Here is a 71,069-nt window from a genome sequence, read left to right as displayed (position 1 = left end):
GACAACAATGAGGTTTTTTGGAAGATGACAAAGAGACAGATATCCATGATGTGGCTGGGTAAGGCTCACATACATGCACACACGTAGTTCATCTTCATCCAAGTGCTCACACCAAAAACCCAATGTGTGTAATAAACATTAAAAACCCTTTCCTTAAAATAAATGTTTTCCTGCTAGGTGTTGTGCCTGTAGCATTTTATTAATACTTTACTTTTTCAAAGGATGTGTTGATAATGCTCTGACAAAAACATCTTAGTTTAACACACTTGTTATTTTGTGATATGGAAGTGATATGGTGGTTCATTGGTCTTTTCATAACAAGAGGTTTGTGACCTTAACCCCCACTAGAGGCCTTTTTTGGTGTTTCCTCTAACCTCAGAATACCTGCTACTGACCAAGGCAATAATGGATAGCAGGAATAGTTTACTATTTGGCCTCAAAGACTGGCATTACAGTGTCCCTTTTTAGGGGTCAAACCTTGTTGGTTCTGCCATAATGCCAGGGTCAGTCGTTGAACCTGTTATGTCTGTATGTCTGGCAGCCCCACCCAATAAGCTGTAGTTTTGATGCTTTTTTTTGGGGGGGGGGGGGGGTATTCTCTCTTACTTTTCTCCCCAGTTTCCCCATGAGGATGTTTGCAGGGCAGCGTTTGGAGCCATGGGTCAGTTTTGTCAAGCTCAGCACAAAGTGTGCAATGAGAATCCCACTGAGGACAACCACCGGGGTAATACAGGATACCAGCATGCTGAATTAGGCAGTGCATTGTCTGCTGTAGATTCAGTATCAAAACCACGCCGGATCAAAAAAGTTTCTAAACAGAGATAGAAAGTTACATATAGATTTTATGTCCTGGAACATTATACCCACTTTGAACTGAAATATTAGGGTGACCATATTTGACAGTATTTCCTCTCTATCCTCCACTGTAGAAATTTTAACAACCTCCGTCCGATTTCCAATTTACCCTTCATTTCTAAGATACTCGAAAAAGTGGTTGCAGCTCAACTTCATGTACACCTGGTTAATAATAATATCTACGAGAGATTTCAATCTGGTTTTCGCTCATGTTACAGTACAGAAACTGCTTTACTTAGAGTCACTAACGATCTTCTAATCGGAGCTGACTCTGGTCTTCTCACCATTCTCGTCCTTTTAGATCTGAGCTCAGCCTTCGACACCATTTCTCACTCTGTACTTCTACGCAGACTTTCCTCTCTCGGCATCTCTGACACACCCTGGTTTCAATCATATCTCCTCGACCGTTCCCAGTTTATTCAACTAAGATCATTCCGCTCTCGTCTATTCCCCGTCACCTCTGGTGTACCTCAAGGCTCAGTTTTAGGCCCTCTTCTCTTCATAATATACATCCTCCCTCTAGGTACCATTTTCCGCAAATTTGATCTTCAGTTTCACTGTTTTGCTGATGACACCCAGTTATATCTCTCTTGCAAACCTGATTCCTCCCTCCCACCTTCCTCCCTTTCAGAATGTCTATCTGAGTTAAAATCCTGGTTTACCTCTAAAATTCTAAAGCTCAATGAGGATAAAACTGAGATCCTCCTTATTGGCACCAAATCCAACCTTTTGAAGGCAAACCATTTCTCACTCACCATCGATAACTCCACAGTTTTCCCTTCTCCTCAGGTTAAGAGCCTTGGTGTCATCCTAGACAGTTGACAGTGATTCACGCAATCTCTTCAGGGTTAAAGGTTACCGTAACTCTATGTAATTATAGTGTTCAGTCTTACATGTCTGGATGTGCTGTGTATGTAGTCCACACATCTTCCCACATCTTCATCCTTTGCTATGAAGCTGCCGTCAAAGATGGCCTGTTCCCTCACATCTGAACTAAACAGAAATACATAATATTTTATGGTGTCATACAGTCCAAAGCTAACTGGTGCACATTAGAGTCACATTTTCTGATACAAACATTGCTACTACACACATTTTACTGTACAGCTGCATTCTTGAAATGGTAATGCTTGCGGTTTCCATCCACTGGAATTGCAAGCATGACTGGGGCACATGCATGACATGTGACGTGATCCTCCTTTAAAATCTTGTCTAATTCATATCTCACGGCTTCCCACTCAAAACAACTTTTCTGACAGTGGAGATCTTCCCCGTCTGGTTTAAAATGAAAGACGTCAACAGAAAACAAATACGCTATAAGTGACTTTTAAATCCCCAACAAGATTCTGTGGTTTGTTTAATGTGCTTTTGTGTCAAAACAAACAAATGACTTTCCTGTTTCCTGTTTCTGTGTATAGATATTTCAATTAATTAATACATTAAATGTATGGATTTGTGTCCATACAATCTATATCTTCAAATTATCTTGAATGAAACAGTACTGACCCTTATGTGAGTGAGTCCTGGTTGATCTTGACCTCGCATAGAGTCCATTTCCATCTTTTTTCCAGTTTACTGTTGGTTCAGGTGGTTTCACTGGTACTGGAGCTTTCTTTTGCTTCAGCTCACCAAGTAAGTCATCAAGGTGTTAAAGCTCATCAATTAGTTCCTGCTGATCAGTCAGATTATCTAGGACAATTAAAGGATGTTGAATCACTCATGGGAATAAGCAGAAACACACAGAGAGAGAGAGAGAGAGAGAGAGAGACCAATAGAGAGGCAGAAACAAAGAGACAAATGAGGGCAGCAGGAAGTACATATTTAAAAAAGACTGACGTGGTTCTTAAAAGTGCCTTTGGGAGATTTTCAAAAAGCAGATTTAGGAAGCACTAATAGGCTGATTGATGAAGAACTGTTGGGAACATTTTTTTTGTTTTTGATGCAAGTTACCCAGAGTCATGCGCCCAGGTTCGGGAATTCCTTCACACTAGCATCTATCCCAGGAATACATGAATCCCAGGACATGAACCAAATATGATCAAATGAACGAGGGCTCATTTAGCTCTGATGGAAGCGTAAAATGTTGCTCACAAAGGTGTATGAAATGATCTGAAAGGGAGATTCCCTCCACTTTTCCAAAGTGTTGATGTATGTTAAGCACTGAAAAATCATCAATTCATCAGTTTTTTAAAGTTAAAGGTTTTTACATGTTATTTGTTCTAAAAATAGAGCCGACTTTACATAGCATGCCTTCATGCTTGTTAACATGCACATGTGCTGTAACCAAAGACTGATTTGAAGTAATAGATATAATATAATGAAGCATATACTTTTATGTTAATTGCATTTTACTTTCATTGATATATTTTTTATGAATTTTGGAGTCTATGTTCTGTGTGTCATATGACAATAAAAATATTTTTTTAAACAATCTGCTTTGAATCTAGTTTTTTTATAATAAGTAGAAATCTTATGTTATGGTTGACGAGGAGGACTCACACGAAGCACCTTTAGGCGACTTTTCTTGTGATTTGGCGCTACATAAATAAAATTGAATTGAATTGAACACGCAGGAATCCGAAGTTAGAAGCTCACAAGGAATTTATTTACATGGTTCACCGGGTGTATATACAAAAGGTGCAGAGATAGTGCTATGTACAAAAGTGCGGGGACAGGGCTCCAGGGAAATCCAGGGAAAAGGCACTCGCTCCTTTCAAACAATCCACGCACACAGTCAGGCTCTCTCTCTATGACACTCACCACACAGGATACAGGTAAACAGTCCAGGGATGCGAGTCAGCAAAGAACAGCAGTCACTCCCTGGCTTAAATGCTGGCCACACTAATGAGGCTCAGGTGTTTCTTCCTCCGAGGGGCGTGGGCTGAGGGCGTGAACCCGCAATGAGGTTCAGCGAGAAAAAGAACGAGAGAGAGAGAGAAAGGCAGAAACAGCTGATCAGCGCCCTGCTGACCCTCTTGGCTGTGACATTTTAACCCAAACGTTAATTGTAATATAACCCTTGTGATGGGTTCAAGTTTCGACCCAATTTTTGGTAACCTCAGCTTGGTCAATTGAACACAATTTTTGGACAGTTATCGTAACTCAGTGTGCTGGGTCAAACCAGTAACCAAACCCTGTTCAGCTGAAAAAACCCAACGTTGGCTCGGTCCATATTTGACCCAGCGTTTGGTTACAAATTAGGTCATTTTTAACCCAGCATGTTTTGTGTGGCATATTTGAACTGGGACGCTCTCAACCAGTTGTGTGTGCAGTAATTTAAAGACTTTTTAAAATTACTTTTCATGTTTTTTGGCTGAAATTGTGCCTAAAAGGGATTGGATTATAATAGTTGGTGATTTTAATATTCATGTGTGTTGCCCTGATGGTCTGCTTGCTCAAGAGTTTTTAAATCTTATTCAGTCATTTTACCTTTAAAGTCCGTTGAAGGCCCTACACATCAGCAGGAGCACACTCTTGACCTGGTGTTATCATATGGTTTATCTGTTTTATATTTGGAAATTGGGGATTCAGTGTTCTCTCATCACAAACCTGTTTCTCTTGTGCATGAGTTTAAAGCTCGCGCTCCACCCCGCCGCTGCTCTCTTCTCCTCCACTTTTATAAAGAAAATCTTTACCGACCCTGAGATTACTTATTGGGCCCACCCCAGATGAGCTGCTTTTGCAGTTCCAGGAAACCTGTACTCAGACTCTGAACACTGTGAACCCATTAAAAACCAGGCGCCCAAAACGTATTCCTCAGCCCTGGTTAAATAAATCCACCCGAGCAGTCAGGCGTCAGTGTAGGAGAGCAGAGTGGAAGTGGGAGAAAGACAATTTGCAGGTTTCTTTTGAAATATTTAATGTTGGAAATTTGATCAGAATACAGTGAAAATGAGAGAAACAGATATTTTTCTCAGATCATTGTGTTCTCTTTAACACTATCAGCTCTACTCAAAACAACCCTGAAAGCCTCTGCTGACACATGTAATCAGTTCCTTTCTTTCTTTGTAAACAAGGTCGAGTCTGTCAGGTCAGCAATAGTACTTCCTACAAATGACCCATCTGTGTTTATTCCATGACTGTAAACATGTTTCCATTTGTCACTTAGGCCTTTACTCTGAAATACAGGAAATGACATCATGGCTCAAAATCTTTGTCGTTCAACCAATTCTTTATTTAACATTTTTTTAACTTTATTTAATAAAATACATTCAATAAAAACAGAAAGAACAGGAAACTGATTTTTGATGAAAAAAAAAGGTAACCACTGAACACAAACACTACAGAAGAACAATTTATAAAGATTAACACTGAACTACATGAACATTTTGATTCATTGCCTCATTAGAGCTTTAAGGAGAGCTGATCTGAACTCTGTGGAGCCTGATCTCCAGGGTTTTAAGTTGGACTCTGAAACCAGAAGAGGATGTTTCTCTCTCTTCAGATTCACTGTCGTCCTGTGATGGGAACGATTTCAGCGCTGCGTGATCGCTCTGATGTTTGCACAGAGCAGATAATGAAGTGAATGTTTTGCCACATTGGTAACAGTGAAACAGTTTATTAGTAACGTGGGATCGTTTGTGTGCGGAGTATGAACTGAGATTACTGAAGCTCTTGTCACACTGCTCACAGCTGTAGTTTCCTTCCATGTGTGTACGTTCATGCTCGTTACGATTACCTGAACATGAGAAGCTTTTGTCACAGTGTCTGCACTTGTATGGTTTCTCTCCTGTGTGGACTCGTTTGTGTCTTTTAAGGTCACTTGCCGTGGTGAAGGATGACCCACACTGATCACAGAGGTGCTTTTTGACCCCACTGTGAAAGAGTTCATGTAGTTTTAACTCAGTTGACGTGGGGAAGCTTCTCCCACATTCTTTGCAGTATTTCAGTTTGTCTCCAGTGTGTCTACGTTGATGTATTTTTAGGCCGGCTTGCTGAGTGAAAGTTTCTCCACAGATGTCACAACGAAAGTCTTTCCCACCACCACAGCGATGACAGGGTTGAGAAGTGGATCCATCTGTGTCGCTCTGCTTCTAAACAAAGACACAAAGACAGTGTAAGTCAGTCCTTCAACACTCGCCTGAAATAAAGAGCATCTCTGCAGACGTCCAATTACATTTTACTCCTAGAGTATTTAAAAGTAGAATGGGAGGGAGAGCCTTCAGTTTTCAGGCCCCTCTTCTGTGGAACCAGCTTCCAGTTTGGATTCGGGAGACAGACACTATCTCTACTTTTAAGATTAGGCTTAAAACTTTCCTTTTTGCTAAAGCATATAGTTAGGGCTGGACCAGGTGACCCTGAATCCTCCCTTAGTTATGCTGCAATAGACGTAGGCTGCCGGGGGATTCCCATGATGCATTGAGTTTTTCCTTTCCAGTCACCTTTCTCACTCACTATGTATTAACAGACCTCTCTGTATTGAATCATGTCTGTTATTAATCTCTGTCTCTCTTCCACAGCATGTCTTTTATCCTGTCTTCCTTCTCTCACCCCAACCGGTCGCAGCAGATGGCCCCGCCCCTCCCTGAGCCTGGTTCTGCCGGAGGTTTCTTCCTGTTAAAAGGGAGTTTTTCCTTCCCACTGTCGCCAAAGTGCTTGCTCATAGGGGGTCATATGATTGTTGGGCTTTTCTCTGTATCTATGAAGCGCCTTGAGGCGACATTTGTTGTGATTTGGCGCTATATAAATAAAATTGAATTGAATTGAATTGAATTGAATTGAATTGAACATAAACAAGCGGATAGGCGATGGTTTTACCGTCGTTGTTGCTAACAACAATGCATAAAAACAGGCGCTTGTCCGTCCGTAGTGTGGTTATATTAAATATAAGAGAAAGAGAGAACTTTAAGAAATTAATAATAACTACAGTGACATCAAAACCATGAAAACATATTGCTGTAAACAGTTTATTTTGCGACACCACAAAACAAACGATAGCGTAAAATGAAACGATGTTTTTATATCGTCATCCGATATATATCGTTATATCGAACAGCCCTACCTGCAGGTGCTAATAAGTTGCGGTCGCGTTATTTCAACATCTAGCTAGCAATACAGAAGACAAGCGAGAATAAATGGAGTAATATTTTTTATGTGGCAGGTAATTTCAAATGCAGCGATTCTATCAGCCCAACAAACATCAGCAAACACACAAACTGTTTGTGTGCAGTTTGTCTCACAATGTGATTTAAAGACTGCAGTAAAATCCTCTGCAGGTCAGTGCAGGATAAGCAGGTAAGTTTACTGTACTGTGATGGATTTAAAGTAATGAACAGTGTGTGACTGGTGCACAGAGACTGTGGTGCTCATGTCAGAGTTAGGTTACATCAAGTGTAGCAGAGATTAACTTGAACTTAAGCTCATGATGCTGACATTCATTCACTGAGCTCCACCCACATACCAACAGTTTAGTGTCTAATATAAAGACAGTGTACTGTCAGTGCAGAGAATGGAAATCAGCCAGGACAACTCATGAAACATCTGCTGACATCTGGATGAATTCACAGAGAGCAACAGGTCAGCTGATCACAGCCTGCACATTAAAAAAATCTACTGGATCTTTCAATAGAAATTATTGTGAGCTGTGACTCTTTTCCCCACACTGAGCCACTACAGCTGATTTTAGGGTTGAATCCTGCTGAATCCCACTTTAACCTCTTCCCTGCTCATTTTGATGTTTAGAGGCACACGTCACCGTCTAAGATGTATGCATTGTATACATCTTTTTTACATTACATTAATATAGCACAAGGTTCAGTTAGTTTAGCATAAAACATATATCAGTACTTTAGCTTTTAATGGAGTATTTCTTAACAATAGTATCTGTCACCTTCTTTGTATTTGTATATGGCTCAAACTATTTGTTATGAAAGCAAAACAAACAAACTGATGTTGTATAAAATGATTCAGGATTATTTACTTCGAGTCCAGAAATCATAGCTGTCTCATCAGATCCAATTGTGACATTAGCTATAATTTCCGCGGAGGGTACTTGGTTCTATATCAGCGGTCTCAAACCTTTTTTGCGCCACGGACCGGTTTATGCCCGACAATATTTTCACGGACCGGCCTTTAAGGTGTCGCGGATAAATACAACAAAATAAAACTAGTACCAGTACCGAAAAAAAGAAGATTTATTCATAACACACGTGAAAAGACCCAGGAAAACGAGTTAACGATAAAAACGATAACAAAATAATGCTGAAAACTGATAAAAACCCTGAAAACTATACATTTCACACCTGAGCCTCAACTTTTGCGGCCCGGTACCAAACAACTCACGGACCGGTTCGAGGCCCGGGGGTTGGGGACCGCTGTTCTATATGACAGCACAGCTTTTAGGTTGAATTCAAGCGCTTGGGTACAGCCTGATAATTACAGGCCTGCAAACTGTTTGCTGATGAACTTTGGAGGTAAAAGTACAGACAGCTTCAGAAGACACAGGACACGAGATGGGTTCAACATTTCTTTTGAGTTCCATGTAACAATCCCTAACTCTGTAATTAAAGAATGTGCCATTTAATCTTGGATGGCTAAAATGGGGTGGCTGCCGTTCAGGATTTAGCACAAATCAGCTTTTGATCAGAAAGTTTTCTGGTTTGATCCCTGGCTGCTCCAGTCTGCAAGCCAAATATCCTTGGACAAGATCGTAATCCCAAATTGCTTTCTGATGCATCCGTTGGAGTGTGAATGCTTTATAGAGTTTGTGAAACAGTTGTACGTCTGGTCAGATTGTTTTGTATTTGTGTGTGGATTGAAGCACATGCCTGAGAGCACATCAATCACTGCACATATTTGTTAAATCTTAGTTTATATTTGTGGATCATACTGTATTCATTTGTAACACTTTTGAGACAGATTTCTCTCCATATAAATGACCGATGTTCCCTGAATGCCTCACATACAGCTCCAGGACATTTCAATACAATCTTTCATACATTCTTCTCTCGTGCGTCATCTATTTGCTCTGACATGTAATCAAGTGTAATAATACACATTGATTAAATGTCCCAAACTAAAGAAATCTCTCTGCAAACCTTTAGTTTTCTGCCATCTTGTGGCAGCAGCTGGCTACTGTTATTTGCACATGTGAATTGTGGTTTTTTACTTTACGTAATAATTTGAAACAAACCCCTTAATTAAATTAGTGAGTTGAAATAATATATGAAATATTAGTGTTGGGTAAGTCCCAGATTTCAGTTTATTTGACAATAGCTACATTTAATAAGAAGATATGAGATCCAAATATATATATATATATATATATATATATATATATATATATATATATGTATATATATATATATATATATATATATATATATATATATATATATACACACATATATCTGTCGACACATGTTCATTTTGATGAGGTTTACTGAACAAATTTGAATCATCACAACAACAAAACTGTTAGCAACACATTATAAAGTTTATTATTATAACTATGGTAACCATGTTTATGTTTGATTTAGCTGTTTTAGCCTTACCTGCTAACTCAAACACATTCTGTAGGTGTCACATTTAGAGGACTGTAAGTTCACACACTTTCACACTTTTGCAAACCGGAGTTGGAGATTGCAGAGAGAAGGAGAAGTGGTTTGTAAAAACTTTACAGTTTATACAGATTATTTTCTCAAACAGCAACCAGTGCAAACATGTTTTGCTGGATTCTAAGAAGGAGAAAGGGACAGCCTGATATGTCATGTTTTTTCTTCTTCAGTTCTTATTTAATCACATGCTCTTTGATTTATTTGAATCAGATAATAAAGGAGGTTACTGTGGGTGTTGGAGAGGAGAAGGCCCCACTGAAAAAGTAAGATCTTTGCTCTGTGTCACATTTTTACTATGATGAAAATTATTTTTATGTGTACATTTATAAATACACACATAAACATGCATGCACAGTTGTTAGAGTGAATTGTTAAATGTTGTCATTTTTATGCTTACCATCTCTACATTGTTTTAACACTGTGATGAAAGGAATGCCCCCCTCCCCAGCCTCTCGAGGTTCTGGGGGGGCTGTAGTCTTTTATTGCAGATACATCCTGGAAGATCTGTTTCTTGTGATGTTGCTTCCTGCGTTTACGACCCTTTGGTCAACAGGAGGTCACACACACACACACACACACACACATTCTTACTTACATACAGAAGTTCACACATATACATACAATGCCTTGTCTTAGAACCATGTGGGCGTTGCTTTGCTGTGATGTGTTTTGTGTGAACTGTTTCTCAATAAAAGGCAGCAGGAGGAGGCCATCGTCGGGGTCATTTTCATGTTCGACACAGACGAGGCCTCCCTCGCAAGTAAACGATCGATCGCTGTTGTCTTGTTTTTCTTTCACGGGAATAAGTCCTGGATACAGCGGGGTCTGAGTTTAGACCCAACAAAAGTTTTCTCATTTGAAAGTAAATATTTGTCTGAATATTTGAGCTGAATCAGTTTTTACTGTTATCAAATCTGCTTCTTTTAAATTCTTTCACCGACTCAGTGTGGTCAAAGCTCACAAAATCATCTTTATTCTACATTCCCGGAAAAGGGGAGCTGCAGACGCTAGCAAGCATCCACAGGTCTGAAGCATCACAAGCCAAAACGAGCATAACATAATCAGTCATACGTCACACATAGTTTCAATCAAAACAACTCTGCAGTGCACTCTGCCTAGTTTCACTTTTCTGTCTGCACCGCTTCCTGTTCTCTGCACAAAGCGTGCAGAGTTTCCTGTCAGTACTCTGTGACCTTTTACACACTATATAACTCAAAGTGCCGTTTTCCTACACTGGCCCCTATAAAACAATATGAATAGAAAATAAGCACTAAGAATATATATTTATTTCGTAACAGTCCCCCCCCCCCCCCCCCTCCCCTTTTCATCTTTCCTAAGAAAGACGACATAATTCGTGATTTATCCAATTAGGTTTACTCGCATGTGAGAATAATAGCTAAAGTATAACAAAAGAAATCCTGCTAAACAAAATGAAACCTTTCAGTTGCCCAACCATATATGTCATCCATCCCCTCAATGGGTTGTGTATTTTCAATGTTCCCTTATTATTGTGGCGTAATTACTTGTATCCACAACAAATAAATCTAACAAATAAGTCAAGCTCTAAGACAGCACCTCGCGTCTACGCCGGGCTGTGAGCTGTCCTACCTTACTTCCTACACCCCTTTTTACCCAAAATCACAGTTTAAACCCACTTCTGACTTTCCTCACTGCTCATATCCAAACAGATATAATTAGCTTTTCCTAGTAAAAGGTCCTAGATTACTTTTGTCAATCTGTGGAAACAGTCTCTATAGAGTTAACCCGTTTCCTCTTTAAAAATTACTCCTGGTTTCTAAGCACACAACTTACAGTGCTCTTAATTGTCCCTTTGCCCCCTTTAACGGGGCCTTTAGACAATAATTCTGATGGCAAAAGAACCAAACGGGACAGGAAAAAAAAAAAAAAAAGAAGACGTGGAGGAAAAATACACAGCGCTGAAAATAAAGCTTGATAAAGCACTGCAAAGAAATAAAGATTTCCTTCAAGAGAAAGAACGGCAAGACATGAAACAGAAAGATCTGGATTGCAAGCTTCAGAACATCGAGAAACACAACGAAGGCTTGCAGGTAATGCTTGACGAAGCTCTGCAACAAAATAAAGAAATCCTTGAAGAGAAGGAAAAACTGGACATTAACCAGAGAGACATGCAGTGCCAACTCCAAGGTGTGCAGGAAAAATACGGAGCGCTGCAGGTAAAGCTTGATGAAACACTGCACAAATATCAAGAGCTGCTTCAAGACCAAGAATAACAGGAAATAAAGCAGAAAGAAGACAAACAAATTCTCCAGGACTTTGAGAGGAAAAACCAAAACCCGCAAGAACTTTATAACAAATTGAACTACAAAACAACTCAATTGGAAGGGGAAAAGGAAAAACTGCAAAACCAATGCTCAGAGATGCAGAGTAAGCTCAATGACATGCTGAGAAAAAACACAGAACTTGAGGAACTTTCAGTCAACTTGAAGTGCAAAAACACTAAGATGCAGGTGCTAAAGCAACAACTAGAGAAAACAAACGAAGACCTGCAGTGTACACTTCAGGAAATCGAGAGCAGAAGTCAGCAGTTAGAAGACACGCATTACAAATTACAACAGAGTTATACAGAGCTGCACGAGGCAAAGCTAATGCAGGAAGCAACATCTAAAGAAATGAAAGAAAGACTCAAAGACAAACAAGCCAAATTAGAAGAAGTGGAGAAAACATGCAAGAAACTTGAGAAGGAGAATAAAGAAACAATCGATCAGTTGAGAACCCTCATCCTAGAGAAAAAAGTGCTTGTGGAAAAGCTCATGGAAAAGAAGAAAAAACGCTTCCGCTTCTTCTGGAGGAAGGACACTCCTGCTTTTTCTACTTTTTCTACTTTTTCTACTGCTAATGTCACCTCATCTTCCTCCACCTCTGTTCCATCTTAATTTTCACCTCTCCTCTCCCTTTCTCTCCTGACACCTCTCCCTCCCCTGTCTCCCTTTAACTCCTAACACCTGCCCCCATCTCCCTCCCCCCTCTCTCTGGTTTTGTCATCAACACGTTCTCACTCCCAAAGCATAACGTTTTACGCTAGGTGACAAATCGTCAACATATTACGTTTTCGGCTACCCACCACGTTCCTGAATGACGATCTCGGAAAAATGAGGAAATATGAGAACCGTATGGACTCAATCTACACATGTTCGCTCTTTTTCTTCAAATCGCTTAGAAACACGCTATTTAACATAATTAAAGTATTGGTTAAGGTCAGGAAAAAGGTTATGGTTAGGGCTAGGGATAAGGTTAGGTTTAGGGCTGGAATACAGGGCTGGAACGTCTATTACCGCGGGAGCGTCATTGCACTGGATTTCAGCCATAACCCGCCGTGTACCATAAGAACGCCGAAGGTCTCCGCCGCAGGATGTGACAAAACGTCGGCATGTTACGCCTCGGGAGTGAGAACGGGCTGGTATAAGCCCCTGATTTTCACTTGGTGTTCAGGAGCCAGACTGCTTTGGGGGAAAATGCTATTGCACAATCTTGCCGACCTTCTCCTGATGATGCAGAGTCGTCTTCTAGATGGAAGGGTGCTAAACAGTTGGTGGGAAGGGTGATGCGGGTCAGCCATGATGCTAGTGGCTTTCCCAGTGAGGTGTAAATATCCTGTAGACTGGGTAGAGAGCTGCCAATAACACGCTCAGCGGTCCACACAATCCTCTGGAGGGCTCTGCGGTTGGACGCGTGGCAGTTTCCATACCAGACTGTGATGCAGTGGGTTAGGATGCTCTGCATGGTACCTCTGTAGAAGGGGTTAAAGATGGGTTTGGGGATGTGCACCTTCTTCAGTCGTCTCTTGAAATGCAGTCACTGCTGAGCTCTTTTTGTCACTGATTTGGTGTTGCTGGTCCACAGGGCTGGACTGGCCATCGGGCATACCGGTCATTTGCCCAGTGGGCCGCTCGTGATTATTCGTTTTTATGGGCCGATGGGGTTTTATTTCTTTTTTTTTTTTTAACGATGTAAATGAATGGTGGTGGATTGGCCAGTTGGTCATGATCGACTCTGGGTACAGCAGAGGAGGTCGAACTTTAAAGTTGAGGTGAAAAGGAACGCGATTTCATAACTACTTCAGCTAGAAAATTGCTAATTCAATTCAATGATCAAAGATCAACTGATCGGCTTTTCTCTCCAGAAAGAGGGAACCAGCAGATGTCGCGCTAAATAACAGAAGCATGTTTAAGCTTGATCAGCTGTCGGTAGAATTTATTTAATATTCATTTCAATTATCAGCTGATGTTTGCTGGAGCCACAGCTGTAAAGCTGCTGGTCATGATGTCGTTTGGATATGTGATGAGAGGGAAACATGAAGATGAAACCAGGAGATGTCCTTACTGAATCATCAGAGCTGAACAGGTGATGGAGAAACAGGTTTACCTTTTAGGTGACATGAACGAGCTGAAGGGAAGTTATGAACTGTTTCTGAGAGACAAATAACACCAGGATCCTTACTTTTCTTTCTTATTCTCATTTAAAATGTTTCGCTTTTAATAAATATTTATCTGAATCTTACAACCAAAGTTTTCATCTGATGTAAAATGTATAGAAATGCATTATTGTATTCAGTAAATATTAAGTCTAGTATATACCCTAGTAAGTTATAGTATTCCTTCCTTTGGGAAGGTACCATCTGTGCAGTCTGCAATTATGTTGAAGAAAGATGTTGAATCTATTTGATTACAGGAGAAAGATAATAGATTTCTGTACATTTGTTTGATACGTGCATTAAATTAAAATCAGTTTTGTCAATTAAGCATCTTGAGGCCGAGGGTGGGGGAGTGGTTCCCTATTTTTTTTTCTTTTTTTTTTTTGCTGGTAGTTGGCAACCCTATTAGTGAGGTATATGTAATTATAAATTAGGTTGTTTTATATTTTTGCTAAAGACAGTTTAGAATACCAGAATAGAGAGGGTGGTGTAGGTTTAAGTTTATTATAAAGGCTTTATGGCTTTTCCTATAATACCATGGTGGGCCGGTAACTAGTCAAAATGCCCGGGCTGATTTTTTTGTCCCAGTCCAGCCCTGCTGGTCCAGGACAGGTCCAGGGGCAGATCTAGAGAAATGTTCCTAGGGTGGCATGGAAATCAAATGGCGTGGCAAAATCAAAGCCTTGTTTTAAACACATATGCAGGTGTTACATATGGTTAATATGCATTAAGTATATGTTTCACATAAATATGGTCTATAACTTAATTATTTTCTATAGCCCACATAATTAAACATTTCAGTTACATAAAATGTGTGAATTTGTATTTTATGTGCTATATAGCCTTTATAATAAATAAATATGTAACCAATGAGTATAAAATCCAGAAAGCTACACTGGGCGGGGGCTCATTTCCAAACACAAGTCTAACTTAAGTTTCACACTGTTTTTGTTAGAAAAACAATCAAATTGTTACTGACTACTACTACTGTCAGAAATATGCACTGTTACAAACAATAATTTAAAGCTAATTTTTCAGGATTTGTTGGGTTAATATTCTGAGGTCCAAAATATAATTGTCCATTTTTGGCTACTTTTGATTGTTTTTGTTTTGTTTTTTTTCACCTTGTCTTTCTTGGCATCATTCTTTTTCAGCACAACCTCACATGTCCAAATTTACAGTTATTTTTTCACTGACAAACTGTATTAACACAACTGGTCTGAAATCACACAAACACATAAAATCCTAGTAGTAGTTATATTTTTATAACTAAAAAATAAAAAATAAATAAATTGTAAATTTTTAAAAGATTATGCAAAAACTTTGTAAATAATAAAGTTCTAAACAACTATTCATCTAAAAATGCAGCCAGTGCATCTAGCATTCTTTTTTTTCTTGTACAGCCATTTAAAAATACTAAGACTTTGCATGCGAAATTTTGAACACGGTAACAAATCTGGTCGATTCTTAGCTAACCAGTTAAAATAAAGAAAAAACAACTATATGTGCTGTTGAAGATTTATCTGGGAACATAATATATGACCCTGAAAAAATAAACAACATCTTTCGGGATTTCTATGAAACTTTATACTCACCACGAATAAATCCATTTAAAAATGAAATTGATCTGTTTTTGGACTACGTAACTCTTCCAAAATTACTAGACAGTCAAGAATGGCACTGGATTTGCCGCTGACACCAGGTGAACTCCAGCAAGCCCTGATAAGAATGCCCAATAATAAGGCTCCAGGTCCAGACGGCTTTCCAGCAGAATTCTACAGAGTGAACTGGAATTTTTTACTTGCAACCAAATTTGGTTTTAGAAACTCTTTCATTAACTGGTTAAAAATATTATATAATTCCCCAACAGCTTGTGTCAGAACAAATGACCAAACATCCTCCAGCTTTTGTCTCTTGAGGGGCACCAGGCAGGGATGCCCACTCTCCCCTTCACTGTTTGCAATTTTTATCAAACCATTAGCAGCAGCAATTACAGTAATTAGGGGCATAAAATGCAAGAATGTAGAACATAAGATCAGTCTTTATGCAGACGATGTGTTGCTTTTTCTCCAAAACTCACAAACCAATCTCTCTGGGGTGATTACATTGATAAACTTCAATAAACTGGTCAAAATCTACAGTCTTTCCAGTTAATTGCTCTCTGCGTAATTCCAATGTCTCTTCTGTTTTTTCTTTTCTCAACAGGTGATTGTTTTTAGGTGCTGTTTCTCACTGTCCCTCTTCCTCTCTGTTTTCTTTCTCTCCCTCTCTTTCTTTCCATCTTTCTTTCTTTCTCCTTTTAATGTCCCCCAGTCATGTCTGTCCCATCTGTAACAGCTGAAAATAAAATAAAATAAATACATAATAATAATAAAGGTCAAATCAACTTGGTAAAGTAAATCCGTTGGGCATCTTTCTTGACCTTTAGAAAATAATTCTGATGGAACCAAACGGTTGTGTCGGCCCACAGGGCATGTGACTGTAAAAACTGTTATTAAAATCATTTCAACGATGATTTGATAAATTCTGATCAGTATTCAGTAAATGAGCCTGATTAACTGTTAGCAAAATAATAATGATAGGCCAGAGATACCAGAGATGCATTTTTAAAACAAATACAACCTCGAACCCTAAGAGGGGATCTGTGTTGTAATTTTATCACATTTAAATGTACTGCAGATCTTTTAAAGCTCCAAACAAAACTGAAATGGAGGAACAAAGATATATAGAATAGAATAAAATAGAATAGAATAGAATAGTGTTTTATTGTCTTGTACATATTCAACTAAATTGTGGGGGCTCCACACCAACTGTGCATGGAAAACAATATAAATAGTAAGACAGTAAGAATAAATAACATATAAGAGGTGTTGCGGGTTCAGATATTGAGGGTGAGCACAAAAACAATAATGGTCCAGAAGAGCTTCGATCAAACAATGATTTTAATGAACACACGCGTGGGGAGATGAATACTGCCCGCAGACAGCATCAATCTCCGCCCAATAATACACAAACGGTTGTTTTATACCATCAGGGTTTGGTTTATGACGCCCCCTCATGCGTCAGAACACATACAAAGCACATACAATAATATTGAGGACTTTTGACATATATGGAAAGAGCCTTCTCTCCGTCTCGAGGCCAGGTGCCAACTCTCACTTATCTCCTGGAGCAGACTGTCCCTTTCACAGGCATACTTTTGTAGCTACAGGCATTTGCAAGCTATTATTCGAACTCCTAGCCTAAACATGAGTCTAACTGTTGTCTGTGTGTGTGTATGTCTCGACCTCCAACGCACTCAGCCTCACCCCGCCCGTTGGCGCTTTTAACCTTTTCCCAGACAGAAGCTCTCAGTGGTGTGTGTAATAATCTTAACTAAAAGTATGTGTGATCTATTGAATAAATGCTTTGATGAAATGATAATTAATATAATGGTAATGATGATGGTTATGAATAGTAGCAGTAAAATATTTCCCTGATCTCCACAGAGGAGTATATACAAAGAGGTGGAAGGCACACATTAGAGAACAGGTTGCAGAATTCTTGAAAGTAGTGCAATGGACTTGATACAAGTAGAGAATCGGAGTGTGACTGAGTGATGAGGGTTACTCAGATCATGGCTCAGATTTCTACACCCACTCAGATAGGATAATCTTCCACGGCACACCTGATCAGTTCTCACGGCACACATGTGTGTACTCGTTTATGCAGCTCCATCGGTTGTTCTGTTTTCGTTGTTGGCCAGGGCCTTTTTAAAAGAGGAATTGCTCTCCTGGCACTGGTGTGCCATACTGCTGAATTTGGTATCAGTGCTCAAACCTTTTGTCTTTGTTTAAAACAAATTGCCCACCCAGAGAAGCTAAAATTTGTTGTTCGTACTCTCAGATGAACATATGAGACACTTTGAGTCTTCAGTGCAGTGTGGAGCCTAACAAAGTTCTGTTTTGTGTCCCAGCTGATCAGCAGGAGGAGAAGAGTCTGACGGAGCAGCAGAGGAACATTTAAGCTACTTGGACTCAGCTCAGCCACTGCAAAGAAAACAATGAGCTTAACACAGAAGGTGACAGATACTAGTGTTAAGAAATACTCCATTAACCCTTTAAGGACTATTGGAGCAGGAATGCTCCGTTTTGCGTAACAATTTTAAAATCCCGGTAGAACTGCACTTAAGCTAGCGCAATTATTTTATTTAGGAATAGTTGTCCTTACATCTTATGCCATCAGCTTGCCCTTGGTCACGGTTTCCTTCCACATATGTATTTGCAAAAGCTGCATAAAAAGCACTTGCAGCAAAAAACCATAACATACCAGAAACAGACTTTGCCGATCCAATCAGCCGTTCATAACACTTCCTACGTTAGAATAGATGTCAGCGCGAACTATCGCATGTCCGACTTTACCTGCCAAAACCTGCCTTCAGGCATACCTATACTGGTGTTTTTACAAGTCATGTGTGACTTTATTGTTTTCCGTAAAAAAAAGAGTCACAGCTTACAATCATTTCTATTGAGAGCTCCAGTCGATTTTCTTAATGTACAGGCTGTGATCAGCTGAGCTTCTGCTCTCTGTGGATGTACACACCTGAATGTCTACCAGATGTCTGCAGATGTTTCATGAGTTGTCCTGGCTGATTTCAATCCTCTACACCAGGGGTGTCAAACTCAATTGCACAGGGGGCCAAAACTCAAGGCACAATTTAGGTCGCGGGCCAAACAAGATAAACATTTATTGAATACACTTAAACAATGTTTTTTTAAAAAGTAAATATGAACAAAAACAGACAGGAATATTATTCCAGAATAAATAAATAAATAAATAAAATATTTTGACCTTCATAAAAATATATCCTGTCAAAATTGTGCAAGTTAGAAATATGAACATGCTGCCAAAAATAAAAAAATAAATGAAAGCATACACAAGGTTTGAGCTGCATGTAGACGGAGCTGGGCATTGCTGCAGGAATGGAACTAATAGACTGTGTGGGCCATTCAGTGTCGTACTTTGCCTTGAGTGTATCATTACACTGCAGCTCCATCTGAATCTGCACAGGTGCAGTTTCCACGTAAATGGGTTGAGAAGCAGCTCGAAATTCTCTTTTTGTGCTTCACAGTCACCAAAGCGCTGCGAACTCAGTGCGCTCAGTTTATCAGCAAAGTGCACCGACTTGGTTCAACATTACTTGGCAACAGTGAAAGTGAGGCAAGTTGCACTGGTGCATTTGTGACAGCTTCACTTGAAATGCCTTCACTGCATCATACATGCCATGTCCATGAACTGACAGATTTCCTTGCTGAGCTCCAGAGTTTTCCCCAACTCAACCAAAGGACCTCTGCATGATAAGGAATGTTGGCAAACTCTGAATCTATTTCCCACATAGAAGACTGAAATTGACGGTGATTTAAACCTTTAAACTCAAATAAAATTTACGGTTTGCGTTAGGGCTATTAGATATAACGATATATATCGGATGACGATATAAAAACATCTATCGTTTCATTTTACGCTATTGTTTGTTTTGTGGTGTCGCAAAACAAACAAAAAACAGTTTACGGCAATATTTTTTCATCGTTTTGATGGTCACTGTAGTGGCTATATTAATTTCTTAAAGTTCTCTCTTTCTGTAGAACTTTCTATGATTGGGTGGCACCGCCCACCAGGCGTGTGAAAGAAAGAAGAAAAAACCCAGACCGGGCCGCCTGGCCATCCTTTGTGCGTGTGTCCAAGAGCCTTGCCAGCCCTTGTGATCAGGTGGCACCGCCCACCGGGCGTTTGAAAGAAAGAAGAAAAGAAGAAAAAACCCGGACCGGGCAACCTGGCCACCCTTTGTGCGGGTGTCCGCTCCACAGGCTCCGAAAGCCTTGCCAGCCCTTGTGATCGGGTGGCACCGCCCACCAGGCGTGTGAAAGAAAGAAGAAAAAACCCGGACCGGGCCGCCTGGCCACCCTTTGTGCGGGTGTCCGCTCCCCAGGCTCCAAAAGTCTTGCCAGCCCTTGTGATCGGGTGGAACCCCCCATCAGGCTTGTGAAAGAAAGAAGAAAAAAAAAAAATCCCGGACCGGGCCGCCTGGCCACCCTTTGTGCGGGTGTCCTCTCCACAGGCTCCGAAATCCTTTCCAACCCTTGTGATCGGGTGGCACCGCCCACCAGGCGTGTGAAAGAAAGAAGAAAAAACCTGGATCGGGCCCCCTGGCCACCCTTTGTGCGGGTGTCCGCTCCCCAGGCTCAGAAAGCCTTGCCAGCCCTTGTGATCGGGTGGCACCGCCCACCAGGCGTTTGAAAGAAAGAAGAAAAAACCCGGACCGGGCCGCCTGGCCACCCTTTGTGCGGGTGTCCGCTCCCCAGGCTCCGAAAGCCTTGCCAGCCCTTGTGATAGGGTGGCACCGCCCACCAGGCGTGTGAAAGAAAGAAGAAAAAACCCGGACCAGGCCGCCTGGCCACCCTTTGTGCCGGTGTCCTCTCCCCAGGCTCCGAAAGCCTTGCCAGCCCTTGTGATCGGGTGGCACCGCCCACCAGGCGTCTGAAAGAAAGAAGAAAAAACCCGGACCGGGCCGCCTGGCCACCCTTTGTGCGGCTGTCCGCTCCCCAGGCTCCGAAAGCCTTGCCAGCCCTTGTGATCGGGTTGCACCGCCTACCAGGAGTGTGAAAGAAAGAAGAGAAAACCCAGACCCAGCCGCCTGGCCACCCTTTGTGCGGGTGTCCGCTCCGCAAGCTCCGAAAGCCTTGCCGGCCCTTGTGATCGGGTGGCACCGCCCACCAAGCGTTTGAAAGAAAGAAGAAAAAACCCGGACCGGGCGGCCTGGCCACCCTTTGTGCGGGTGTCCGCTCCACAGGCTCCGAAAGCCTTGCCAGCCCTTGTGATCGGGTGGCACCGCCCAACGGGCGTTTGAAAGAAAGAAGAAAAGAAGAAAAAACCCGGACCGGGCCGCCTGGCCACCCTTTATGCGGATGTCCGCTCCCCAGGCTCCAAAAGTCTTGCCAGCCCTTGTGATCGGGTGGAACCCCCCACCAGGCTTGTGAAAGAAAGAAGAAAAGAAAAAAAATCCCGGACCGGGCCGCCTGGCCACCCTTTGTGCGGGTGTCCTCTCCACAGGCTCCGAAATCCTTGCCAGCCCTTGTGATCGGGTGGCACCAACCACCAGGCGTGTGAAAGAAAGAAGAAAAAACCCGGATCGGGCCGCCTGGCCACCCTTTGTGCGGGTGTCCGCTCCCCAGGCTCCGAAAACCTTTCCAGCGCTTGTGATCGGGTGGCACCACCCACCAGGCGTGCGAAAGAAAGAAGAAAAAACCCTGACCGGGCCGCCTGGCCACCCTTTGTGCGGGTGTCCGCTCCCCAGGCTCCGAAAGCCTTGCCAGCCCTTGTGATAGGGTGGCACCACCCACCAGGCGTGTGAAAGAAAGAAGAAAAAACCCGGACCGGGCCGCCTGGCCACCCTTGGTGCGGGTGTCCGCTCCCCAGGCTCCGAAAGCCTTGCCAGCCTTTGTGATCGTGTGGCACCGCCCACCAGGTGTGTGAAAGAAAGAAGAAAAAACCCAGACCGGGCCGCCTGGCCACCCTTTGTGCGGGTGCCCGCTCCCCAAGCTCCGAAACCCTTGCCAGCCCTTGTGATCGGGTGGCACCGCCCACCAGGCGTTTGAAAGAAAGAAGAAAAAACCCGGACCGGGCCGCCTGGCCACCCTTTGTGCGGGTGTCCGCTCCACAGGCTCCGAAAGCCTTGCCGGCCCTTGTGATCGGGTGGCACCGCCCACCAGGCGTCTGAAAGAAAGAAGAAAAAACCCGGACCGGGCCGCCTGGCCACCCTTTGTGCGGGTGTCCGCTCCCCAGGCTCCGAATGCCTTGCCAGCCCTTGTGATCGGGTGGCACCGCCCACCACGTGTGTGAAAGAAAGAAGAAAAAACCCAGACCCGGCCGCCTGGCCACCCTTTGTGCGGGTGTCCGCTCCCCAAGCTCCGAAAGCCTTGCCAGCCCTTGTGATCGGGTGGCACTGCCCACCAGGCGTTTGAAAGAAAGAAGAAAAAACCCGGACCGGGCGGCCTGGCCACCCTTTGTGCGGGTGTCCGCTGCAGAGGCTCCGAAAGCCTTGCCAGCCCTTGTGATCGGGTGGCACCGCCCACCGGGCGTTTGAAAGAAAGAAGAAAAGAAGAAAAAACCCGGACCGGGCCGCCTGGCCACCCTTTGTGCGGATGTCCGCTCCACAGGCTCCGAAAGCCTTGCCGGCCCTTGTGATCGGGTGGCACCGCCCACCAGGCGTCTGAAAGAAAGAAGAAAAAACCCGGACCGGGCCGCCTGGCCACCCTTTGTGCGGGTGTCCGCTCCACAGGCTCCGAAAGCCTTGCCGGCCCTTGTGATCGGGTGGCACCGCCCACCAGGCGCCTGAAAGAAAGAAGAAAAAACCCGGACCGGGCCGCCTGGCCACCCTTTGTGCGGGTGTCCGCTCCCCAGGCTCCGAAAGCCTTGCCAGCCCTTGTGATCGGGTGGCACCGCCCACCAAGTGTGTGAAAGAAAGAAGAAAAAACCCAGACCCGGCCGCCTGGCCACCCTTCGTGCGGGTGTCCGCTCCCCAAGCTCCGAAAGCCTTGCCAGCCCTTGTGATCGGGTGGCACCGCCCACCAGGCGTTTGAAAGAAAGAAGAAAAAACCCGGACCAGGCGGCCTGGCCACCCTTTGTGCGGGTGTCCGCTCCAGAGGCTCCGAAAGCCTTGCCAGCCCTTGTGATCGGGTGGCACCGCCCACCGGGCGTTTGAAAGAAAGAAGAAAAGAAGAAAAAACCCGGACCGGGCCGCCTGGCCACCCTTTGTGCGGGTGTCCGCTCCCCAAGCTCCGAAACCCTTGCCAGCCCTTGTGATCGGGTGGCACCGCCCACCAGGCGTTTGAAAGAAAGAAGAAAAAACCCGGACCGGGCCGCCTGGCCACCCTTTGTGTGGTATCCGCTCCCCAGGCTCCGAAAGCCTTTCCAGCCCTTGTGATCGGGTTGCACCGCCCACCAGGCGTGTGAAAGACAGAAGAAAAGAAGAAAAAACCCGGACCGGGCCACCTGGCCACCCTTTGTGCAGGTGTCCGCTCCCCAGGCTCCGAAAGCCTTTCCAGCCCTTGTGATCGGGTTGCACCGCCCACCAGGCGTGTGAAAGAAAGAAGAAAAGAAGAAAAAACCCGGACCGGGCCACCTGGCCACCCTTTGTGCAGGTGTCCGCTCCCCAGGCTCCGAAAGCCTTGCCAGCCGTTGTGATCGGGTGGCACCGCCCACCAGGCGTTTGAAAGAAAGAAAAAAAATCCCGGACCGGGCCGCCTGGCCACCCTTTGTGCGGGTGGCCGCTCCCCAGGCTCCGAAAGCCTTGCCAGCCCTTGTGATCGGGTGGCACCGCCCACCAGGCGTGTGAAAGAAAGAAGAAAAAACCCGGACCGGGCCACCTGGCCACCCTTTGTGCGGGTGTCCGCTCCCCTGGCTCCGAAAGCCTTGCCAGCCCTTGTGATCGGGTGGCACTGCCCACCAGGCGTTTGAAAGAAAGAAGAAAAATCCCGGACCGGGCCGCCTGGCCACCCTTTGTGCGGGTGTCCGCTCCACAGGCTCCGAAATCCTTGCCAGCCCTTGTGATCGGGTGGCACCGCCCACCAGGCGTGTGAAAGAAAGAAGAAAAGAAGTAAAAACCCGGATCGGGCCGCCTGGCCACCCTTTGTGCGGGTGTCCTCTCCACAGGCTCCGAAAGCCTTGCCAGCCCTTGTGATCAGGTTGCCCTGCCCACCAGGCGTGTGAAAGAAAGAAGAAAAAACCCAGACCGGGCCGCCTGGCCACCCTTTGTGCGGCTGTCCGCTCCCCAGGCTCCGAAAGCCTTTCCAGCCCTTGTGATCGGGTGGCACCGCCCACCAGGCGTGTGAAAGAAAGAAGAAAAAACCCGGACCGGGCCGCCTGGCCACCCTTTGTGCGGGTGTCCGCTCCCCAGGCTCCGAAAGCCTTGCCAGCCCTTGTGATCGGGTGGCACTGCCCACTAGGCGTTTGAAAGAAAGAAGAAAAATCCCGGACCGGGCCGCCTGGCCACCCTTTGTGCGGCTGTCCGCTCAGCAGGCTCCGAAATCCTTGTCAGCCCTTGTGATAGGGTGGCACCGCCCACCAGGCGTGTGAAAGAAAGAAGAAAAAACCCGGATCGGGCCGCCTGGCCACCCTTTGTGCGGGTGTCCGCTCTCCAGGCTCCGAAAGCCTTGCCAGCCCTTGTGATCAGGTTGCACCGCCCACCAGGCGTGTGAAAGAAAGAAGAAAAAACCCGGACCGGGCCACCTGGCCACCCTTTCTGCGGGTGTCCGCTCCCCAGGCTCCGAAAGCCTTGCCAGCCCTTGTGATCGGGTGGCACCGCCCACCAGGCGTTTGAAAGAAAGAAGAAAAGAAGAAAAAACCCGGACCGGGCCACCTGGCCACCCTTTGTGCGGGTGTCCGCTCCACAGGCTCCGAAAGCCTTGCCAGCACTTGTGATCGGGTGGCACCGCCCACCAGGCGTGTGAAAGAAAGAAGAAAAAACCCGGACCGGGCCGCCTGGCCACCCTTTGTGTGGGTGTCCGCTCCCCAGGCTCCAAAAGTCTTGCCAGCCCTTGTGATCGGGTGGAACCCCCCACCAGGCTTGTGAAAGAAAGAAGAAAAAAAAAAAATCCCGGACCGGGCCACCTGGCCACCCTTTGTGCGGGTGTCCGCTCCCCAGGCTCCGAAAGCCTTTCCAGCCCTTGTGATCGGGTTGCACCGCCCACCAGGCGTGTGAAAGAAAGAAGAAAAGAAGTAAAAACCAGGACCGGGGCACCTGGCCACCCTTTGTGCAGGTGTCCGCTCCCCAGGCTCCGAAAGCCTTGCCAGCCCTTGTGATCAGGTTGCCCCGCCCACCAGGTGTGTGAAAGAAAGAAGAAAAAACCCGGACCGGGCCGCCTGTCCACCCTTTGTGCAGGGGTCCGCTTCCCAGGCTCCTAAAGCCTTGCCAGCCCTTGTGATCGGGTGGCACCGCCCACCAGGCGTGTGAAAGAAAGAAGAAAAAACCCGGACCGGGCCACCTGGCCACCCTTTGTGCGGGTGTCCGCTCCCCAGGCTCCGAAAGCCTTGCCAGCCCTTGTGATCGGGTGGCACTGCCCACCAGGCGTTTGAAAGAAAGAAGAAAAATCCCGGACCGGGCCGCCTGTCCACCCTTTGTGCAGGTGTCGGCTTCCCAGGCTCCTAAAGCCTTGCCAGCCCTTGTGATCGGGTGGCACCGCCCTCCAGGCGTGTGAAAGAAAGAAGAAAAAACCTGAGCCTGGCCACCCTTTCTGCAGGTGTCCGCTCCCCAGGCTCCGAAAGCCTTGCCAGCCCTTGTGATCGGGTGGCACCGCCCACCAGGCATGTGAAAGAAAGAAGAAAAGAAAAAAAATCCCGGACCGGGCCGCCTTGCCACCCTTTGTGCGGGTGTCCGCTCCCCAGGCTCCGAATACCTTGCCAGCCCTTGTGATCAGGTGGCACCGCCCACCAGGCGTGTGAAAGAAAGAAGAAAAAACCCGGACCGGGCCGCCTGGCCACCCTTTGTGCAGGTGTCCGCTCCCCAGGCTCCTAAAGCCTTGCCAGCCCTTGTGATCGGGTGGCACCGCCCACCAGGCGTGTGATAGAAAGAAGAAAAAACCCGGACCGGGCCACCTGGCCACCCTTTGTGCGGGTGTCCGCTCCCCAGGCTCCGAAAGCCTTGCCAGCCCTTGTGATCGGGTGGCACAGCCCACCAGGCGTTTGAAAGAAAGAAGAAAAAACCCGGACCGGGCCGCTTGGCCACCCTTTGTGCAGGTGTCCGCTCTACAGGCTCCGAAAGCCTTGCCAACCATTGTGATCGGGTGGCACCGCCCACCAGGCGTTTGAAAGAAAGAAGAAAAAACCCGGACCGGGCCGCCTGGCCACCCTTTGTGCAGGTGTCCGCTCTACAGGCTCCGAAAGCCTTGCCAACCCTTGTGATCGGGTGGCACTGCCCACCAGGCGTTTGAAAGAAAGAAGAAAAAACCCGGACCGGGCCGCCTGGCCACCCCTTTTGCGGGTGTCCGCTCCCCAGGCTCCGAAATCCTTGCCAGCCCTTGTGATAGGGTGGCACCGCCCACCAGGCGTGTGAAAGAAAGAAGAAAAAACCCGGACCGGGCCGCCTGGCCACCCTTTGTGCGGGTGTCCGCTCCCCAGGCTCTGAAAGCCTTGCCAGGCCTTGTGATCGGGTGGAACCGCCCACCAGGCATGTGAAAGAACGAAGAAAAAACCCGGACCGGGCCGCCTGGCCACCCTTTATGCGGGTGTACTCTCCCCAGGCTCCGAAAGCCTTGCCAGTCCTTGTGATCGGGTGGCACCGCCCACCAGGCGTGTGAAAGAAAGAAGAAAAAACCCGGACCGGGCCGCCTGGCCACCCTTTATGCGGGTGTCCGCTCCCCAAGCTCCAAAAGCCTTGCCAGCCCTTGTGATAGGGTGGCACCGCCCACCAGGCGTGTGAAAGAAAGAAGAAAAGAAGAAAAAACCCGGACCGGGCCGCCTGGCCACCCTTTGTGCGGGTGTCCGCTCCCCAGGCTCCGAAAACCTTTCCAGCCCTTGTGATCGGTTGGCACCGCCCACCAGGCGTGTGAAAGAAAGAAGAAAAAACCCGGACCGGGCCGCCTGGCCACCGTTTCTGCAGGTGTCCGCTCCCCAGGCTCCGAAAGCCTTGCCAGCCCTTGTGATCGGGTTTCACCGCCCACCAGGCATGTGAAAGAAAGAAGAAAAGAAAAAAAATCCCGGACCGGGCCGCCTGGCCACCCTTTGTGCGGGTGTCCCCTCCCCAGGTTCCGAATGCCTTGCCAGCCCTTGTGATAGGGTGGCACCGCCCACCAGGCGTGTGAAAGAAAGAAGAAAAAACCCGGACCGGGCCGCCTTGCCAACCTTTGTGCGGGTGTCCGCTTCCCAGGCTCCGAAAGCCTTGCCAGCCCTTGTGATAGGGTGGCACCTCCGACCAGGCGTGTGAAAGAATGAAGAAAAAACACGGGCCGGGCCGCCTGGCCACCCTTTGTGCGGGTGTCCGCTCCCCAGGCTCCGAAAGACTTGCCAGCCCTTTTGATCGGGTGGCACCTCCCACCAGGCGTTTGAAAGAAAGAAGAAAAAACCCGGACCGGGCCGCCTGGCCACCCTTTGTGCGGGTGTCCGCTCCCCAGGCTCCGAAAGCCTTGCCAGCCCTTGTGATAGGGTGGCACCGCCCACCAGGCGTGTGAAAGAAAGAAGGAAAAACCCGGACCGGGCCGCCTGGCCACCCTTTGTGCGGGTGTCCTCTCCCCAGGCTCCGAAAGCCTTGCCAGCCCTTGTGATCGGGTGGCACCGCCCACCAGGCGTGTGAAAGAAAGAAGAAAAAACCCGGACTGGGCCGCCTGGCCACCCTTTGTGCGGGTGTCCTCTCCCCAGGCTCCGAAAGCCTTGCCAGCCCTTGTGATCGGGTGGCACCGCCCACCAGGCGTGTGAAAGAAAGAAGAAAAATCCCGGACCGGGCCGCCTTGCCACCCTTTGTGCGGGTGTCCGCTCCCAAAGCTTCGAAAGCCTTGCCAGCCCTTGTGATCGGGCGGCACCGCCCACCAGGCGTGTGAAAGAAAGAAGAAAAAACCCGGACCGGGCCGCCTGGCCACCCTTTATGCGGGTGTCCGCTCCCCAGGCTCCAAAAGCCTTGCCAGCCCTTGTGATAGGGTGGCACCGCCCACCAGGCGTGTGAAAGAAAGAAGAAAAAACCCAGACCGGGCCGCCTGGCCACCCTTTGTGCGGCTGTCCGCTCCCCAGGCTCCGAAAGCCTTTCCAGCCCTTGTCATCGGGTGGCACCGCCCACCAGGCGTGTGAAAGAAAGAAGAAAAAACCCGGACCGGGCCGCCTGGCCACCGTTTCTGCAGGTGTCCGCTCCCCAGGCTCCGAAAGCCTTGCCAGCCCTTGTGATCGGGTTTCACCGCCCACCAGGCATGTGAAAGAAAGAAGAAAAGAAAAAAAATCCCGGACCGGGCCGCCTGGCCACCCTTTGTGCGGGTGTCCCCTCCCCAGGCTCCGAAAGCCTTGCCAGGCCTTGTGATAGGGTGGCACCGCCCACCAGGCGTGTGAAAGAAAGAAGAAAAAACACGGACCGGCACGCCTGGCCACCCTTTGTGCGGGTGTCCGCTCCCCAGGCTCCAAAAGCCTTGCCAGCCCTTGTGATCGGGTGGCACCGCCCACCAGGCGTGTGAAAGAAAGAAGAAAAAACCCAGACCGGGCCGCCTGGCCACCCTTTTTGCGGGTGTCCGCTTCCCAGGCTCCGAAAGCCTTGGCAGCCCTTGTGATAGGGTGGCACCTCCGACGAGGCGTGTGAAAGAATGAAGAAAAAACCCGGACCGGGCCGCCTGGCCACCCTTTGTGCGGGTGTCCGCTCCCCAGGCTCGGAAAGACTTGCCAGCCCTTTTGATCGGGTGGCACCTCCCACCAGGCGTGTGAAAGAAAGAAGAAAATACCCGGACCGGGCCGCCTGGTCACCCTTTGTGCGGCTGTCCGCTCCACAGGCTCCGATAGCCTTGCCAGCCCTTTTGATAGGGTCGCACCGCCCACCAGGCGTTTGAAGGAAAGAAGAAAAAACCCGGACCGGGCCGCCTGGCCACCCTTGTGCGGGTGTCTGCTCCCCAGGCTCCGAAAGCCTTGCCAGCCCTTGTGATCGGGTGGCACCGCCCACCAGGCGTTTGAAAGAAAGAAGAAAAAACCCGGACCGGGCCGCCTGGCCACCCTTTGTGCGGGTGTCCGCTCCCCAGGCTCCGAAAGCCTTGCCAACCCTTGTGATAGGGTGGCACCGCCCACCAGGCGTTTGATAGAAAGAAGAAAAAACCCGGACCGGGCCGCCTGGCCACCCTTGTGCGGGTGTCTGCTCCCCAGGCTCCGAAAGCCTTGCCAGCCCTTGTGATCGGGTGGCACCTCCCACCAGGCCTGTGAAAGAAAGAAGAAAAAACCCGGACCGGGCCGCCTGGCCACCCTTTGTGCGGGTGTCCGCTCCCCAGGCTCTGAAAGCCTTGCCAGCCCTTGTGATAGAGTGGCACCGCCCACCAGGCGTGTGAAAGAAAGAAGAAAAAACCCGGACCGGGCCGCCTGGCCACCCTTTGTGCAGGTGTCCGCTCCCCAGGCTCCTAAAGCCTTGCCAGCCCTTGTGATCGGGTGGCACCGCCCACCAGGCGTGTGAAAGAAAGAAGAAAAAACCCGGACCGGGCCACCTAGCCACCCTTTGTGCGGGTGTCCGCTCCCCAGGCTCCGAAAGCCTTGCCAGCCCTTCTGATCGGGTGGCACCGCCCACCAGGCGTGTGAAAGAAAGAAGAAAAAACCCGGACCGGGCCGCCTGGCCACCCTTTGTGCGGGTGTCCGCTCCCCAGGCTCCGAAAGCCTTGCCAGCCCTTGTGATCGGGTGGCACCGCCCACCAGGCGTTTGAAAGAAAGAAGAAAAAACCCGGACCGGGCCGCCTGGCCACCCTTGGGCGGGTGTCTGTTCCCCAGGCTCCGAAAGCCTTGCCAACCCTTGTGATCGGGTGGCACCGCCCACCAGGCGTTTGAAAGAAAGAAGAAAAAACCCGGACCGGGCCGCCTGGCAACCCTTGTGCGGGTGTCTGCTCCCCAGGCTCCGAAAGCCTCACCAGCCCTTGTGATCGGGTGGCACCTCCCACCAGGCTTGTGAAAGAAAGAAGAAAAAACCCGGACCGGGCCGCCTTGCCACCCTTTGTGCGGGTGTCCGCTCCCCAGGTGGCACCTCCCACCAGGCGTGTGAAAGAAAGAAGAAAAAACCCGGACCGGGCCGCCTGGCCACCCTTTGTGCGGGTGTCCGCTCCCCAGGCTCCGAAAGCCTTGCCAGCCCTTGTGATCGGGTGGCACCGCCCACCAGGCGTTTGAAAGAAAGAAGAAAAAACCCGGACCGGGCCGCCTGGCCACCCTTGTGCGGGTGTCTGCTCCCCAGGCTCCGAAAGCCTTGCCAACCCTTGTGATCGGGTGGCACCGCCCACCAGGCGTTTGAAAGAAAGAAGAAAAAACCCGGACCGGGCCGCCTGGCCACCCTTGTGCGGGTGTCTGCTCCCCAGGCTCCGAAAGCCTTGCCAGCCCTTGTGATCGGGTGGCACCGCCCACCAGGCGTGTGAAAGAAAGAAGAAAAAACCCGGACCGGGCCGCCTGGCCACCCTTTGTGCGGGTGTCCGCTCCCCAGGCTCCGAAAGCCTTGCCAGCCCTTGTGATCGGGTGGCACCGCCCACCAGGCGTTTGAAAGAAAGAAGAAAAAACCCGGACCGGGCCGCCTGGCCACCCTTGTGCGGGTGTCTGCTCCCCAGGCTCCGAAAGCCTTGCCAACCCTTGTGATCGGGTGGCACCGCCCACCAGGCGTTTGAAAGAAAGAAGAAAAAACCCGGACCGGGCCGCCTGGCCACCCTTGTGCGGGTGTCTGCTCCCCAGGCTCCGAAAGCCTTGCCAGCCCTTGTGATCGGGTGGCACCGCCCACCAGGCGTGTGAAAGAAAGAAGAAAAAACCCGGACCGGGCCGCCTGGCCACCCTTTGTGCGGGTGTCCGCTCCCCAGGCTCCGAAAGCCTTGCCAGCCCCTGTGATCGGGTGGCACCGCCCACCAGGCGTGTGAAAGAAAGAAGAAAAAACCCGGACCGGGCCGGTTGTTGTTGCCCAAGGACACAACAACCGGGACTCTCCGAGCTGGGGCTCGAACCGGCAATCTTCCGATTACAAGGCGAACTCCCAACTCTTGAGCCACGATCGCCACAAAAGAAAGCAGAAAAAACCTGGACCAGGCCTCCTGGCCACGCTTTATATTGGAGGACCTCCCCCAGGCCTCACTGCCTTCCCCTTGCTTCTCAGAGAAACCCTCTACAGAAGAGTTTAGAAAGACAAAACATGTGAGTTCTGAATGTCCTGGTGAGTCTCCACCTGTTACAGGTGGGTGCAGCCTGCACTGTCTCGAGACAGACCAGACCAGCTGCACCACAGACACTTCAAACCTTATCTCAAGACAAACACTGAAAGAACAACATAAAAAAGAAGAAAACAAACCCTAGAAACATGCCGGGTTACAGGAGACGGCAGCCGTGTAGAGGTTGAGTCTGTGTGAGTCTTTTTTCTGTTTATGAACAACAGAAAAAAGAAAGAAAACTTACCTTAGAAATCTGTAGGGTTGTTTTCTCTGAGACATGTTGGAATCTGTAAACAGTTACTCCGAAAAGGATTCAGATGTTTCAAAATACTTCTCTGGCGAATGTTTCAATTCTGCAAGCATAATTGCTGCAATTAATGGACTACAAGTCGTCACTTTTCACCCCTATTTATGGATTTAAGGATCAAAGGATCAAACTGGTGGTAAGATTCTAAATATATGTGATGTCATTATCCCGTAATGACATCACATATATAGGTTGTCACATTTATCAGTAAAGTTTCAATCACTATTTGAAATTTGTCAATTTCTTCATACCACTTCACAATTATGTGCTACTTTGTGTTAATCTATCATAGAAAAGGTCAATAAAAAAAACATTTTGTTTGTGGCTGTAAGGTGACAAAATGTGTAAAAGTTCAAGAACTATGAATAATTTTTCAAGGCACCGTAACTTCAAATCACCACACAAGCACACATCAGTTCACATGCATGTACACATATGGAGTTAAAACATATGCGTACATGCAACTTCAAAAGTTAAAGTAGAGAAAGACTGCAAACCTTAGGAACAATATGGAATGAGTGATAATGTCAGCACCATTCCATGATTTGGAAATATTTGTTTCACTTTAAATCTGTTTTTTTTTTCTTAATTGCAAAAACTGTAAAATTTGAATTATCTTTTGTGTCACTTCAGTGTTCTGTCACTTCAATGACTCCCTCTTGTATCTTTGCTACACATTGGATATAATTTTTCTTACCACGATGATGCATGATCTTTACTCTCAAATCATTTTAATGGCTTCTGAGGAAGTTGCCCCTCTGCTCCAAATTACTGTTTAATAGGCAGTTTGTTCTTTACTCTAGTTTGTTCCTTGATTGTAAAATCTGGTATTTTTGCAAATTTGGCTCAGGGGGACCTGAAAGCCAGGAGACAATTTATTGTATTGGCCACAAACAATCTAATAGAGGCCCATTTCCCATAAATATTAATAAAGATTTCTATCAGAGCAAAAATATCTCTCTCTCTCTTAAGTATTTGCTCCTAACCACGTCCTAACCTAGCAGTCATATATAGCCTTTAATTAACCCTGCATTTTTTTGTCAAAGATATTTGTCACCATGAAATTAATAGCTTAAAACGGGAACATATGAACAGATTCACTGAGTAATCAGAAAAGTTTAGCATGAATCTGGACATTAGATTTAAGCTTGAAGTTTTAACCTTATCAAATATCACTTGGTAGAAGCTCCTTACTGTCAGGGTTCCTGGGTCGGTGACCCAGTGCTTTCCGTTTTGTTCACGTTCAGTTTATTTCGTCACTTCCTGTTTGTTCCTGTGTTAGCTCGTCTCGTGCCGTTAGCCAGATTATGTTCAGCTGTGTACTCACCGGTCTCTCATTATCATCCTCATCAGTCTGTGTATTTAAGTCTTCTGTTTCTATTCGTTCTTTGTCGTGTCATTGATGATGTTTAGGTTATGTTGTTGTTTCCGCCAGTGTTCGGTCAGCCAGTCAGTCAGTCCGTCCTTCGTTCATTCATTCAGTCAGTCGTCCAGCCAGCCATGTCCTTCCTCTGTTCTGTGTGTTCACTCCATCATCAATAAATCACCCAGCTTCACCTACCTGCGAGTCCTGCGTTTGGGTTCCTTCTTCCTCGCCTCCACTCCACAACGCCTGACAGAATGACACGACCCGTGCCACGAAGACACGATTGGGACCCAGCGGACTCGGACCTCTACGAGCGGCAGGTGGCAGCACTTTCCCGTTGGGCAGAGGTGGTCAGGGGAAAACAGCGGCTCTTCGCGGAGAGAGAGCACGTCTTCGAGGGGACTCGTCTGGCTCTGGGCGGGCCTCGGAGACGCCGCGTTCCCCCACCTGCTGCCTCACCTGCCCCGTAGCATTTGCCGCGGAGAGCGGACATTTCATGCCGCGTTTCGGCCGCTCCCTCTCTCGCCGCTCCGCTCCTCGTTCACACACCCGCCGCCTCATTCGCCGGACCTCCACCTTCGCCAAGGCACCGCGGCTACGCCTCCCACCTCGGCTCCATGGAGGCTACCGCGCCAGAGGCTCAGCTGTTTACCCCGGCCGCTTCCTCTTCCCGGAGAAAGCGGCGCACACGCCGCCATAATGTGGACTGTTTTCAACAACTCCCGGTGGTGAGTTCCACTAACTGTTTTCCACATCCGTCATCTGATTGTTCTCAGAAAACACATAACAGATCCACCACCGATCCATGGGGTATTTCCCTCCTGGAGGATGTAGACTGGGAAGATTTTGTCTGCGCTGCTCCCACAAAGACTGTAAATCGTGGTGGCAGAAAAAACAGACCGAACCCTGATAAACCTGCCAGTAGCACACACCCGGTCACCATTTCCACACCCGTCACTCAGCCATTCCCCACCAGCACGGCAGCCCAGATCTGGCCTTCCTCTTCAGCCATTTCACCTCCTCAGATGTCTAGGGCCCGGCCTACACCCACACCGGTGCCAGCTCCAAGGAGGAAGGCAGCTGCGACGCAGTCTACCTCCACATCCACTCTTGTTTCCCGGGTGGGGGTGACTGGTGTCCAGCCACCTCCCGTGCCTGTCCCAGCGCCCAGGCTGAGGGCAGCCTCAACCCAGCCTGACCTCCCTGGAGGCTTGGAAGAGCTAACCGGCCCACCTACTACTTCACCTCTTCATCCACTTCCTGATCCAACCTTTCACGCCCTCGCACTGTCCCTGGTTAGGCTAGCTGAGGTGTCCCCTGCTCAGGCACCAGCCTTATTAGCCCAGGCCGCAATCTTATCCCCCTCGGTAACTCTGTCATTAGCTCAGCCATTAGCATCGCCAACCTCTGTTCATCCCTTAGCTTCCCCACTCCAGTCAGTTCACTCACCTGCTGTTCAGCTTCCACTCCAGTCAGTTCACTCACCTGCTCTTCAGCCTTCACTCCAGTCCCCTGTAGTCCAGTCTCCTTCTCCCGTCCGGTCAGTCCAGTCGCCTCCCGTCCAGTCAGTCCAGTCTGTAGTCCAGTCGATTCAGTCCCCGGACCTGCAGCCACAGCACCCAGAGCCAGCTGTGAGCCCTCCTGCTCTCCAGCCAGGGGCCTCCGCGCCCGCTGGCCCGGCCGCTCTCCAGCCAGGGGCCTCCGCGCCCGCTGGCCCGGCCGCTCTCCAGCCAGGGGCCTCCGCGCCCGCTGGCCCGGCCACTCTCCAGCCAGGGGCTTCCGCGCCCGCTGGCCCTGCCTGTCTCCAGCCAGGGGCTTCCGCGCCCGCTGGCCCGAAAGCTGTGGCTCCGTCACCCCCGGCTCCCGTGCCGTCGCCTGGTCCGGACTCAGCTTCAGCTTCAGCGTCTGCTTCGCCTGGGCCGGACTCAGCTTCAGCTTCAGCGTCTGCTTCGCCTGGGCCGGACTCAGCTTCAGCTTCAGCGTCTGCTTCGCCTGGTCCGGACTCAGCTTCAGCTTCAGCTTCTGCTTCGCCTGGTCCGGACTCAGCTTCAGCTTCAGCTTCAGCTTCTGCTTCGCCTGGTCCGGACTCAGCTTCAGCTTCAGCTTCGCCTGGTCCGGACTCAGCCTCGTCGCCAGCTTCAGCTTCGCCTGGTCCGGCCTCAGCCTCGTCGCCAGCTTCAGCTTCGCCTGGTCCGGCGGCTGCCGCGTCGCCAGCCTCTGCTTCGCCTGGTCCTGCGGCTGCCGCACCGTCGCCCCAGCCACGTTCTGGACGTCATCGCCGGCGCGGCCGCCCACCGGACCTGCTCAGCGGCCGCCGCCGCCTTTCTCGCGGCCGCCGCCGCCTTCCTCGCGGCCGCCGCCGCCGGACCTGCAGCCACAGCACCCAGAGCCAGCTGTGAGCCCTCCTGCTCTCCAGCCAGGGGCCTCCGCGCCCGCTGGCCCGGCCGCTCTCCAGCCAGGGGCCTCCGCGCCCGCTGGCCCGGCCGCTCTCCAGCCAGGGGCCTCCGCGCCCGCTGGCCCGGCCGCTCTCCAGCCAGGGGCCTCCGCGCCCGCTGGCCCGGCCACTCTCCAGCCAGGGGCTTCCGCGCCCGCTGGCCCTGCCTGTCTCCAGCCAGGGGCTTCCGCGCCCGCTGGCCCGAAAGCTGTGGCTCCGTCACCCCCGGCTCCCGTGCCGTCGCCTGGTCCGGACTCAGCTTCAGCTTCAGCGTCTGCTTCGCCTGGGCCGGACTCAGCTTCAGCTTCAGCGTCTGCTTCGCCTGGGCCGGACTCAGCTTCAGCTTCAGCGTCTGCTTCGCCTGGTCCGGACTCAGCTTCAGCTTCAGCTTCAGCTTCTGCTTCGCCTGGTCCGGACTCAGCTTCAGCTTCAGCTTCGCCTGGTCCGGACTCAGCCTCGTCGCCAGCTTCAGCTTCGCCTGGTCCGGCCTCAGCCTCGTCGCCAGCTTCAGCTTCGCCTGGTCCGGCGGCTGCCGCGTCGCCAGCCTCTGCTTCGCCTGGTCCTGCGGCTGCCGCACCGTCGCCCCAGCCACGTTCTGGACGTCATCGCCGGCGCGGCCGCCCACCGGACCTGCTCAGCGGCCGCCACCGCCTTTCTCGCGGCCGCCGCCGCCTTCCTCGCGGCCGCCGCCGCCTTCCTCGCGGCCGCCCACCGGACCTGCTCAGCGGCCGCCGCCGCGGCTTTCTTCGCGGTCGCCCACCGGACCAGCTCAGCGGCCGCCGCCGTCTTCCTCGCGGTCGCCCACCGGACCAGCTCAGCGGCCGCCGCCGCCTTCCTCGCGGCCGCCGCCGTCTTCCTCGCGGCCGCCCACCGGACCAGCTCAGCGGCCGCCGCCGCCTTCCTCGCGGCCGCCCACCGGACCAGCTCAGCGGCCGCCGCCGCCTTCCTCGCGGCCGCCCACCGGACCAGCTCAGCGGCCGCCGCCGTCTTCCTCGCGGCCGCCCACCTGAACTGTCTCGTCTCGGCCGCCGGCCACGCGGCCGCCCACCTGACCTGTCTCGTCTCAGCCGCCGGCCACGCGGCCGCCCACCTGACCTGTCTCGTCTCGGCCGCCGGCCACGTGGCCGCCCACCTGGACTGTTTCTGTTTTGGACTCCGTCCCTCCGTCCTGGGCCCCCTCTGCCCGCCCTGTTCTGGTTTTTCTTTCTTTTGGCCGTCGGGTGCCGGCCTTTGGAGGGGGGGGTACTGTCAGGGTTCCTGGGTCGGTGACCCAGTGCTTTCCGTTTTGTTCACGTTCAGTTTATTTCGTCACTTCCTGTTTGTTCCTGTTTTAGCTCGTCTCGTGCCGTTAGCCAGATTATGTTCAGCTGTGTACTCACCGGTCTCTCATTATCATCCTCATCAGTCTGTGTATTTAAGTCTTCTGTTTCTATTCGTTCTTTGTCGTGTCATTGATGATGTTTAGGTTATGTTGTTGTTTCCGCCAGTGTTCGGTCAGCCAGTCAGTCAGTCCGTCCTTCGTTCATTCATTCAGTCAGTCGTCCAGCCAGCCATGTCCTTCCTCTGTTCTGTGTGTTCACTCCATCATCAATAAATCACCCAGCTTCACCTACCTGCGAGTCCTGCGTTTGGGTTCCTTCTTCCTCGCCTCCACTCCACAACGCCTGACACTTACCGTTTGAAGAAATTTCTTCTCAATCTGCTGTCCTCTTTTGCTTACATCTTTTTTTTCCATCTGAGACTGACGTTATTCCATGTTAATTATTTTTTCTCCGTGAAAAACACAGCAACTCATCTTATCCCGGGGTGCCAGGGCGTCGAGCTCCGGATCTCAGCAGAAAAGTGCCAATAAAAGTTGCAGGCTGATCCAGGTATCAGTTTGACATAGGTTCTCCTCCTCCGTGACGTCACAGTTGGAACACTGTTACGCCTCTGCGTAACCATGGTTACAGGGGACGCTTTGGAGCTCTGCTGCTCAGCAGCAAAAGATTTCAGGTTAAACTCTAAAACCAAATAAAATCAATATACTGTATATGTGTATAGTGTACCGCGTAAGCGTTCGTTATCTGGAAGAGGCTGTAAAACGGACAGTTAAATGGCCGATGGCAGCCATACCCAGATAGCAAGGAAACATTGAAACAATGTTGAGTCAATATCAGGCGACATCATTGAATCAACGTTGAAGTGTGACGTTGATCTAACGTCACTCTTGCACCCTTTTTTAACATTGAAACAACATCAGGTTTTGATGTTGAATCAATGTCAGGTTTCAACATTGATTCAACGTTATATTTTCTAATACTGTTGACATTGAAACAATGTCAGATTCTGATATTGAAACACTGTTGAGCTATGGTGTTGATTTTCCACCTCTTTCGCACAGTTGCTTTTCATTAAAACAACAGTTAAATCATGACTGGAAATCTACCTTTCTTTATAGGTATTTTAACCAATACTAAACTACTGCATGTTTCCATCAATACTTAAACCACCTAAACACATAATTGTGTTTTATAAAAAAAAGTCTCAAAATGTATTAATATCCTAAAATAAGAAAGCATTGCATGTGATGTAACAGAGAAAAAAAATAAACAAAAAAGGTCAATAGGCATGTTTTGTTTGCTAAATACTTTATTAAAAACACAATTTCCTATTTAAATTTATATGTTTTACAGAAGTTTTTCATTTTTTACTCCGGGATGGGGATGCGTCCTGCACCACCCAACGATCTGGGGCGTATCGCAGCCATTTCTGCACTGCTTGTGCAAAGACAAACTCTGACATAGAGTTTGCCCCTAACTGCTGCGTCAGGCCATCTAGGACAAAAATACACACACACACACACACAAACAAAAAAAGTGAATTAGAGCACATGAATAAGTTCTTGTTAACTGTCTTCAGCGGGGAGAAAGTATGTAAACTCCTAGGCTGATAAACAAGAAAGTCACCAGGCGTAAATCTGCAAACTGCCGCGTTTGATTCCCAGTCTTAGCATAGTGTGCCGTGTATCCTTTAAAACAAAATAAACATGGGGTCTTCGGGCTGTACAAACTACAACCCGAGGACTAAATAAGCCAAAGACCAAAGACTCCATCTCCAGATTAACCGGACATGAAAGTCTTGTTATTAAGAAAGACAAAGTAATATAGCAAAAAAAACGGTAAAACTTACCAAATATGCATTTGCAGAGCACTGTATCTTTAAATGCCCTCTTTTGCTTTGTCTGGTCCTTTGTTTTTTTCCCTGCCCAGTTCAGTAGCGAGGCCAGCTCATTTGTAATGGCATAATTACACGGCGGACTCGCACCTCCAGTGTGGTCCCTCCAACCAAGGCAAAGCGTCTCACCTATAGACACATTTTAAGAGATGGAATTAGCGTGTCTCATGTCTTAAATGTGTATGCAAGTGCTTGTGTGTTTAATCAACAGGCCGTTGTTATGTATTTAAATCACATCTGACAGCTATTACACTTTATAGTTACAAAGTGTACATAACCTTTATATACTTACCATTGCCTTATTGGCCTCTTGTGATAGAAGAGCTGCCTCTGCATTATTTAGCTCCTCCATGTTGTGCAAGGGCAAATCCAGAGGCAGTACCCCAGCATCTACCGATTGATTGCAGCCGGTATTGCGGATGGCTCTGACCTCCTCGCGGATGGCTCCGACCTCCTCACGGAGTTCGTTAACTGCTCGCGTCAGGTCTGACAGCATAGTTAACATCTTTTGTGAGATCGCATCTGTTTAAAAAAAAAAACTATTCTAGAAAGATTAATGGCTTAAGCAGTGAGAGGCGAAAAACTAATGTATCCATAAGTGATGGTGTAACATTCTGCATTCAAGTACAAGTTGTTCTAACTGCTAAGAGCTTTTGCTAGTTTTTGCCTGTCACATATATTTGATATTTGTATATGTAGCTGCCATCACCAGTGCATGAATTATGTGTGAATGGGTGGATGACTGAATGTGTAAAGCGCTTTGGGGTCCTTAGGGACTAGTTAAAGCGCTGTACAAATATAGGCCATTTACCATTTATACCATGTAAAATCTGAAATTCAAAGACTTTCGAACTTGCCTTGTAATAGTGGCCTCACAGAGTCTCTGGAATCTACAGAAAAACAAATCACAACAAGATGACATTCAGGAGTATAAACTGGTGTTTTGAAGATAAGAGTACAATGACATTGTGATTCAACTTTAAAACAATTTTAAAAGCAGACCATCTATAGGGAAGGCCTCGACATCAGACTCAGCATGCTGGGGAAATCGCAAAGCTGTGTCGGTTGTGCTGGAGTGGAGAAAGGTGCCGGCAGCTGGGTGGGGCATTATGATGCCTGCTGTCAGTGGGCTGGGGGGAAGACTGCGGAGTGGTGAGGGCTATTTAGAAAAAGATTTAAGAATACAGACAACTTGTCAAAAAAGTTTCCTTGTGTCACACACAGATATGTACAAAGACACTAGACAGTATTTTACTACCTGGTATTTTCACTCGAGGGGCCTGGGGAAACCTTTTTTTTGTGGGCTGCTCATCCTCTGAGTCACTATATGTGTACAGGGGATTTGGTCTAAAGACAAAAAGTTGAAAACGGTCATAAGTAATTACAAATGTGCTTTTGGAATATTTTTTCCTAAAGTTACAGTTTGATTTATAAAAACACACACAGGAAACGGAGATGTGCAAGAAGGTACAGTATACAAGGAATTTTTGAAGTGCACAAGTGTACACGGCTTTGCATTTTTAAAAAGTTTACAAGCTTCCACTTTTTGGACTATATTATGTGGTGATATTGCAGTATGCAAGCACCACAGATATGTATAAAAGACAAGATCATAAATTCTTAGCAATCAAAGATATGTTTGTGAAATAAAAAAAAAAGTTTTACTTGTGCTTTCTTTTATGAGTGGTATGAGTTTCAGCTTCGGACTGAAGGTCAGACGTATAGTGTTCATTTAGATATTTCTGAAGACTGCGTTCTGCTTCGTGAAATGTGTCTGGAAGTACAAACACAATGTATGGCCAGACATAAATTGAGCGTGCAGCGTAAAGTTAGGTGAGCGTGCAGCGTAATTTAGGTGGGCGTGCAACGTAAAGTTAGGTGGGCGTGCAACGTAAAGTTTGAATTGAGTGCGAATCGAAGCGGGTGCTCTGCAATCATTAAAAGTAACAAAGTCATTGAACACATTTATACAGTTACCTTTACGTTTATCAATCATATATCTCAGATTTACAATTTTTTGTAGTACTATGCTAAAAAGAAACTACAGAGCGAAAGTCTGGGTCAAGCGAAGCGACGGCAAGAACAAAGGAACCCTCAAAGCGTTAAAGCTAGCTAGCTAGCTAGCTAGCTTTGTAAGGGAATATAACGGAAAAGTTTGAAACGAAAATGTCTTCTTTGTTGATAGACTTTGTTCGCTGTGCAATTTATTTGTTGCCGGATTGTAAGATGAAAGTAAACACAATTTCGGGTTCCCATATTTTGTCCGAAACTTTACATTAACAAGTTTGTTTGTTTTTTACTGTTATTCAAATGCAACTGTGGAAATAACGAATAGAACAAAAATCATTCATTCTTACCTTATACTAATCGTGGTGCAGGCCAGTGCAGTGCAAGAACTGATGCCTTCTCCGGTCGGCTGAGAGTAATGTCCCGCTCTACTGTACAAGACAATGGTTATCTGGAGGGATGTACCACTGTGAGAGGGGGTGCTTTGGAATAGTCCAAGTGGTAGAAGCTTAAATTTCCCGCTCAACCATAAATATATGGTTTTTCAACGTGATTGTTGTCGCCTTGTCAACTATAAATAGATCAACAATCAACGATGACAGAACAACAGTGAATCAATGTTATTTCAATGTCAGTGTCAGGTTTCATCAGTATTTCAGTGTTGTTTCAACATTGGTTTTGTGTTGACATTTCAACCCTGACGATTCTGATGGTTCAGATGGAAAATCAACATCTGTTCAATGTCTCCTTGCTATCTGGGTACTGAGGTGAGTTGTTGAGGATATGTCGAGCTGTCGATAAGCACGGCTGTTTTTGTGCTGTTATTTACTGTTAGCCTGTTTTGGCTGGCGTTACTGAAGTTGTTTTCAACTTGATGTCACATTGTTGAACTCTGATGATTAATGAATAAACTCTCGATGTGACGATGGTAGAATGTAATTGTAACCCTGTGTTAATTTAGTCGTTTGATACCGTTTAATATCCAGTCCATCTGTTTTGAGTTTTGTTTTTAACATGCCCTGGAATAATTTAAAGTTTTACAATGCCGGTGATTTACGACTCTTTCGCGCCAGTCAGCTGGGGAGTAAACTGTGGGGTTCTCAGAGGTAGCTCATGTGAGCCAGCAGTGACATCTGTACATGCAGTAGCCTTAAAATACTGATTATTTATTCTCCTGCTAGGTAAGAATTTGTGTTTTATACGTACATTGTTTCTTTCTATATGTTATCGTTTGGTTATGTTATGATGTGTGGTTAATGATGATTATTAGTGTGCTAATCGTGAATAAGCTAGTAAGCTTGAAAATTAGCAGCCATGTTAAGCTGATTTCGGTGATCAAGTTCGTGTCACTGTTTGGAATATAAACTCATATGGCTGACACTACTTTCAAGATGTAAGCTAAAGGGATGTGTTTTTTTTTAAAAAGGTGCAAGAATGACCTAACTCAGTGAGCGATGTGTGTTCATTGTACAGTAAGTTGTCATTTATGTTGTGCATTTGAACTAGCAGACTGCACTATGAGCACACATGGGCTGTGAACCAATCCAGCGACCGCACGCTTCGGAGTACGCGCTGTTCGCGTACTTCCTAGCACTTCTCGTACTAGCTCGTACTTCTCGTACTTCCTAGTACGAGAAGTGCGGCAATGAGAGGCTTGTGAAATGGGACGGTCTGGCCGTCGTCGCGCTGCTCAGGTTGCCTAGCAACCACGATACTAACCGTGAGAAACGTTTCATACAGCATTGTTTGACAGAAATGAAGGAGAAAAATGTTTTGTTGTTCATTCATTATTTTTTTTATGACATCACTTTGATTAGCTGAGGCTGAGACCACAGGACTGTAAAAACATGATTGTTGGGCTTCATTTCTGTACTGAACAGTCATTTCAAGATTAGTTAGTAAATAACAATTAGCTAATGTTGTTCATGAGACTAAAGTCATCTCACTTTGGTAATGTAAATATAATATGGCCAATATTATATTTATTGTCAGATTATTATGATATATTACAGCAGTGAGCTTGAACTCTGTGTCAAAGATTCAAGTTGAAGTTATTTATATTTCCTATCACCTTAAATCTTCACTCAAAGACAAGTATCTTTGACAGTGTACAAACAGGAGGATTTAGTGTTTGTGTTATTACGAGTGCTGAACAAGAAGAGTTCCAGATGGTACAGTGGACACATGTGTGACTGCTGTGATTAAAGCATCTTTCTTTCAGCTTAACGAGTGAACCGTCAGCTCGTTCAAACACACGTTAAAGTCCGTTTGGCTCAACACCACCGAACAGAGGCAGCAATATAACAGAGCTAACATTAACAGTGCAGTGAATCCTGCTTGTGCCGTCATATTCAGGACTGCAAACCGAGCAGCATCACTGACTTTCAGCTTGTTTGTGGATATATGACTGACTTTAATTATCCACAAAATCATCACATTCTCTGTAAGATTAAGGTCGACTATTGAACGACATATATTTAAAAGTAAAGGCTTTAAAACCAAGTTAGTTGTACACATCACTAATGTCACATAACTCTGCTGACATGTGGCCAACAGTCATGTTTTAATGTTCTTCATTATTAAACATTCGCACATAAATAAGTGACATCATATTCAGTAAACTTACTTTTGAAAGTTTACCACACTTCAAATTTGGGGAAATCGACGGCGTATTTGGAGTACACTTCAAATTGGGACAGCCGTCGTCACGTCGCTGTGACGTAATAGGTTTCAAAATGCGTACTCAGCAGCGTGCGGTTGCTGGATTGGGACACAGCCAAGGTCTGTAGCTGTGTCAGAGCAAGCTTGTGTGAGCCAGCGGTGATATCTGTACACGCAGTACCTTTAAAATACTCATGTGTCATTCTCCTGCTAGCAGTGGAGGAGACTTCTGCTGAGGAAGAGGCCCTGCTGTCCTGCCGTCTTACTGGTGCCATTGAGGGATCAGCGGCTGCTATATATTCTTCTTGACCTCGAGTATTTGGACTGAAGGACTCACAGACACGTTTCATATTTAGCTCTATACATTTTAAAAAGATTTTTTAAAACTGTTTTCTTATTCACAAAGGCTGTATGGAGACATTTTGGTTATTGCCACAGACGCTTTCTCTTACTACGGATGGAGGATGTTGCGGTTTTACAACCCATGGACTGAGAAAGGACTCAATAAGTAATATGTTCACATATTCCAGTGTTAAACACAAGTGAGTCTCAATTGAGTGAAGTGTTGGTAACTGATGCCAATATTTTTCTTCTTTCTCCCTGTTTAAATCCCATCATATAAGGGACCCTAATGTTATCCTGCTACAAACATATTCACCCAGTGTTATTTAAGTTTCCTGTAAACTACACATGTAAAGCGGATGTGAGAGAGGCTGTGATGAAGTCCTGGAGTTTTTAACGATGTACGTGCTCCAGTCCAGAAATTTGTATTATATGTTGGACACAGGTGGTAAAGTGCTGCCACACCCTGAATAAACTGTCCTCTGTTCTTTGGTAAGCTGACATATTTGTTACATGATCATGTGGTTTATCAGAGGGGAAGTGCGAGTTATAGAATACTGGAGCCTAAGGTTAGGTGCAATAATATTCAACCGTAATATTAGCTTTTAACTAGGTCTTGTCAGTTAGCTGGTGTTGTGTCAAAAAGTCATATCTGCCATAAACTCATTTTCGGTATTTGTCAAAAACCAGTTGATCATATTTAACCCTCCTGTTATGTTGGTTTCCAGGAACACCAATTATGCTTCTGGGTTAATTTGACCCGGGGCAAATTTACTCATCCAAAAGTGTCAGAAACACTGGCATTGATTATTTTACAATTTTCTTTTATAATTTAGATTTTTTTCGTTTTCTGTAGTGATGCAGATGACATGTGACATCTCTTCTGTTCATGGTTAATCTGAGCCGCAACATAACAGGAGGGATAAACTGCTATAGACAATGTGTGAGGGATACATGTCACATGTATCCCTCATGAGTGATATTGAGTCATCTTGTGCCACAAACAACATTCCTGTCACGAGGTAGAAGCTGCAATCACTTTTTGGCAGTGGTTTTTACTTCATATTAATTCATTTGACATTAAAATTACTTTTTTAAAGAGTAATCTGGCCAAGAGGACAGCAGAAATTGCAACAAATATAATAATAGTTCTCTAAACATATTTTAAGTGTCCCAAAAGGACTGGGTTGGTTTTAATATAGTTACAATAACACAGAGTTATAAATATACTTGAAAAAATGGGTGGTTATTAAACTTGATATATACCCTTTTGTAAATCATGTTCACTAAAGTCTGTTTACCAATATAAGTAAAGACATTGGAAATCAGTTTTTGTCAGACGATCAGTTTTTGGCACAACACCGGAGGTAAACAGGTATGATCCTTCATATCTGGAGTGTGAAGGTGCAGACATAAATTCAGACATCTCTGGGATGTTTAAGAGTTTAGAATTTCTCTGGTTCATTAGCTTTATTCAGATAACTCAGTATTCACTCAAGATTAGTTCACTAGTACTTCTGAATTCAAAGAAATAGTCAGGGGATTCGGCGCTGTGCTTTCCCACAGGTGAACTCAGGTGAAATGAAAGAAGTATTGGATGCCCTCCTCCTCTGGCACAATGATAACTCACAAAAGCTCCTTGGAGTAAAGAGATCAGGTTCAGAAGTGGTTCTTTCTAAGAACGTATATCTGTATTTATAAATGACATACTAAGGATGAGTAATGCTTAAATAATGAGGAAATTAAGCAGTGACCAATGACACGTTTAACAATGTGTCATTTTTATCCACTATTCTATGTTTGTTTATGAGTACAAGATCCTTTTTTTCTATCAAATAACCTAAAAATGACTGACTGCACTTAAAAATACTAACTTAAATAAACCAAGATAACCCAGCAGTCCATAGGAAACAATGTGTGCACTATGTCACTAAATTTATTGTCACTGCAAATGTAAAAGTAAACATAAATGAACCAAAGAGGAAATGACGTGACTTTGAGGACAGATGTGATCGGGTGGAAAGTGCAGAAAGCTGACTGATGTCCATCTGTGGCTGCATTAACTGTTGGCCTGTCCTGTATTAGACATTCAGCATTTTCTTTGATGGCCATTTAGCTCTTATGGCATGAACGTGCTCAGTGCATTATTATTGGCTTTTCTACAGTCTGATATTTGTTTAATAATTGATCGATACAGTGCATCAAATAAGTTGATAAATAAGATGTTAAAAACTTCATCATCATATCAAACATGATCGATTTGGAGCAAGTTTATTTGGCACATGCTGACTGCATTCTAATTGTAACCAGAACAGGAGGCGAGAGCAGAGAACAAGAGTGCAGCAGTTTGGTGAAAGGAACAGGAAAGGTGAAGAAGAGGGGAGCATCCAAAAGACGAGCAAGAGGACAGTTTCAAAGGAGACATCACGGCACAATAAAAGCTGTAAGAGCAGAGATTCATTCATATTTTTACTATTTTTTTCTTTAGGTTTTACTCCCGCTGCTTACAGTAAATCAAATATATACAAACAAGAAGAACTCAAACTGCATTGTTGTTCAGTATAATTCTGTGACTTCAACCTTTAGCTAACGTATAATATTTGACATTTTATATAAATGTGACTGTAAAATATAGTCAATAATATTAAAAAGGTGCTGTTACTGAGTGAAACTACCAAAGATTTCAGGTGTGGATTTAGCCCCAGTGTTTTAAGATCCCAGCAGCGCTCGTATTTATGGCCACATTTTTCAAAGAGACGAGCTTTCTGGGTGCTGACTCAGAGGGACCACTTTAGTTCATTGAAGCTTTAATGCCAGTTTAAGACAATAAACTGGACATGTTTGAATCAAATTGATAATAACAGAGCGATGCTGGACATAAGCAGCTGTGTTAGTGTGACGCCCTGCATATTTGAAGGAATAAACTTCTGTTCTTACTGAATCTGTAACATTGCCTTGATCTGCCTGCATCATTTTTTAAATAGTTTATGTTGTTAAATGAGTTTTGTGTCACTGTGCACAGAGAAAAACTCACCTGATGTAGTGTTAATGCGTTATTCACCACTAGATGGAGACAACCTGGCACAGGTATTTTCTCTACACACTAAATTTCACACTGAAAAGCATTGGTGGGAATTTTTGTTTACATAGAAAGCAAAAGAAAAAATGTCTTGAGATCTTTCCAGTGTTTTCAAAATTGTGTTTTTCAGATACGTCAAAATTTCATACAGACAAACACACACAAAACAACAAAATATGTTAAATTACATGCACGTCTCATTCACTTTTTGAGAATTTCACCACGTTTCGATTTCATGGAAAATAACTTGTGTTATTCATGACACGATATCATTTAAAATAACTTTGTCAGGCCAGTGAATAGCTGCCACATAAGTATAAATCTAAATCATGCAAGTGTAATTTAGAAAAAAACACAAACAGTTGTGCTGTTAGTTCATAATAAATGGGTAGGGGTGTATAGTCAGTAAAAGCCACCAAGGCTCTGCCGAGCTCCAAACCACCTCTGCCACAGACAGAAGCATCAAAAATGTGCGCTGGGAGCTTCATGGCAGGATTTCTACAGCCACACAAATCTATATGTATGTGGCCAAGAACCTCAGTCCATGTAGGGCATCTTAACACAGTTTACTTGTGTCAGTTAGGTCAGCTAGTGGGAGGGCAGAGAGGGCAGCCTTTACATTATTTTATTGTAGAGTGACAGGAAGTGCCTATGAGCTTCTAATCAGGCAGAAATATTGACAGAAGGAAATATTTCAAAATAAATAAAATTTTTAAATTTCAAAGGAAATACATTGATGAAAATCAAAGAAGAGAAAATGTATGTGATGTTCCATTTTCCTGAGAACTGATTGGCTGTGATGACTCCTTCAAGTACTACATGCTACTTTGTCCTGCTAGTTAAAAGGAGCTGAGCAACAAAACCGGTGATACTTCTGAGGCTGTTTCCAGCTCTGTGTCAGAGCAGAAACAGGTTTTTGCTGTCCCAAGAAGCCAATATGGCAACATCACTGCCACTCTGCACGATCCCAGCACTGCTCCAGAGAAACTTAAAGGAAAGGCCCAGGTGGTGTTCACAGAGAGACAGTTAAATATTCTTGTCCACCAGTTTCATTTGAAACATTACCGTGAGCCAAGAGAGATTAAATAGTTGGAAGAGATGACAGGACTGACCTACAAACAGGTGAGTGTTTTTCAGCTTACTGAACATAAGAAATTGAATTTGTGTTCATTCTTGTCTCCAGTGAACTTATTAGATGTTTTCTATTTTCTTCCATCTTTGGGTAAAAACCTGGTTTCAAAACAGAAGGAGAAAGTTTAGGAGGAGGTCACATCCTCAGCATCTCAATCAGGGTGTCCCATTTCATGTAAGCATCTCCTATTATTAAACTTTGATTCAGACATCTGGGTAATTAATTCATTCATTTCATTTGAAATGTATTGAGTATAATTTGAAACAAGAACTTTGTATTGTACTTTTACTGACTGTGCTGTCTGTGATTTAGTTTCAGGGAGAGGGACAGCCCCCACTCAAGCAGCAGTAAACCCAGCATTAGAGGTCATCAGGTCTTTAAGACATTCCTGCAGTTTAACTCATTGGTGTGTGCTTGATGTTTGTTGTGTATTTGCTGCTATGACAACTAATCTTTCCTCTGGGAATAATAAAGTCTCTGTGATGCGCTCTTATATATATATTTATATGGCTACTTATTCCATGTCAAAAAATGGACTTCAACATACCTGCCTGGCAATGTGTTTTCATTCAACTGTGCACTGTTGGATTATAAACAGAATAACGGTAAGTACCTCAATAAACATCTCGATGTGGGACTGACATCAGTAAATCAAGTCTAATCTGCAGATGTAACAGAGACAGACACAGAGCAGGTTTGAAGCTGAAGACTTTATTCAGAAAAAACAGGGCAGAACATTTTTTATATTTTGTTTTAAGTAGAATTTAAATGCTGTTTGGGGGAAAAAATCATTTAAAAGTGTGAAGGAAGTTTGTCTCCAGGGATGATGGTTTGTTTTTAACTCCTCGAACCTTTACTGCTACTGCTCCTCCTGCAGCCTCCACCTCTGCTTTTACTGCTGCTCCTCCCCCTGCTTCCCCATGTACTTCCTCCTCTGCTCCTTCTCTTGCTACTATGTTTGCTTCTCTTCTTGCTGCTCCTGCCTCCACCTTTGTGTTTTCCAGCTTTTTTACTGTTTCTGCTGCTGCTCTCACTCTGACTCCTGTACATGTTCCCCTGCTGCTGCCACCACCCATGTTTTTTCTGTTGGGCCTGCTCCCACTGCTGCTCCTGTTTCCCCATCTTCTTTCTACTCTGCTGCTCTCACTCTGACGCCTTTCCCATCTATGGTTTCCTGCCTGGCAGCACGGTGGCACGGTGGTTAGCACTGTTGCTGCACAGCAAGAAGGTCCTGAGTTCAATTCCACCAACATCCCGGGGTCTTTCTGTGTGGAGTTTGCATGTTCTCCCCGTGTTTGCGTGGGTTCCCTCCGGGTACTCCGGCTTCCTCCCACCGTCCAAAGACATGCAGCTTGTGGGGATAGGTTAATTGGATAATCCAAATTGTCACTAGGTGTGAATGTGTGAATGGTTGTCTGTCCCTGTGTGTTGGCCCTGCGACAGACTGGCGACCTGTCCAGGGTGGACCCCGCCTCTCGCCCTATGACAGCTGGGATAGGCCCCAGCGCCCCCCGCGACCCTGAAAAGGAGAAGCGGAAGCGATTGGATGGATGGATGGGTTTCCTGCCTGTTGAGGGCTAACATTGTTATTAATACAAAACTCAGAATAGCAGCCATCTGTACAGCAGCTGTGACACTAACTCAGAATTACTCGTTTTATCACAGCGAAATATGTTTCTGAGGCTGCCCAGTGACCACGCGAGCTCGAGAAGTGACTCTGTCATCTCTGTCTATGGGTGTGTGTGTGCTAACATCAACTGCAGACTGAGTTTCAGAATTTGATTTGTCATAAACCTTTGTAAACACAAAGGCACTGTCTGTCCATTTGTGAGTGTACATGTCAATCTGTTTAAGGATGTTATTGTTATCATTTATGTCTGTACACGTGCTACATGGGGAGAGATAAGAGTAGAGGAGCAGGAAGTTTTGGCTCAATTGTTGTAGTTTTTGAAGAACTCGATATTCTGCGTGTTTAGGTTTTAAAAACCACGTGGTTGCCTACATAAACTTTACTGTTTTCAGGGTTTCTTTCCCCAATGACTGTCCTCACTTTTTCTTCATAGCTTTTTTCTCTGAGGATTTCATGAAGTGTGTTGGTGTCGCGCTGCAGCAGGATGTTTGCAGCTGGACAAAACTGTCCATCTATCCTGTACCTGACAACAAAGAGAGAAGAAAGCAGAAGTTTTAATGTGACACAGAAATTCTGTATTTGCCAAATGAGAAACAAACATCTCAGATCATTTCAGACACGCTACAGGTTCTCTGATACCTCTGTGTCTGTCACATATATGTGTCCACAACTTTAGTGATTAGGTCTGCTGCCGAGGTCCCCTCATAACAGACAGCCAGCAGATACTAGTTGTGTTTGTCTAGGTTAGTTAGGGTTAGCTATCCAAAAGTTTGGTTAAACTTAAACTGAACCAAATTCAATATAAAGCATCTGTACCAGCCTGAGCTTCTGCCACTGCTGATAAAACCAGAAGCTACTGACAGATGTATAACAGCCGGTCTTAGGGCAAAACAAACAGTCAGTGTGTTTGCGTTAATGTGCACGAACTGTGATTTTGTGTCAGTAAGCATTTACAGTCATGGTACTAAGAACATATAACACCTCCCTAAGGTTTTACATATCGGGATGTAAATGAAGTTATCTGGTCCTCAGCAGGTCTTATTCAAATATAGCCTCAGATAATCAATACATGACATTTCACACAGTCACCATCATTGAACAGTAGCTAAGCCAACATGCAGACACAGTCAGAAAAACTAAATGACAGAAACAACCAGGGGCTGGACTCACTTTGTCACACTCTGCTTCTGCATTTCGGCGTTTTGTTAAATAAATAATGACTAACATGACACACCAACATGTATTATGTTGTTGTCCAGCTCAGGTTGTATTTACTTAATTTAAAGACCATATTTATTTTAGTTCTGACATGTGAGACTTTGCGTTTTAACCCAGTTACTTTTTTCTAAAAGTGACCTAATGGTTTTTTAATTTGTGAAGTATGTTTTAGTTCAGATAGTCGAAAAACTCTCCCATAATGCATAGCTGTGTAGCTGTTAAACTCCTCCTTCTTCCGGGTACTAACGCCGTCTCCACGTGAGATACACTTCCAGTGCAGTAATGTCAACAAACCCCACGGTTCCGAACGGCGCGGAGGACGAGGAGTTCCGAGTGTTCGTGGCTCTCCACAGCGCAGCGCTCCAGGCTTCAGCGATCCCTCCGGTCTACTGGAGGAGCCTGCACCACAAGATCACCAGCGAGGTGTGGGGCAGACATCACGAAGCACTGAAACACATGTTCAGTCCTAATAACTGTTTACTGTTGCAGAAAAAGCAGCTGCTGACATTTCATACACACTGAGATGCAGCACCTTCGGGTTTGGCGTGCACACATTAAAAAGACTCTCCCAGCGGGCCCTTCATGCCATGTTTGTTTCCGTAGATTTATGATGCCGGGGAAGTTTTCGGAATAATGCAGTTCCAACAAGAAGATGAAGAGGAGGAGGAGGGAGATGAAGAAAACGGAGAGGAGAAGAAGAAGGACAATCCTGGAGATGAGATCAGATGTAAAGTGGTTGTAACCCGGGAGAGTGGTCTGCAAGCCTCGGAGCCGACCAGGTGAGGGCGCCAAACGATAACTCTTCTTCCACTGATCGCATGTTTGTCTTCGTGCTCCTTGGAGAGGAAAGGAACGCTACGACCTTAACATTTATTTATGTCACTATAAATGACTGTAGACTGCACGTCAAAGGTGCAGGCTGCACTTTAGTTGTATTTATATAATGTCTTTAAATACAGGCCTTTTATATTAAAAGTTAAAGACCCTCCAATAGTACAGAGAAAACCTGAGAAACCCTTTGGGAATAGCGGGAAGGAAAAACTCCTTTTTCCTTCCTCAAGGAGGGGCAGGGCCATCTGCTGCGACCAACTGGTCTGATGGGAGGAAGACGGGACAATTTTTTTTTTTTTTTAACATGAACTTTATTTAGAACAATAACAATGACAATCTCAAAGAGACAAGCGACATATTGAATCATTCCGAACAGAATCACACCTCCTTTTTCTTTTCTCCCAATCAGAGCAATACACATCACTGCCACAGTGCAGTTGGAATACCACAATGAAATCGACAATAACTGAAAGTAACCATACATACATACACATACATATATGCATATACACATGCATACGCACACATCTACATAATAATAATAATATAAAAAGATGAATAACCAATACAAAAATAAATAAATAACAATAAAAAAGAATGAAAAACAAGGAACAGAAATAAAGGAGACAAGGGGGATCATAAAATCTCTAAAAGTGAGGTTCCATAAACAAGACACACAATTTAAATAAGGGGCTAAGAAAAATCAAACTGTTCGATCCCTATACAACCGTTGCAAGAGCTTGGTTCGCATTGCTGGCAATAAGTCGGACTCGTTCCCGGTGGGTGATGGGCTCCGCCAGGGCTGCCCTTTGTCACCGGTTCTGTTCATAATTTTTATGGACAGGATTTCTAGGCGCAGCCAAGTGGCGGAGGGCTTTCGCTTTGGTGGCCTCAGGATCTCATCTCTGATCTTTGCGGATGATGTGGTTCTGTTGGCTTCATCGGGTGAGGGCCTCCAGCTCGCACTGGAGCGGTTCGCAGCCGAGTGTGACGCAGCGGGAATGAGGATCAGCACCTCCAAATCTGAGGCCATGGTTCTCAGCCGGAAAAGGGTGGAGTGCCCACTCTGGGTCGGGGATGAGTTCCTGCCCCAAGTGGAGGAGTTCAAGTATCTCGGGGTCTTGTTCGCGAGTGATGGGAGAAGGGAGCCGGAGATCGACAGACGGATTGGGGCTGCAGCTGCAGTAATGCAGACGCTGCACCGGTCCGTCGTGGTGAAGAGGGAGCTGAGTGTAAAAGCGAAGCTCTCAATTTACCGGTCGATCTACGTCCCTACCCTCACCTATGGCCACGAGCTGTGGGTAGTGACCGAAAGGACGAGATCGCGGATACAAGCGGCGGAAATGAGCTTCCTCCGAAGGGTGGCTGGCATCTCCCTTAGAGATAGGGTGAGAAGTTCGGCCATCCGGGAGGGGCTCAAAGTAGAGCCGTTGCTGCTCCACATCGAAAGGAGCCAGTTGAGGTGGTTTGGGCATCTGGTAAGGATGCCTCCTGGGCGCCTCCTGGGTGAGGTGTTCCAGGCATGTCCCACCGGGAGGAGGCCCCGGGGCAGACCCAGGACACGCTGGAGAGATTATATCTCTCGGCTGGCCTGGGAACGCCTTGGTGTTCCCCCGGATGAGCTGGAGGAGGTGGCTGGGGAGAGGGAGGTCTGGGCCTCTTTGCTTAGGCTGCTGCCCCCGCGACCCGGCCCCGGATAAAGCGGATGAAGATGGATGGATGGATGGAAAAATCAAACTCTTCTAAAAATCTAAGAAGACGGGACAATTGAGCAAGAGGACCAGACAATAATAACGAATGATTAACTAATGATGTGGTGTATAAACAAAAACAGTTTTTTTTTTATTTGATTTCAAACCAAAACTTTTTTACATTTTGTTTCACTTTTTAGCTCAGTTTTTGTTAACTATAATAGCCGTGTCCATGATAAGGACATAGCCATGATGATCTCCAGCCTCCAACTAACAAATCAACAAAGTAAAAGATAAATGATTTAACAGAAAATTGCTTTTCCTTTAGCTCTCCTCTTGGATGTTACATCATACTTTTTCATATTTGATATTTTGAGATGCTTTGATTCTGCTCCTCCAAAGCTGTGCCAAAGTCGAGGTATCTAGTAGATTTATATGAGCTAAGTGAGTACTGTTTCGCTTCATATTTTCAAACTGTTAATCCTTGAACAGGTAGTTAGAGGAAGCCCATGGATGGGGTGATGTTCAGAATAGCTGAAATGAATCAGTTGTCTTACCTCATGGTGAACAAGAATAACTGGATAGTTGTTTTTGTGTTATTGCTGTGAACATTGAAATCCTGATCCTGTCCTCTACTGTTTTGTATTTATATAAACAAAATAACAGAAAACCTTAAATTCATTAACCCTTGGTTGTAACTACATTTCATTCTCTGAGCTAAAATGAACTATTGCTCTAGTGACAAGGTTAAAGGTTCATCCAGTAACATTTCATAGACAACAAATGATTAATAAAAGTGTCCTGCAGGTCAGGGTGTCAGCTTGAAGGGATCCAGGGGGAGAGCTGCTGCAGCGTAGTCATATTACACCGCCACAGAAATATTTAACTGCATCGTTTCTGGGCAAATGTCCTGCTGCTACTTTCCATCAGCGCTCTCTTTATGTGAATAAAGAGATTTTTAAGATTTTATTAATGGTCAGCATTTTAAAGCTTTTTAAAGGTAATTTTCCAAACGAACATCTAACGTGAGATTGTCTCCATATTCCTGCAGCGTTTTCCTGGTGGATCACGCGTGGACGTACCGCATGGATCATGCCCGGCAGCAGCTGGAACAGATCCCAGGCCTGTTGCCCAGAATGGCGGCCCTTATGGGGCTGGACTTCCATGGTGAGGTCCCCGACCCTGACACAGTGGAGCTGGTGATGGAGCGCATGTGGAAGTACAACCAGACTTATCAGCTCTCTCAGGGGGTGTGTGAGAAAACACCACCCTTATCACTTAGATATGTACTACACATGAAGCTACTGTAGGAACCATGATGTGAAACCTATTGACGTTGACTTATTTCAGTATAAAGCAGCTAATGTGTAACACAAAACTGCTGAGTCCTCAGAGAGCCTCCTGTGTGCACATGAACGCTTGTCCTTACGAGGGCTGAGCACACTTTGAACAAAAGAGAGTTTGTGATAATAATGACCTGAAAGCCAGAACCTGACCCTCCTCTGCCTCACTTCCTCCCGTGTTTTCCTGTGCAGTCCCCAGAGGACAAGGTTCCCGTGTGGTACATCATGGATGAGTTTGGCTCTCAGGTGCGGCACTCTGATCAACCGACCTGCAGCATGGCTCCTTTCTTCTCCGTGCAGGGCCAGTTAGCCTACACCGTGCTCTGGCCTCTGCAGGACCTGCACGAAGGAGGTGACAGCGGACACAGCATACAGAGAGCGATCGCCATGTCACAGTTCAGAAAATGAATACATCTGGTTGTTTTTGGATACAAGATACCTGAAATAGAGTTTCCCTGTTCAAACATGCAGCATGATTGGATGACATAATGTTTTATTACATTATTATCCACAGATGAAGTTACCCGTGACTACACATATGGAGAGTCAGACCCTCTGGTGCGGCAATGCCGTCTGTTACCATGGATACCTAGTGATCTAGAAGAGGTCAGCAGCGTCACAGCTGAGCCCCCGGACTCATTCTTTGAGGTGAGGAGTACCACACAAATTTATCAGCCTCAAGAATTCTATTAAACTTATGTTCTCATCTCAAACTCAGATTCAGTCTTTTGGATTCTTGATAAAAAAAAGTCAAACAGTTCACAAAGTAGTAAATAATGTTAAATAAGTTTTACTAATACGAGATATAAATACGACAAAGTATTTTCATTCGGTACCTAAGGCACAGTCCAGTCACCCTCTTCCTCATTTCCTAAATTATGATCCAACTGTGATTAACCACATGTTTTTGAAAGGTGAGTTCAGTTTGATTAAATACACCCAGGCCTGATTACTGGTAGACCTGCTGAATTAAGAAGACACTTAAGTAGAACCAGAACATCTTTCTAACAGTAGAATATGGTGGTGGTAGTGTGGTGGTCTGTGTGGCTGCCTGAGAACCTGCAACACTTGCTGTGGTAAATGGAACCATGAATTCTGCCGTCTACCAAAACATCCTGAAGGAGAATATCCGGTCAGCTCTTTGTGACCTCAAGCTGATGCACACTTGAGTTCTACAACAGGACAATGACCCAAAAAACACCAGCAAGTCCACCTCTGAGTGGCTTAAGAAAAACAACATATAGACTTTAGAGGCCCGGTCAAAGTCCTGACCTGAATCCGACGTGCAAACAGCATAGTGAAGGACACTCTCCACCCCTCACATGCACCGTTCTCCCTCCTTCCATCTGGCAGACGTTTTCGCAGCATCAAAACTGTAACGACCAGAAACTGCAAGAGCTTCTTCCCCCAAGCAGTCAGACCCTCAACTCACTACCACCAGAGGACTGATAAACTGTGGGGTGGCTGTAGCTCAGATGGCACAGCAGGTCTAATCAGAAGGTCGGTGGTTCGATCCCAGGCTGCCTCCTGGCTGCATGCCAAATATCCTTGGGCAAGATACTAACCCCATGTTTGCCTACTGGTGGTGGTCAGAGGGCCCGGTGGCGCCAGTGTCCGGCAGCCTCGCCTCTGTCAGTGCGCCCCAGGGTGGCTGTGGCTACAATGTAGCTGCCATCACCAGTGTGTGATGTAGTGTAAAGTGCTTTGGGGTCCTTAAGGACTAGAAAAGCGCTATACAAATGCAGGCCATTTACCATTTACAAACACCTTACAGTCTCACCAAAAGACTCAAAAACAACACAAACTTCCACAAATGCACTACAAACTAGACCTGGGAACAATCTGCTTATTTGCACACTCAGTCACATAGTTACTGAACACATCTTAACTATATTTGCACATTTTGTCTCCTGCACGTCTTCATCCGTTCTCGTCTAAAATATCCTGACTCATAACTTGAACCTGGTATTCAGTACCTGTCTGTGTTTATTGTACATAGATAAAGTTAGTAATAGTACCTTTTTATCACTTAATTTGACCCAAATTTAGCAAGTTATTATTTATGTGTAAATCCTAGTTTTTATCTCTTGGAGATATATCATTTATACTCATATAAATGCACCACGGGGGGCTTGGGGTGAAACAGCATCTCGGTACGCTGTATGCTGTGTATATTGTTGTATTGACAATAAAGTTCTTGAATCTTGAATCTTGAGATGCTTTGGCATGACCTGAAAAACCCTCCAGTGTGGCTGAATTACAACAATCCTGCAAAGATGAGTGGGCCCAGCTGGTTTTTCCCCTTAATAATAAACATTTAAAACTGCATTTTTAAAGGAGGTGAAATCTTTGTCCTGGATTTAAATTTGTTTGATGATCTGAAACATTTAAGTTTGACAAACATATGAAGTCAGACACCACTGTATGTGATGTATCCACAGTCAATATCTGAGCTGAACTGAAGCCTAATCGTCGGTGTTGTTGTCTCTGTGTCTGCAGAACATTGCTCGGGAAAACAAGGAGCAGCTTCCAGTGGAAATACAGCCTCACACTGTTCCCAAGGACAAAGTCTACAAGTAAGTTTCTCACTGTTACAGAAATCTTTTTTATTATATTTACCTGTAGTGCCTTTCTGAGACTTCTGTATTTGGATAATATAGTAATGATAATGTGACACAGAGAAAGTGGACATCTGTATATGAAGGAGAAATACTGAGCTGGTCCACAGCTGTAGACGTTGCTTGGAAAACGCCTGTTCATGTGTATCAGGAAGGTCACTGCCTGCCTCCGCTCTCTCCCTCACTAAAGATAACACATTTACTTTGTTGGGAATTTGCAGGTCGAGATGATCTCCATGTAGTGTTTGTCTGACTATAGATAATATTTTAATCTTTACCAACATAGAGGCCAGATTTCAGTGTGTGGTGGAATGTATCTGGATACACGCTCAACTGAAATCTAAGGTGCATGTACAGGATTCATTGTTTCATGCTTCTTCTACAACTAGAAAAACTTTTCTGAATTTAAAGAAACTCAAAATAACTTCTGCTCAGGGTTTTATACAACAAATCGCTTCATATATGCTGTCGCTCTTCATCATGTCTCATTCAGTTTATGTGCTGCTTCACATCAACATGAGTTCTCATTAGCTCAGTCTCATGTGAACCTGCTTTTTCCCTTTATGACACTGTGTTTGTCAGTCACAGCATCACTTCTGTTATTCAAACATTGGACTCTGGTGCCTTTCACTCACACACACACACACACACACACACACACACACACACACACACACACACACACACACACACACACACACACACACACACACAGTCTGCTGTGCTCTCATTCACAGAGGGAGCCGAGGACACACTGTAGTCAAAAGAATGCTTCGGGAATCTGGGTGAAAGAGTCAGGCGTTCATTGCTCAAACATGATTTTCTTACTCATCCTAGTGATTAGATCTGGTCTTGATTATACTTTGAATTAGAATTAAATATGTTGAACAAAGTCACTGCTAAGTAAACTCTACTTTAGCGCTCTGTGTCACCGTCCCCATAAAAAGGCTGGATGTTAAATCCTTTTCCTCCACTTGTGGGTAAAGATAAGCTGGGAGAGCTCAATCTCTTTGAGATCGTATATATCAGAGGAAGCCGATTAAACACATACAATGAGTATACAATGGGAAGCTCTGTATTAACCTGTTACGTTGTAAACTGTTTGGATGAGAACAGACATTCCTTTATTGCATAAAATACATATAATCGTGTTCGCTGATTGTGCCACTCGGTACATACAAGGAGAAATCCGTTTTTGACTCCAGCTTGTGAGTCTGGTGAACAACCTGTCATCTGACTCAAACAGGCTTTCCTTCATACAGTCTTCATTTACAAAGTGTATGGGCTCAAAATGTGGTCATAAATATTTTGTACTTGTAAATCAGTTTTGTATGTGTAAAAAAGATTTGTGTGTGGACTTAGCCAAAAAAAACCCTGCAAGTTACAAGTACGAATTTTGACCCCATTTTTCTTCCTTTCATCTGATTGGTCAATGTCATGTCAGTCACAAATGTAACAATCCAATCAGAGAACAGATGGGTTTGGCTGTCGGAGGGGCGCTTTTTTGAACTGCAGGTCCTTGAAGGGTGATACAGTTTGAAGCTGGAGGATCTCTATATAAATATCCAATAGCAGCTAGGTCCCCTAACATTCAGTAGCTGTTGAAAGGATAAAGTTGTGCTATATCAGTGGTTAGAAATACCATTATTACTTTAGGATTAGTTTAACACAAAGTCAGGGCTGACCCGGGACCATTGCTGTGAGTCACAGTGCGCAGCATAAAGGTCCTTTCACATCGGACACAGGATGTGCTGCTAATGCTAACTGCTAACTAAAAGCAAAGGATCCAGAATTTGTTGCTGGCTGCTGAGTTCTGTGGGTTTTTGCAGCAGCTCTACCTGTACTAGATGCACCTGCTCCTTGTCTTTTCTATCTCTGACTTTATGTCCTCTACAAGAGTTTCTGGTGTTTTTGCTAGTTCTTCAAATGTTCAATAAAAACATCTATGCTAATTCATAACAAAGAAAGCTTTGTAATGAAGACTCTCATTTCCAAAACACTGCCCGCCCCCACCCCGCGGTCCGCAGCGCTGTTGAAAAGGCTGTAGAAGTCCCTATATTAAACACGTAGACCTGTGACACAAAAATCACCAAACTCAGACGACCACAGACTGTTTTCCTTCGTGGTGATGAAGGAAAACGCTGGGTTGGCGTGTAAAAGGGCATTTATTCCCTTCAAAGACCTGCAGTTCAAAAAAGCGCCCCTCCGACAGCCAAACCCATCTGTTCTCTGATTGGATTGTTACATTTGTGATTGCCATGACATTGACCAATCAGATGAAAGGAAGAAAAATAGGGTCAAAATTCGTACTTGTAACTTGCAGGGTTTTTTTTGGCTAAGTCCACACACAAATCTTTTTTACGCACACACAAATTCTTTTTACACATACAAAACTTTTTTACAAGTACAAAATATTTATGACCACATTTTGAGCCCATAAAAGTGCTTTACAAATCCAAACATTACAGCTAGCAGGTGTATTTTCCCGTTTCAGTATAGCTAACCAAACAACGAAGAGCCACCAGAGACTGATTTTTAGTTTACGTCCCTTCGCTTTCCCTGAGTTATTGGGTTTGTTACCAATTACCTAACATAAACTAATGCAAGTCTACTGATCGCAACCAACCAACCCGATGATGTCACATAATATACTGACACAAGATGGCGCTAAACATGTTTTAAAACTTTAAGCCCTAATTTCTTAAATCCAGCGTCACAGACAGTCTGTTTTTGAGAGCAGGGCTCAGTGGTGCAAGTTTATAGATAAAGAGTTTCATGTCCACTTTAAGTGCTAATTAAAAAGCTCAATAAAAAGAGTTTTTTTGTTATTGTTTTGTTCATTTGTTTCCAGGGTTTACTCTGAAATGTCACAAGTAACAAACAACCTTAGCCACCCTCGGTTCCAGCTGATAGAGGATGAGGACGAGGCAGATATCATTTGGCGCTATAATCACATCAAAGACTACAGGTGAGCAAGCAAAGCTGCATTCATAACTCGGTGACATTATAGACAGACATGATTTCTTCGTAGGTGACTGTTTCATACATGGTAGCTGTTGGTTTAAAAAAACGTGTGCTCAAGGAAACCAGGAAGCACCTGTTTCTGCAGAGTCACAGCACACAGCTTCCTAATTCCTTCCTAATTTTTATGCACTAAGTATAGTGCTTTTCTGATCGTTGTGTCAGTAGGTTGTATTAAGTGAACACAAAAGCATCACAGTTTGTACTGGTTGGCAAGTAACCTTCTTTAATAGTAATAAATCACAGCAATAGTACATTCATGTAGTTGTAAACAGCATGATAATATATTAAGTAATCCAAAGTATTCAGAATACGTTACTCTCATTGAGTAACGTAACGGAATACGTTACAAAATACATGTTGGGCCATGTAATCTGTAATCTGTAATCTGTAGTGGGATACATTTTAAAAGTAACCTTCCCAACACTGGTGATGTCCATGGGTCACGTTGCAAAGGGTTTTCATTCAAGTATTTTAGATATTTTTCAGTTTGAAGTTATTTTAGTTTGCCAAATGATTTTTGAGCTTCTGAAAGCGAATATGACTGTGTATAAAAACACCTGAACGTTTGTTAAACTCTTCAAAATAACACTGAAAGTCTGCACATCAGTCACATCTTGATGGTTTGATTCACGTTTGTGGTGAACAGATTTATTTATATAGCGCCCTAAGGTGCTTAATATTGTAATGTAAAGATCCAACAATGATAGAGATCAATTGTCCAAATAGGTATGATCCTGGCTGTGTTATCATATTATTATATGTTAACTCACAGTTTGTGTATTCTGTTGGTGTGTGTGTGTGTTGAGTGACTAATAGAAAAAAATCAGCTTTATCTCAAAGCTAACACTGATCTTGACCAACTGTCAGGCAGGAATTATGAAAACAGGCTTTATTGTGTGTGAATGCCAAGAACATGTTTTTTTGTGTGACTTAATAAGTAAATAATTAATAATAAACTCTGTATGCTTGTTGCTAGGCTGCGCTACATTGTTGCATAAACATCCTAATCTCAGCTTTAATTGATTCCAACACAATTTTAAAAAGTCAGAAAGGTTAAGTATCATGTTTTGATTTGGCAGCAAACTCAGTGTGGAGCGACCTCATGTGTTGCTGAACCAGTTTCCCTGTGAGAACATCATCACTGTGAAGGACTGCCTGGCTGCTGTGGCTCGCAGGGTGAAAGGCAGCCCAGGACCCGACTGGTTACCGCAGACCTTCAACCTACAGACAGAGCTGCCACAATTCATCAAGCATTACCAGCAACAAAGGTTGGGATTCTGATTTTGTTTGTTTCTAGTCCTCTCTAGTTTTTATGACAAATAATAAAAGGAAGGAAGAAAACCGCAGTGTTTCACACAGACACGCTGAATAGTTACAGAAACATCTGTGCTGAGTACGGCCTGGAAGTCCTGAGGTCAAAAAGGGACGCGCTCCCCTAGGGTGCTTGAGAATGACCGAGCTAAGATCCTGTGGGACTTCCAGATACAGACAGACAAACTGGTGATGGCTAACATAGTGATGCTGGACAAGCAGAGGAAGACGGTCGTAGTTGTTATCAAATGGCAGCAATATCAGGAAAAAGGAGCACGAGAAGCTTGAGAAGTGCTGAAAGAAGGAACTGGAAGCTGTACATGTGGGTCACCAGCAAGTATAATCCAGGCTATACTGTAACAGCTTCTGGTAGAGGCAGTGCGATGGTGAGATATCGACATACTGCCACTGTCGCGGAATCGATCAATGTAGAGCAGTGAGACAAACCATGGAGGCCCCAGAAAAGTGCAATCAAACAGTGAGTTTATTAACAGCCAGGAGAAAACATCAGCATATGTCTTCTGACAAAAATACATATAGAGAACACTTTTAAAGCAGTGGGGTATACGCCCCCCCATGGCGTCAATTACAGATTAAAATAGGTTAAAGACATTAGTCACAGTTAATGGTACATCTTGTACATCTTTAATGGCTATAAACAGACATAGAACTTCTCTTTTCTATAACATCTTCCATACAAGGTAATAAACTTCAAGCCCTCAGGGTCTCTGGGGCTAATTATTGACTCTGGTCATCTGTTGCCAAGTAGACTAAAATACAGTTAGAAGCTAAATGAGTTAAGGCCTCAGGCCTGACACATTCCTAGATTATATGTATTATATGTATTGTAAGCATGTATTGCAGTTATCCTTCTATGTTCTAGTCTCTAACACAGTAGATTGTGAAGACGTCGCGCTTCACAAAGCTTAAGACCCTCTGTAGACTAAGCAACAACTTTTAATGAGCACAAATACTATGCAATGTGTATGAAATACTTCTGTTAACATAATGGAAGGATCCTCAAATGAACATCTTCAATAAACAACTATAATGCAATATCAATACTGTGAGAAATATTATTAGATGAAATAATGCTGTAAAGAATGTTATTAATGCAATTATAATAATGCAGATTATATGGCAGCAATAAAATAATTTCTGTATCTCCACATACTGCCACAGTCTGGGACTGAACTTAAAGATGACAACACAGGGTGGGGTTTATCAGAGATTAGAGGATGGGATGGCCTGCCTGCAGCCCCGACCTCAGTCCCATTAAACACGTACCGGGTCTGCTTGGGCATGTTGTGACAAATGCAGATTGAAGGGTGGGATGCCACAACAGTGTGTGACCATGCTGGTGAACAGGAGAGATCCAGTCTGTGGCTTGGATGGTTCTTCCACATGTTCCTGTTTATTCATGTTTTAAGGTCTTTACAATGTAAAGCGGCTTGAGGCGACTGCTGTTGTGATTTGGTGCTATATAAATAAAATGGAATTGAATTGTAAAATAATAAACTTTATATTTCTTCTTTCTTCAGACTTCAATCATCTAATTTAATAAACAGCAGCAAGCAAAAGTCAATAGCAGCTTAAGCTGTTTGGCATCAGCAGAGATGCAGATTTTAAAGGGAACAACCCACGAATGCATTTTTCTTACAAGTGTGGACCATAAACAGGCAGTGTTACAATGATCCTTTTATGTATTTATTATGTTATTATCATTATTAACTGGATAATTAAAAGTTGCCTTATATTGTTTCAGGGGAGAAGATAACCACTGGATCTGTAAGCCTTGGAATTTAGCTCGTGGACTAGACACACACATAACCAACAACCTGGATTACATCATCAGGCAGCGAGAGAGTACACCAAAGGTGATGGCACACATACACAGAAACCAAGAATGACACTTATATAAACTTATATATGTATGTATATGTGTATATGTTCAGAAAAGGCCTTCTGTATCACTTTCCAAACCGCTTCCACTTGACCTCAATGGTGGATGAGGTCAAAGAAAGATGGGTAGAAGACTTGATCATTAATTAGGAAAAGAGAAGAGCAGAGTGATGAGAATGACCATAAACTAGTCTTACACCCTGGACAGGTCGCTGGCCTGTCGCAGGGCTAACACAGAGTTACAGACAACCAGTCACAATGACATTCATGCATGATTAGCTGTTATTAACTATTATTAGAGGGCGATCGTGGCTCAAGAGTTGGGCGTTCGTCTTGTAATCGGAAGGTTGCCGGTTCGAGCCCCGGCTCCGACAGTCTCGGTCGTTGTGTCCTTGGGCAAGACACTTCACCCGTTGCCTGGTGGTGGTCAGAGGGCCCGGTGGCGCCAGTGTTCAGCAGCCTCACCTCTGTCAGTGCGCCCCAGCTGTGGCTACAATGTAGCTGCCATCACCAGTGTGTGAATGTGTGGATGATTGTGTATAGTGTAAAAGCGCTTTGGGGTCCTTAGGACCAAGTAAAGCGCTATACAAATTAGAGATGGCACGATACCACTTTTTTATGTCCGATACCGATACCGATATCATAAATTTGGATATCTGCCGATACCGATATGAATCCGATATAGTGTGTTTTTTAATCAATAAAACGTTTTTTTAATATCTTGCTGCATTTTGTATAAGTTTATACTCAAGTTTAAATAAATAACTAAAGCTATTCTGTTATACCTGTATGTAAAAAATACACTGCACTATATTTCATAGTTCAGCAACACTGATCAATCTAATAAACTTAAACCTGCTCAATCCTCCCTGTTCTGGTATTTTAAAGAGTACTTAGCAGAAATATTAAGCAACCTAACTAATAGGGTTGCAAACTCCCAGCAAAAAAAAAAAGGGAACCACCCTCCACCTCATGATGCTTAATGGATGTAATCAAATTTAATTTGATGCAGGGGGAAAATGCACAGAAATAAATTATTTTTCAAGAATAATTAAATAGATTCAACATCTTTCTTCAACAGAATTGCAGACTGCACAGATGGTATCTTCCCAAAGGAAAAAGTACTGTAGCTTACTAGGGTATATTAGACTTAATAGTTACTATATACAGTAATGGACTTCTATACATTTTACATCAGATCAAAACTTTGGGTGTAAGATTCAGATAATTATTTATTAAAAGCTAGATATTTTAAATGAGAATAAGAAAGAAAAGTATGTCTTTGTGCCCCCTTTTGCCTGTTCATACCCTATCGGCCCCCCTGGCTACACTTTGCTAGATCCGCCCCTGCACAGTTACCAGCCGTCAGCTACGTAGAAAAAGATCCTGGTGTAGAAAGTAATATTAAATAAATTCTAACAACAGCTTATCAAGCTTAATAGTGCTGCTGTTGTTCAGCCGCTGGTTTCCTCTTTTTGGTGAGAAGTGGGCCAAAAACTAAGAAGAGAGAAGGACTCGCGACAGAAAAGCCGATCAGCTGATCATTAAGCAGTTTCACGATTGAAGTCGCAGCAGGAGAGAGAGAGAGAGAGAGAGAGAGGCAAAGGTTGTTAAGCTTAAGGTGGGAATGCTTTACAAACATTCAGAGATGAACTTACACACTTGGTTTACTTCTCTCTGGGAAAACTTCCTTGGAGATGAAATGCTGGTTTGCTAGCTAGGCTACAAATACACACAGCCGCTCTATCACGTGATGCATACTGCTGCAACGTGCTACGGTTATGAGCCGAGTTACACCGTGTAGCAAGTTTTGTGAGGTGCTTTTTTGATATTTAATGGATCGGATTACATTTTTTATTTCTCGCCGATATCCGATCCAGTAATTTGGGTCAGTATCGGACCGATACCGATACGTAATATCGGATCGGTCCATCTCTAATACAAATACAGACCATTTACCATTATTGTTAACTTCATTAACTAATAGATATTCTCATTTTATAACACTGCATTACTTTACAAAAATAACTATAGAACAGTTCATCTGCTAATAAGGTTTGTGATTTGATCCCATCTGCTCCAGTGGTGCATGCCAAATATCTCTGGGCAAGATTAACCCCCGAGCTGCTCTGTGACACGTCCATCGGGTTTGAGTGCGAGAGTGTGAATGTTAGATTAGCACAGAGAACAGTGATCAGGTAGAAAAGTGCTCCATTTGCTGTTTAACCACATAAGACATATATGATGCTATCCTTTCTATCTGTAAGTCATATATTTATATTTACTGTTATCAGAACACAGGATCGATACACTACGGTAAAACAAATTTCCATCACAGAAATCTTCAAAGGGATACAGAATTGCAGACTCCGTGCTGCATGACTTCACATGCTGTCAGGACTGTAAAGCTCACATGTTTTCATGTTCCAGGTGGTGTGTAAGTATCTCGAAGATCCCGTCCTGTTCAGCAGGGAGGAAGTGGGAATGGTGAAGTTTGACATTCGCTACATGTTGATGTTGCGTTCTGTGCAGCCTCTGCGTCTCTATGCCTATAATGTCTTCTGGCTGCGCTTTGCCAACAGGTAAGAAATGCATACATACAGAAAGAGTTCTTTCCTGTAGGGTACATTTCTCTGCACAGTCTCCTCAGACTTTGTTTCATAGTAGCTGGATTACATCCATAGTTAATAATCTGTGGACACGAAGCAAAGCGAAGTCAGACAGGAAAAGGCAGATGATGGCACACACTGCTTTTGTGGCACTCATTAGTTTGTTTGTTTTTTGTTCCATTTGATGTAAAAAATAACAGCACAATTTAATTAAATATATCAAAAGTTAACATAGAAGTTACAAACCAACCAAAACTAGCAAAATAATGTTTCTGTCTCTTCTTTCATATTCAAAGATTGTCTTGTTTCTTATCCATTGATTGGCTCTTCACTAAGTTAAACCTGTTATGATGGCAGTTTGTTGTTGCTCCTCCATCTTTGACCCTTTGCCGTGCTGGTGCTGATCTTTTGGTGTTTCTGCCTAGACCGTTCTCCTTGGACCATTTTGATGATTACCAAAAGCACTTCACTGTCATGAACTATGCCGAGGGGGTGGAGCTTAAGCAGGTATCTTCTCTATTTTAATTTGCATGTCTTGCCAAAGCTGTTGTCATCATCAAAGTCTAGTAATAACAGTTTGGATGGGTCCCTTTCGTAGGTGCACTATGATGAGTTCATCCCAATGTTTGAGGAGCAGTACCCACAGTATCCATGGAAAGAAGTGGAAGTGAGTGAAAATGTTAAGTGCTTTTCAGTTTAGGATGCTCTTTCTGAGAGTTTAGGGAAATGGTTTGTTTATAAGAAGCTGGTCACTGATGTTTTCAGTCATCAGTGGCATCTCAGCACAAATTATGATTCTTCCAGGAGTATCTAAAGCCCTCACACCACCTGCTTGAATCTGCAAATTAGGTACCAGCATCTGCACAGATTATGAAGCACGTGTGACAGAAACTCTAAGGCCTTAATTCTAGTTTGGTTATCGTACTCAAATCTGGGTTTTTGTCCATTTTTCTTTACAGGGAGAGTTATTTAAAGCTTTCAAGGAGCTCTTTGAGGCAGCCACTTCTAGACCGGCACCATATGGTATTTGTCCCTATCCTTCATCCCGGGCCATCTATGCTGTAGACCTCATGCTAAAGTGGAGTAGAGGACAAAATGGTGAGCATTTATCCTACTGATCATCAAAGCCAGTAACATTTGTCTTGAGCCTCAGAGGAATGGCACCTTAACCCTTTAAAGCCGGTCGGAGCGGGCCCGCTCTGTTTTGCGTAACTATTTTTAAATCCCGGTAGCTCTGCAACCACGTAAGCTAGCACAATAATTTTTTTTGCATATGAAACCGGAGGAGTTGTACTTACATCTTATGCCATCAGCTTGTCCTCGGTCACAGTTTCCTTCCACGTATAGCTTTGCAAAAACTGCATAAAAAGCACTTGCAGCAACAGAAACATAATATTCCAGAAACACGCTTTGCCGATCCGATCAGCTGTTCATAACACTTCTTACATTGGATTACACGTCAGCGTGAACTTTTGCATGTCCGCCATGACCTGCCCGAAACCGGAAGTGACGTCATTTTCGCGGAAATGTAGTTTTTTACCATCAGGGCCTCATGAGCCTATACTGGTGTTTTTAAAAGTTATGTTTGACTTTATGACTTTCTGTGTCGTTTCTGGGATGCTTAGGACTCATATTGCACTGCTGGAAATAGTTTATTTTGATGCATATGCTGCTTTTTTTTGCAAATTAGCATTATAATATTTATTTTCGTTTTTCCTGCAGTGTATAAAAATTGGTGTATTTCAAAAATAAAACTATGAAGACACTCAAAATAAATTTCCTGTGGTGGGAAACTATTTTGTGCAACTTTTTTGTATTTACAGTTTTGAGGGATAAGCCTCTTAAATTTCTCTAACTAGAAATATATGTTAAAAAACAAAAACGATTTTCAATTTTTTGTAGTTTATTGCACTTTTTTGCAATTTATGTAATTACTATGCACTTAATGCAGACATATTATTAAAATTTAGGCTATAATGGTTGTAACGATGTATAGCAACTTGAAATGCTCCCAAAAATGGCTCCACAGCATGTAAAAATATAAAGTGAGCTCTGGCGGACTTGGTTCTGTGGTAGGTCTTAAAGGGTTAACCATATTTGTTTCAAAGGCAAGCTCTCTTTTTATTTGACCTGGCTCATGTTTTTTCTTCTGTGACCTTTGGGAGCATCTCTCTACATTTATTTTGTCTCCCCAAATTCATTAACACAAGATCCTGTAACTTTGAGATTCTGCTTCAATCAAGGTTAAGAGGGCGAAGGAGAGGTTGCAAATTTGTCCCGTCATGCATTCCCAGGCAGAAAAGAATCACACACTCATTTAAAAGCTGTGCAAAGCATGTTTTACCATCATTCAACTTTCTGGAAAGCTCGGAGAAAATCCACGCTGTACAAGTACAGATTGCACGATAAAGAGGATCATCACGTACAGTAGCCCTGACAGTAGAAAAGAGGTTAAAGTGGGGTCATAAGTTTAAATGCTTAACAAGATAGTTGCACTTTAGCAGCATCTCTTGCAGCAAACTGGTTCTCAGAACCACCGTCACAAGTTCAGATCAGGCTGGTGTCAGGCTGCATGAGAGGCATTTCCATCCTTCGCTCCACGTGTGAAGAAATCAGGATGTCAGTGACACAGGACGTTAGCTGTCCTATTCTGTTTTTCTCTCTTAAATGATTTAGCTGCTTGGTAGAATCTTCCATGTGATTAACACTCTCCCTGATGCACAGCTAGAATTGAGTGAATGTCTGTATTTGTGTAGTAAATATGTAAAAGAGGTCACTTTCACGACTAAATCAAAATGAGCCCTTGTAGTATCTATCAACATTTCAGAGGCCTTATTGAGCTCGAGGTCTTTTGAAGACAAAGGCTCAGAGTAAAACAGGGATTCATGAAAGTGACAGGAGAAGGGTACAGATTAAAGAAAAGAAACTCAAAACACCTTTTTTACAACAAAACATGCAGACCCTACCCCAGAGTCTGAATCCTTGTAATCGTGCCTTGGTTGGAACCAGGTGCATCTGAACCAGAATAAAGTGTCTGCATCTAGACTTCAATTCATCCATCCATTCGCTTCCGCTTATCCTTTTCAGGGTCGCGGGGGGCGCTGGAGCCTATTCCAGCTGTCATAGGGCGAGAGGCGGGGTCCACCCTGGACAGGTCGCCAGTCTGTCGCAGGGCCAACACACAGGGACAGACAACCATTCGCACTCACATTCATTCGCACATTCACACCTAGTGGCAATTTGGATTATCCAATTAACGTATCCCCACAAGCTGCATGTCTTTGGACGGTGGGAGGAAGCCGGAGTACCCGGAGGGAACCCACGCAAACACGGGGAGAACATGCAAACTCCACACAGAAAGACCTGATGGTGGAATTGAACTCAGGACCTTCTTGCTGTGCAGCAACAGTGCTAACCACCGTGCCACCGTGCTGCAACTTCAATTCAATTCAATTTTATTTATACAGCACCAAATCACAGCAGCAGACGCCTCAAGGCGCTTTATATTGTAAGTAGACCCTACAATAATACATACAGAGAAAAACCCAACAATCATATGACCCCCTATGAGCAGCACTTTGGCGACAGTGGGAAGGAAAAACTCCCTTTTAACAGGAAGAAACCTCCAGCAGAACCAGGCTCAGGGAGGGGCGGGGCCATCTGCTGCGACCGGTTGGGGTGGAAAACACGATAAAGACATGCCATATTTTGCAGTTATTTTCTGCTTATCCAGTCTTCCTAGAATATGGCATCAGGAAATGTGTTTACTGTGAGCTTCAGAGAGCTTAATGAGACAGTATCTTTGGAAAGTGTTTGGCTATTTCGGCCCATTTACAGTCTTTTTACAAAACTACACCTGTTGGCGGAACAACAGGTGTAGTTTTGTAAAAAGACATTGCACATATCAGTTTATCACACTAAAACTTTATTTACTGTGCTTATGTGTTCTCATCCTTCAGGTGAACGTGTAATACAACCTCAGATCCTAGAGTTGAACTTCAGCCCAGACTGTGCCCGAGCCTGCCTCTACCACCCTGACTTCTACAACCACATGTTTCAGACGCTGTTCCTGGATCAGCCTGAGGAGTGCCCTGTCACACAAATCATGTGATTAACCGAACATGATGGAGGAGTGTCTGTAGTTTATGTTTTCATGCTTCAAGTTGCTGAAATCTTCCCCTTATCCATCTGTGCTGCATCTGTGGAACTCCCTGTATGCGAGATAACAACTGTGCATACTCTGCTGGTTGTGTGCTCGTAGAGTCGTATATAGGAACACCTCGTCAGTTCTGTGTTGCACAGTGACATTAAAAATGGATAAAATTCAGTTTCTGTTAATGATTTCTCTTGATGTTCTCTCTCAGGCTTCTCAGAGAGTATAAATGTAATCTCTTTAGTTTCACTGTCCATTAAAGCCATATTGTACTCTTTCATCTTCTTGTGTCATTATAAATACTGCTGTATGTTTCCTCATACACACACGGCTGACATTGTTCTGCAGTTCCTGCAGACAGTAGCTCAGAAGACGTCACACATATACTGCATACAAAAAATTAACGATATAGTTCGAAACTCCATCAAAGAAAAAATCCTACTGGACATCTGATATGTGTTGATGCAGGCTCTATTAGGATCCCAGAAAGTTGATTCTGTTTATCTGGAGCGTATTCAGTGGGAGAAATGTTTCGTCCCAAGTGACTTTTTTTAGTCTCAGGCTGAGACTGTGAAATTGCCATCAGTAATGGGAGCACCAACTGGGTGAATCAGGTCATAAAACCTGTTTTCAGTCTATGCTGTAGTGTTGTAAATAGACAAATTAGAAAAGTGTAACATCATAATTCTAGAAAATAACCAAAAATATGCTGTTATTACAACTATGGTTATTTTAGGGGTGCTCTGATGATACTCAAGCACCCCCAAATGGGTCTAAATTGGCTATGTATCAGTATAATACAACACAGACTGAACACCATCCCCAAGGATACAGCAGCCAGTGGATTGCTGTGTTTTATTCATCGGGGGAACCAAACAGCCTGTGGCTAAGAGGATGACACACCACAGAAGAGCTAACTCATCAGGCCAGGACTCTGCAGTGTGTTTACACCTACACTCAGTGGCCAGTCTTTCAATGATGAGGATGTACACATTCTGTACAGGCCTGGTTTGAGTCCAGGCTATCCTGAAATGTGAGGGGTAGAGTTGGTTGTAGCTCAGGAGGCAGAGCAGCATCTACTAATGCATGTTAGCTAAAAAGTACTTCAGCCTAGAAAAAAAGTGCTTGTATGAAAGGGTGAGTCAGGTTGCATAATGCCTCGAGTGCTCAGGTAGAGTAGAAAGCGGCAGTGAGTCTAATGTGTTAGGAATGATGGGAACAAAGTGAAAAAGTGCTGCAGCAGGCTGGTCCACTTAGAAAATGATAGTCAGTACTTTGTATGAACCCCCCCCCCCCCCCCCCCCCCACTGTGTGGGGGGGGGGGGGGTTCATACAAAGTATGTGGGAGAAAACACTACGTCCAAACGCTGTATGACTGACTTCTCCTACTGACGTCTGATATTCAATGTCCCAGAAGTTTTCTATGTTGCTGAGTGTGAGGGGCAGTAACTGGTATCAGTT

At 45.1% G+C, this 71,069-nt stretch overlaps 2 protein-coding genes, 2 long non-coding RNA genes and 1 pseudogene across 4 annotated transcripts; 2 read left to right on the top strand and 3 right to left on the bottom strand.

The window, feature by feature from the left end:
- The first annotated feature begins 11,482 nt into the window (after nt 1–11,482).
- Nucleotides 11,483–12,325, top strand: LOC148098020 (uncharacterized; annotated as a pseudogene).
- Nucleotides 12,326–12,866: 541 nt separating this feature from the next.
- On the bottom strand, nt 12,867–31,751 carry LOC148098019 (uncharacterized). The gene is made up of 12 exons (XM_087830418.1): nt 31,739–31,751; nt 30,246–30,520; nt 29,882–30,125; nt 28,978–29,307; nt 27,449–27,507; nt 26,853–27,340; nt 26,150–26,356; nt 25,166–25,539; nt 24,260–24,426; nt 22,894–23,267; nt 21,049–21,528; nt 12,867–13,179 (listed from the first exon to the last, which is right to left on the bottom strand). The coding sequence occupies exons 1-12, from the start codon at nt 31,749–31,751 to the stop codon at nt 12,867–12,869; spliced, it is 3,324 nt and encodes a 1,107-aa protein (XP_087686544.1).
- Nucleotides 31,752–37,572: 5,821 nt separating this feature from the next.
- On the bottom strand, nt 37,573–38,514 carry LOC148098018 (uncharacterized). Its single transcript, XR_015716685.1, has 3 exons — nt 38,350–38,514; nt 38,013–38,186; nt 37,573–37,657 (listed from the first exon to the last, which is right to left on the bottom strand). It is a non-coding gene; the product is annotated as an uncharacterized LOC148098018 (long non-coding RNA).
- Nucleotides 38,515–39,070: 556 nt separating this feature from the next.
- On the bottom strand, nt 39,071–39,855 carry LOC148098017 (uncharacterized). Its single transcript, XR_015716686.1, has 3 exons — nt 39,723–39,855; nt 39,316–39,404; nt 39,071–39,216 (listed from the first exon to the last, which is right to left on the bottom strand). It is a non-coding gene; the product is annotated as an uncharacterized LOC148098017 (long non-coding RNA).
- Nucleotides 39,856–49,022: 9,167 nt separating this feature from the next.
- ttll12 (tubulin tyrosine ligase-like family, member 12) lies at nt 49,023–69,888 on the top strand. Its single transcript, XM_006805559.2, has 14 exons — nt 49,023–50,549; nt 50,730–50,905; nt 53,700–53,898; nt 54,184–54,343; nt 54,506–54,639; nt 56,491–56,567; nt 59,461–59,577; nt 60,713–60,901; nt 62,710–62,821; nt 65,277–65,428; nt 65,881–65,962; nt 66,054–66,122; nt 66,415–66,553; nt 69,415–69,888. The coding sequence occupies exons 1-14, from the start codon at nt 50,409–50,411 to the stop codon at nt 69,564–69,566; spliced, it is 1,899 nt and encodes a 632-aa protein (XP_006805622.2). The 5' UTR covers nt 49,023–50,408; the 3' UTR covers nt 69,567–69,888.
- Nucleotides 69,889–71,069: the final 1,181 nt, after the last annotated feature.

This window comes from Neolamprologus brichardi, chromosome 17 (assembly GCF_056152115.1).
Source record: "Neolamprologus brichardi isolate AB-2024 chromosome 17, ASM5615211v1, whole genome shotgun sequence".
NCBI lineage: Eukaryota > Metazoa > Chordata > Actinopteri > Cichliformes > Cichlidae > Neolamprologus > Neolamprologus brichardi.
The sequence above is the reverse complement of the archived record's forward strand: the minus strand, read 5'-3'. Positions and strand labels throughout refer to the sequence as shown.

Excerpts from the sequence above, each read along its gene's own strand:
- ttll12 (XM_006805559.2), top strand. The coding sequence starts at position 50,409 with ATGTCAACAAACCCCACGGTTCCGAACGGCGCGGAGGACGAGGAGTTC. Across the intron at positions 53,899-54,183 it reads CTTATCAGCTCTCTCAGGGG|TCCCCAGAGGACAAGGTTCC; the intron begins GTGTGTGAGAAA and ends TTTCCTGTGCAG. Across the intron at positions 59,578-60,712 it reads AATCACATCAAAGACTACAG|CAAACTCAGTGTGGAGCGAC; the intron begins GTGAGCAAGCAA and ends TTGATTTGGCAG.
- LOC148098019 (XM_087830418.1), bottom strand. Across the intron at positions 30,126-30,245 it reads GAGCAGACACCCGCACAAGG|GGTGGCCAGGCGGCCCGGTC; the intron begins GTGGCCAGGCGG and ends CACCCGCACAAG. Across the intron at positions 24,427-25,165 it reads CGATCACAAGGGCTGGCAAG|ACTTTTGGAGCCTGGGGAGC; the intron begins GCTTTCGGAGCC and ends AGGGCTGGCAAG.